This window comes from Arachis ipaensis, chromosome B1 (genome assembly GCF_059453495.1).
Source record: "Arachis ipaensis isolate K30076 ecotype BB chromosome B1, ASM5945349v1, whole genome shotgun sequence".
NCBI classification, from domain to species: Eukaryota; Viridiplantae; Streptophyta; class Magnoliopsida; order Fabales; family Fabaceae; genus Arachis; species Arachis ipaensis.
This window is the reverse complement of record NC_142436.1, coordinates 59,649,973-59,722,061: the sequence shown is the minus strand read 5'-3', so window position 1 is coordinate 59,722,061 and position 72,089 is coordinate 59,649,973. Positions and strand designations below refer to the sequence as shown.

The 72,089-nt window shown below is 39.4% G+C and overlaps 1 protein-coding gene and 1 non-coding gene across 2 annotated transcripts; both read left to right on the top strand.

Moving 5' to 3' along the window:
* The first annotated feature begins 12,833 nt into the window (after positions 1–12,833).
* On the top strand, positions 12,834–14,236 carry LOC148576734 (uncharacterized). Its single transcript, XM_088502775.1, has 2 exons — positions 12,834–13,110; positions 13,200–14,236. Exons 1-2 carry the CDS (start codon positions 12,834–12,836, stop codon positions 14,234–14,236), a joined length of 1,314 nt encoding a protein of 437 aa, XP_088358901.1.
* Positions 14,237–32,784: 18,548 nt separating this feature from the next.
* Positions 32,785–32,892, top strand: LOC148576733 (small nucleolar RNA R71). Its single transcript, XR_015904162.1, has one exon. It is a non-coding gene; the product is annotated as a small nucleolar RNA R71 (small nucleolar RNA).
* The last annotated feature ends 39,197 nt before the right edge of the window (positions 32,893–72,089 follow it).

Genomic DNA, 72,089 nt, shown 5'->3' with positions numbered 1-72,089 from the left:
GGAGGATAATGAGGATAGGACTTCTGGTTCTCATACCTTGCCAAGAGCTTTGTTCGTTGTTAGTTTATTTCCTTTGCCATTTATATTTCCTGTCTATTACCTCAAAAACCCCAAACATACTTCATAACCAATAACAAGAACACTTTATTGCAATTTCTAGGGAGAACGACGTGAGGTTTGAAGACTTCGGTTATTTTTATAGGGTTTGTTACTTGTGACAACCAAATTTTTGTATGAAAGGATTATTGTTGGTTTAGGAACTATACTTGCAACGAGATTTCATTTGTGAAATTCTACACCATCAATTTTCCGTTAATCAAAATGGCACCGTTGCCGGGGACTTGCAATGGTGTTATGTTATTGGTTATTGTATATATGTGAATATTTTGAATAGCTTTATTCTTGGATTGCTTGTTAGTTTTTGCTAGTTTTAGGACTTTGTTTCATTATTTCTTACTAGCTTTTGTTTCTATTTTCTCTTGCTACTTTGAATTCTCACTTTGGCTATGAGTTTGGTTCTAACTATGTTGTAGAAAATGGAAGCTTTAATGAGGATGTGTATCAAGGATGGGACAATCAAAGGTGGGAGGAGCCATATGCATATGATCAATCTTCATGGCAACAACCCTCACCAATGCACTATGAACAAGAGCCATTCTATGATGCATATCAATCTAATGGTTATGGTAAATCTCCTTGTGACTTTCAAGAACTACCACCATATGCCTATGAGCCATATCCTCAACATAATCCTCAACCACACTCACAAGCCCCTTTTTACCAAACACCTCCATATGACCCTAACCCATATATACCATACCAACCACCTTTCAAGCCATATGAGCCACATATAGAACCACCACCATTCCAACCTCAATACTTTCAAGAACCACCTCCTCCATACCATGACCAAGATGAGCCACCTCCAATGTACAGAAATTTTCAACCACAAGATGAATTCTACTCTCCACCACAACCCTCCATGGAAGAATATCAATGTCCATCTCTCAAAAAAACCATGGATTGGCTTCAAGCAACCATCCGTCAAAAGTTAGATCCATGGGACTCATACCACATGTCCACGGATGATTGCGGGAGAGCAACTGAAGAGGGTAGTTTGAAGGGGATTATAGAATCTCAACATGAGAATAATGGATTGGAGTGTGTTGAGCAACAAGAAGAACAAATGGAGAACATGGAACCACCACATCCTTACTATGATGAACCACCTTCCTATTATGAACCCTTCCTCCAATATAATGAACCTTCTCATCCACCCCAACCTCCAATGGATGACATCCTTGGTGTTCTTCTTCAAGGGCAAGCGGAGATGAAAAGGGATGTACAAAATTTCACAGCTGCCTTAGACGAGGTGGTAAACCGGTTAGCATCCCAATGCTTGGACACTCAAGGAACTCCCATGGCTACATGTGAAGAATCCAAGGAAGAGCATAACATGAAGGAGAGATTGGATGATGAGAAATATTGCTTTGTGTTGGAACAATTGGAGGAAGCTAGGATTGTTGAAGAAAAGGAAGAAGTAGTTGAAGACCTAGGAGATGCAAAACCTCCATGTGAACATAGAGTTGAAGAAAACTCCTCCAAGATGATTGAATTTGATGCTAAGGAAGAATGTGCACAATCCCAAAGGCATATCCCTTATGAAGAATTAGACGGGATAGAGCAAGAGTTGAGTTCCCTTGGTAATGAAGATCAAGCATCAAGTCTTAGTGGTGAAGAATCCTTTGAGCATAAAGAACCTTCCCCCGGTGGATTTGAAAGCGTTGTGGAGGTAAATTTTTCTCACCCTCCCATTTATAGTTCAAGTAAGGGAAAAGGCTTCGATGAAATTGTTGAACAAGGGATTACATTTGAGAAAACTTGTGAAGAGGTGGAAGTCCTTAGAAAAAGGAGGAATGGAGTTACATGCATTTTGCCTAGACCTTTGGAAGCTTCTTTGCCTAGGTTGTCATCTAATCCTACATTTGAGTGGGTGAAATTCACCTCTATTAGCTTTATTGTCCCACTCGAATATGGCTTGCTTGAAACGGATGGACAACTTAGAGAACTTTGTGGGATGAAGTGTAAGAAGAGGATGTTTCGTGGTTGGCGTTGCAAATCAAGGCTCATTTTGGTTGATACTTCAAGGCTTAGATACAAAGGTTTGGCTAGTGCTCAACTAGATCGGTCTAGGACGATGTTTGGCCACTTCATTGAGAATTCATCTTGCTTGCCACCCAAATGGGATAATGATGATCAATTTGAAGATGGGTGTAGAAACAAGATATGGGATCTAGGAATACATGAGGATCAACTTTAGGAGCTCATAACTTGTGCGGAACTCCATCAAGGCTTGGAGTTATTAATTTTAAAAGATGGAGCCTATTGGAGATTCAAGCATTGGTGGATGTTCCATGATAAATTCAAGCACAAGCCACCTAGATGAGGAGCTCCCCATAAGTCCAACCTAAGGATAATAAACAAAAGTGCTAGGTGGTGGGAGACACCCCACCATGATAAACTCTTTTCATTTTTCTCTTTTGTAAATATTGGTAAAATAGGTTTGATTTCATATTTTGTTTTGTTTGTTGAGTTTAGTTGGTAGTTTAATATGTTGAATAAGGTTTTAGGGTGTTTTGGTAGCTGTTTGGAGGTTTGGAATGCTTGGTTGGGTGAAAAAACATAGAAAAAATTTAAAAACAGAGCAGCAACCCACGCGCATGCGTGCCCCACGCGTACGCGTGCCACAAGCATTTTCGACCATCCACGCGCACGCGTCATCCACGCATACGCGTGCATCCCAAAATTTCACCCCCAAGCCATTTTTCCGGGAGTTGCGCGAACATCGCGCGAACACTGTGCGAAACGCGCAAACTAACCCACGCGTAGGCGTGAATTGAAGGACGCGCATTTGTCGTCTCTCTGATTTTCCAAGCACGCGTACGCGTAACCCATGCGTACGCGTCGCGCCCCATTTCACCATTCCACGCGCACGCATCACCCACGCGTACGCGTGGATCGCCTTCTTTCACACACTCCTTTTCTCATCTTCTTTCCATTTCTTTCCTTCTTCTCTCTTCTCTTCTCTTCTTCCCTTCTATTACCCATCATACAACACTACCAAACACCATTTATAACCATGTCTTTTAGCTAGTTAGTTAGTTAATTAGTTGAATTTTTATTTTATTTTCTATTTTTCATAATAAGTGTTGGATTATTAATCTTGCTTACTGTCTTTTGCTGCTGCTTATTTATGCGATGTTAGTTTAACATCATTGTTTTTAATTGCCATTGTTGGATTTTTTATTGAGATTATATTTTTCTACTTAGTTTTGCTTAACTTTTGTGAACACCAAGTACATGAGAATTGCCTTCAAGCTTTTATACCTTTTTGAATTGCATGATTTGGCCACCATGTGATTTGAATTCTTTTCTTTGATTAGGCAATTTCTTGAGGGATATTGTGCATTTATCTTAATGCATTGTGTTTCTTGGTCATATGCATCCATATGTTTTTAGCTTGAATGCTTTCATGCCTCTTTAACGCTTGTTTGGTTGCTTAACCTACAAGTTTAGAGTATTTCAAGCACACTAGAATGAGTGAAGTGCATGCTTCTATGTAAATTGTGGCAAGGCTTTTTATTCTACTGTGCGTGTGTTCTAAACCGCACAATTTAGGACCCACACACCTATTTTCCATTAATATCACATTAATCAATCACTTCTTTCTAGTGATTTACCTCATTCCAACAATTTTGGCTTCCTTGCTGTTGCATTTACTTTTCTCATTATCCTGTTTTCTATTTTCAGGATAAATCATTATAAGCAAAAATGGAAGCAGGAGGAAGAACACGCAGCAACCGGTTGATCCACCAGCTGGAGGTGGCAATCCGAAGAGTCACCGTACCCCCTTGCTCATCTTTGAATGCACCAAGGACGGTGCAGACTTTTAAGTGTGAGGAGGTCGTCCGACCAGTCGGCGTTTTTTGGGTGACAAGTTTCTAATCCCAACACTTGTGCATTTTATTTTAGGTTTTTAGGATTTTTAGTTTCATTTTCTTAATTTTGCATATGTATACATAATAAACTTAGTCAAAATAATGAAATTTTGCAAGAAATTTATCTATAGGGCACTCCAATTGATTTGAGTGAAAATATTTCATTGAACTTACTTGATTTATATCTTGTGGAACATGTTTTGAGCTAAGAACACAAGCTTGTGAGTTTTGAGCCTAATGGTGTGGTTACATCTTATAACCACTTATTTTCCTTTCTTGTGTGCATTAGTCTCTTTCTATGATTGTAATCTTTGATTTTTTTTATTCTTTATGTCCATTATTTTGTGTAAACATGAATTTATATGATTGAGGTCATCATTTCAAATAGATCACTTACCCAAATAGCCTTACCTTTTATCTTCTATTGTTAGCTAATTTGAGCCTATGATTAACCCACTTGTTCATAATTTTAGCACATTACAAGCCTTAAAGTGAAAAATAATAATTGTCCTTTATTTGGATCTTTGATTAGCTTAGGCTAGTGAGTGTGTGTATCATTCAAGTGTGGAGAAACTTGGGACATTAGTTGAGAGAAAGGGTGTTTTTGTTTTGTATTTCTATATTTAGAAATTGGGTACATACTCATGTGTTAATTAAATGTAAAATCATATGCATTGATGCTCTTGTATATATTTTAGTTTGAAAAGAAAAAAAAAGAAAAAAAATGAATGATAAAGAAAAAGAAATATATATATATATATATATATATGAAAAACAAAAGAAAAGAAAAAAATAGAAAGAAAAGAAAAAGAAAAAAGAAAGAAATAAAAAGGGGACAAAATGTCCCAAAGTAAAGTTCAATAAGAATCAATGCATAAGTGTTGTGAAATGAAAAGGAAATGCATGAGTATGTGAAAAAGTGAAAAATGGGTAGTTAGGTTAGCTTTAAAATTGTATAGGATGTCATAGGTTAGGTGGAAAGTCTAAACTTATCAAGGATTCAAATTTGAAGTCCACTTGAATAAATATGCATCCTACCTTAACCCTAGCCCCATTACAACCTATGAAAAGACCTCATGATAATTGTATGCATGCATGAAATATTTGTTGAGAAGAACAAATCTTGGAAAGCATGATTAAGAGAGAATTGAGTGGATCGATCCTAAACACTTGAGCGACTAGAGTGCAAACACTTCTGGTGAGGGTTCGATTGCTCAATTACATGTTTCCACCTAAAATCACCACTTTTCTTGCAAGTTTGTAAAAAAATCTTCAATAATTCAATTCAATTGTGGATTAGATTTGCTATTGCCTTAGCCCTTGTGCCTATATATGTTCTCTTGTGAATTGATTTATTTTGACTAAGTAGTTGCATTCATTTAGATAGTTGCATTTAGGTAGGTTGCATTTAGTTAGTTTGCATTGAATAAATGTTGACACCCTTTGTTTCCTTCTTGATTATAGCATGAGGACATGCTATTGTTTAAGTGTTGGGAGGTTGATAAATACCATTTTTAGGGTTTATCTTGTGCTTAATATAGGGGATTTTTATGACCTTTTACTCACATTTATCCAAGGAAATAGCATGGTTTCATGATTGTCTGCTAATTTGTGCTTAAGTGTGAAAACATGCTTTTTAGACCCTTAATTGTTAATTTTAATTCACCTTTGATTCCATTAGATGTCTTGATGTGTGTGTTAGTGATTTCAGGTTGAAAAGGCTAGGAATGGATCAAAGGAATGAAGAAAAAAGCATGCAAAGTGGAGAAATCATGGAAAATCAAGGATTTGGGATGCTAAGATCGACGCGCACGCGCAGTAGACGCGCACGCGTGGAAAGTGACGTCGCAAGGCGATGCGTACGCGTACATGACGCGTACGTGTGGATAGCAATTTTTCAAGCGATGCATACGCGTGACCCACGCACACGCGTCGGTGCTTGCATGTGACCCACTTAAAGTGAATCCGCTGGAGGCGATTTCTGGGCTTTCCAGACCCAAATTCAACTCATCTCTCATGCTATTTAGCCCAAGGATTGAAGGGGAATCATCACACATTACATATTACATCACATTAGTTTAGTTTAGTTTAGTTTTGGAGGGAAAGTTAGTTTTTAGAGAGAGAAGCTCTCTCTTCTCTCTAGAATTAGGATTATGTTTACGTTAATTTCTTAGATCTAGATCTACTTCTTCTCTTGCTTCAATTTTCCTTTTGCTTTATGAATTCTTATGTAGATCTCTATTTCTCTTTCAATGCAATTTATGATTTCCATGTCTTTTCATGTTGCTTTGATTTTATATTATGGTTCTATTTTCTTTGTAGTTAGATTTCTCTTTAATTCTTGCAATTCATGTTGTTTACCTTTATTGCCTTATATGTGTTTGTTGAAATGCCTCTTTTAGTTATGAGTTAGATTTTGTTACTCTTGGCCTAGGTAGAGTAATTGGTGACTCTTGACTTATCAAACTCCTTTGTTGATTGAATGTTAGAAGTTGCTAATTAACTTGAATGCCACTAAAGCTAGTCTTTCATCATGATTAGGCTAAGACTTGTGGAATCAAGTTAATTCATCCACTTGACTTTCCTTCATAGTTAGAGGTTAACTGGTGCACGAAATCATGATCGTTAATTCCTTGGTAACGGCGCCAAAAACTTAATATGCACGTTCATAATCTTAATTCTTTGTCACAACTTCGCACAACTAACCAGTCAGTTCACTGGGTCGTCCAAGTAATAAACCTTACGTGAGTAAGGGTCCATCCCATGGAGATTGTCGGCTTGAAGCAAGCTATGGTCACCTTGTAAATCTCAGTCAGGTGGATTCAATTGGTTATGGAGATTTGATAATTAAAATATAATTAAAATATAAAATAGGATAGAAATACTTATGTAATTCATTGGTGAGAATTTCAGATAAGCGTATGGAGATGCTTTTGTTCCTTCTAAACCTCTGCTTTCCTACTGCTTTCATCCAATCATTCATACTCCTTTCCATGGCAAGCTGTATATTGGGCATTACTGTTGTCAATGGCTACATCCCGTCCTCTCAGTGAAAATGATCCAAATGCGCTGTCACCGCACGGCTAATCATCTGTCAGTTCTCGATCATGCTAGAATAGGATTTAGTAATCCTTTTGTGTCTATCACTACACCTAGCACTTGCGAGTTTGAAGCTCGTCACAGCCATCCCTTCCCAGATCCTACTCGGAATACCACAGACAAGGTTTAGACTTTCTGGATCTCAAGAATGGCCGCCAATAATTCTAGCCTATACCACGAAGACTCTGATCATAGATCAGGAGGCTAAGAGATATGCATTCAAGCTTGTTTTCATGTAGAACGGAAGTGTTTGTCAGGCACGCGTTCATAGGTGAGAATGATGATGAGCGTCACATAATCATCACATTCATCATGTTCTTGTGTGCGAATGAATATCTTAGAGAAGAAATAGGCTTGAGTTGAATAGAAAAACAATAGTACTTTGCATTAATTCATGAGGAACAGCAGAGCTCCACACCTTAATCTATGGTGTGTAGAAACTCTACCGTTGAAAATACATAAGAACAAGGTCCAGGCATGGCCGAATGGCCAGCCCCCTAAACGTGTAAAATATGATCTCAGAACACAAAATTAGTCGAAGACTAACCAGAGATGAAAAAAATATGTAAATACAATAGTATAAAGTCCTATTTATACTAAACTAGTTACTAGGCTTTACAAAGATAAGTAAATGATGCAGAAATCCACTTCCGGGCCCACTTGGTGTGTGCTTGGGCTGAGCATTGAGCTTTCATGTGTAGAGGTCTTCCTTGGAGTTGAACACCAGTTTGTAACTTATTTTTGGCGTTTAACTCTGCTTTGCAACTTGTTTCTGGCGTTTAACGCTAGAATAGGGCAAAAAGCTGGCGTTAAACCCCAGTTTGCGTCATCTAATATTGGGCAAAGTGTGGACTATTACATATTGCTGAAAATCTCTGGATGTCTACGTTCCAAAGCGCGCCATTTGGGTTTCTGTAGCTCCAGAAAATCCACTTTGAGTGCAGAGAGGTCAGAATCTAACAGCATCTGCAGTCCTTTTTCAACCTCTGAATCAGATTTTTGCTCAAGTCCTTCCATTTTAGTCAGAAATTACGTGAAATCACAGAAAAACACAAAAACTCATAGTAAAGTCCAGAAATGTGATTTTTATTTAAAGACTAATAAAATTATATTAAAAACTAACTAAATCATACTAAAAACTATGTAAAAATAATGCCAAAAAGCGTATAAATTATCCGCTCATCATTAACTAAGTGGGAGCAATGGACAATTGTTGTCACAATTGAGGAGGATAATGAGGATAGGACTTCTAGTTTTCATACATTGCCAGAGCTTTGTTTGTTGTTAGTTTATTTCCTTTGCCATTTATATTTCTTGTCTATTACCTCAAAAACCCTAAACATACTTCATAACCAATAACAAGAACACTTTATTGCAATTCCTAGGGAGAACAACCCGAGGTTTGAATACTTCGGTTATTTTTGTAGGGGTTTGTTACTTGTGACAACCAAATTTTTGTATGAAAGGATTATTGTTGGTTTAGAAACTATACTTACAACGAGATTTCATTTGTGAAATTCTACACCATCAATTTTCCATTCATCAGCCATGTCCTAGGAACCCTAAGGAATCCACACACTAAGACTCAAGCTAAAGAGGGTGAGAAATCACTCCCTTTCCCTTCAGTGTCTTGGACATAAAGCTTATTTTTTCTAATTGACTTGTTGCCTTTATTTAGGGTGTTTTGGAGGATAGAAGTGCTAAGAAGGTGATTTGAGGAAGCTAACCAAAAAGTTAACGATTAGGATTACCTACAAAGCCTTGTATGTGCATAAAGTGCCTTCCTTGATGGTTGATGACAACTTTGGTGATAATGAATGATTCATAATTATCTTGATGCATCAATACTTATATGAAATTGTGCTACATGTGCTTGTATGAAAGTTTGATACAAAGTATATGTGATGAAGGAAGTGGCCGAATGGCCTAAAGCTCTTGGGACAAGATTCTATGTCTTCAAAAATAAACAAGTAAAATATTTCATAAAACAATGTTTAAAAGGGTTGAAAGTATAAAAGACTAAGAAATTAGGATAAAAGTGCCTAAAAGAGAAATAGTCATGAATTGTAACTCTATGAAAAAAGTATGATGCACCATGATGTGACGTTTAAAAAGTGTTGATAAGAGAGAATTTTTGTATGGTTCGGAATCAATCAAGAAAAGCATCAATTTGTTGGTAGCATAGTCCAAACCAACAATGAATTCTCACTATCAAATGTTAAATCCAATACAAAATAAATATAAACCGAGAGTATTTAGCTCCCGGGTCATCTTCCCTAGGAGTTGCAATGAAGTGTACAATTATTGGCTATGTGAGAGAGAGCATGGGGAATTGGGAATGAAAGCAAGAGAGCAAGAAATGTAAATAGCAAAAAAGTAAATGATCATGCAAGGAATTGAAAAGAAAGCAATTAAGGACACTTGGCAAGAATTGGGTAATCTAGGTTTCCTATCCTAGTTGTGGACCACAAACATGGTAATTGTGTGGAATCAATCCAAATCAATCAATCCTCCTTGATAATTAGTCAAAAGACGTAATTGATCTCAATCTATAAGTTCTAGTCAACTCACTAATTACTTAGTGAAAGACTAGCGTCAATGGAAACCAAATCAATCAACTAATCTCACACAATGCGGAATGGACATCCACAACTCAATTCCACCCAAACACCCAATTTCTCAACCAAGGAATTAAACGTGCAAGAAATTAAACATCAAAGCAATAAAAGCTAAAGCAATTAAATGCAAGGAAAAGAAATGGCAAGAAAGTAACTTAGCATGCAAGAAAGTAAATGAAAGCAAGTAAAAGTCAAAGCAATAAAACTTCAAAAGCAAGAAACCTCTTGGCAAGTAATTGAGGACTAAGGCTACCTATCCTAGCCATTGACCACAAACAGATGATGATTATGAAGAGTTAATCCTACTTAGTCAACCTTACATCGAAGATAAGTCAAATAGGCATAGTTAATTTCAATTCCTAAGTCCTATGTCAACACTAAGGGGTCACATAGAGTCAAGGGAAACCAAATCAACTAACTCACTCTAATATATCAAACAAGCATGGACATCAATGACTCAAGGGACACCAAAGTCAACTATTTTAAGCCAAGAGTGGAGAAAAACTAAGAAAAGACTAAGCCAAGCATTTTATCAAACACTTGGTGAGCATGAGAATAAAATAATATTAAAATGCATCAAAATAAATTCTAAAGCTACCAAAGCAAGAAAATAACAATAACAACTAAAGAAAGCAATAAATGACATAGAAATATAAATTGCATTAATTGAAAGTAAAATTAACATAGAGTGTTCATAACATAAAAATGGCAAAAGAAAGGAAATAACAAGAGAGATGAAGAAGAACAAGAAGCAATAACAATAAATGACAAGGAAAAGTAAATGGAAAAAAGAATTAAAAGTAGAAATTACAAGAAATTAAATTAAAGAACCCTAATTCTAGAGAGAGGGGGAGAGCTTCTCTCCCTAGAGAACAACCTACATAATTGTTCCGAGGGTTACCTGAAACTATAGGTTGATCTCGGATGAGATCTTCTGTGTTGGTCGGCGCGGATGTGTCTGACTTGTGGATGGTGGCCGGAGCCGCTGCGTCCGACTTGTTGGACTTGGTGATGCTGATCCTTTTTCACCGGAGGGTGGTGGTACCTGCAAGGGACTCCGATGCTTAAGTTAGCAAGGGGTATTAAGCAGGTTTTTAGTAGAATCAGAGTATGAGTTAAACCTGGGTGCTCCAGTGTATTTATAATAGTAGAGGATGACCTTTCTGGGGATAAGATAGTTATCTTATCTTATCTTATCTTTGAGTGAAGTCATCTTATCTTCAAGGGAACCGCCCTTATCTCCATAGGCTTTGGCTGCCTTTGGATTTGGGTCGTGTTCCTCTATCTGGGCCCTTTATTGGGCTTTCTTGGCAACTTGGCTGAGCTCTTTGAGAAGAGGTCGGATAGTCTGACCTGAAGAGGTCGGTCGTCTTGTTGTTAAACACCCCGGGTCGGACAGCTCGACCCAGGGTATGAACAGTGCCTCTGCTCGAGCTCGGTCTTTCTTTTGAGGTTGAGTCTTAGTTTTAGGACTTCGATCCTTCTAGTGAAGCCGAACTCGAGCATTTTGTCAACTTCTTCTTTCTCCTTTGGATGCGGAACATTTTTTGAATTTTCATTCTTTTGAAAACGCGCGTCTCCTTGCTTTAGGAATGAGCGAGGATTTAATTATCCTCATTAATTCTTTTAATGCTGCCTTCCACGTCTATTTTGAACTCTTTCACAAAAATGGTTTTTCTTCTCTGTTTCTTTTCTGTAACTTCCCCTTTTCTTTCTACCTTTCTGTTTTGCCTGAGACTTTGCATCTTCACGTTTCTTTCTGCGATGTTGTTTAGTGATTGCTGGCGCTTTCTTTGTTTTGGAAAGCGATTTTGGATTCTATCTTTCCGTCTTCACTTTCTTCGAAGCTTTCACCTTTTTTAAGGTTTGTTTCTTCTTTCCACTTCTTTACCTCCTTCGGCGCTTTGCATTCGGTTTTTGGTAAAGTTTTGATTTTGCTTGAATGCATGTTGGAAAGCTTGAACCTTTTTATGTTGTTATGGTTGATTTTGGTGTGAAGTGTGTTGTTACTGAGGCTTTTATGAACCTATTTACTTTCCCAAAAGATTTCTCCTTTGATAACTTTCGCCATGTCGGTAATTTTGCTGGTGAATATTTGTAGAAAGTAATGATTTTTCTAGTTGCTTGTTGCTTGTTTGGGGGGGATTTATTTTTCTGAAAAAGGTGGCGTCTTTGATGACTTATTCTTCTTGATACGTGTTGTTGCTTGGTAGTTTCGTTTGTTAATAAGCTGAGACTGTGAGTTTGGAAGGTAGTTATATGGATTACTTTATTTGATTTTGTAGCTCGTGGCTTTCTTCTCATAGTGTCGCTTTTGTTGAAAAAGGGTTATTATCTTCCTGTTAGGATGTGTAGAGGTGTAGGCTTGTAGGTTTTCTTGAGTCCTTGTACCATAACTGCCTCCAAAGGATGCTCCTGGATCTTTAGTGTGGGTCCTGGGGTTTCCTTTTGTTGCTTTGTCTGCCTTCTTGCCACTTATGTGCTTCGGTTTGAGTTGTATCCTTTTATGCCCGAGTTGCTCTTTTTTAACTTGCTCGAGCTGTTTGATCAGTAACCCCTTTTTTCTTTTTTCTTACTGTAGGATTTTAGTTGACCTATGTCGTCTCACAAAAATATTGTCGAGACCTCCTCCAGAGTCCCTGAGGGTATGTCGGACTGGCTGGACTCCCTCGTGTTGATGTGTGTTTCTGTGGTAAATTCTGAATTCTGTGTGGAGCTGAGAAAACATCACAGGATTTGTAGTAATCGGGAGCAGGAGAAAAATTATGAGCTAGTAGCACCTGATTCTGATGAGAGGGTCTGTTTCCCGACTTCAGTCCAGGGGGAACGTCCTTTCTTTTATGCCTACGACTATTTCTTTAGTCAAATGAGCATTACCTTTCCCTTTACTGCCTTTGAAACCAATTTGTTGTGGTCATGCAATGTGTCTCCATCCCAACTTCATCCGAATTCATGGGGTTTTGTTAATATTTTCTAGTTGTTGCGTCAGGAATTGGGCGTTAAGCCTTCTCAAACTCTCTTTCTTTACCTTTTCGTTTTGACCAAGCCTGGGATTTTTGCCAAAAAGAAAGCTTCCTGGGTTTCTTTTCGGTCTGCCCAAGGAAAGAAAGTTTTTTCGATGTATGATGAGTCTTTTAGAGACTTCAAGAATTATTTCTTTAAGGTTCGAGCTGTTGAAGGAGCTCGTCCTTTTTTTCTGGATGAGAACGACGAGCCCGCTTTTCCTTTAGAGTGGCAAAAGAATGTTGTAGTGTCGAGGTATACGTGGAAAATGTTGGATGAGGTCGAACAGGCCTTTGTTAACATGTTGGAGGAGAACTGGGGACAGCCTCCTTATCTTGACACAAAAAGGTTTTTAGGGGATCCTTCGCTTCTCCGAGCTGAGTTGGATAGTGGTTGTCTTATCTTGTTTTCATTTTGTTTCCTTTTTGTCGAGCTTTGTTCTTTTTGTCTCAATTTGTAACAATCTTTGTGTTTTTTCCAGAGATGGTGAAAAACAATGACTCTATGAAGGCCTTTAAGAAGGCGAGGAAAGCTACTGCAGCTCAGAACATCTCGGCCAAGGTGGCCGGGGAGGGGTCCTCTCAAGTTCAGTCGAAGCCATCCATACCGAGCTCTCCTGGACCAAGGAGGATGATCCCTACTCCTCAGGTTCATTTGGTTGATCCTCCACAGGCTTTTGTCGCTACCTCTGGCGCTCCTCCTCCGAAAAAGCAGAAGACAGCTGAGCCCTTTAACCTTGATGCCCCTGACTTCGATGCTGTCGAGTTTGTCGACCAGCAAATCAGTCCTTATGGTACCATCCCTACTGACGATGTTTCTCTTCTTCGCCATCTGGATTTTATTACTCGAAGTAGCATTAAGATGGCACACATGGGGGCTTTATATCGGACTGTCCAGGATCTTCCCATTCACGCTACAAAGGCCTTTATGAAGGAGGCCAAGTTGGAGTTCGATCGGATGAAGGGTTTGAAGGAGGAGCTTGAGGTGAAGGTGACCAAGTTGGAGAAAGAATTGGAAGGTGAAAAGGCTAGTTCTATTGCCTTGGCAGCTTCTGCTAAGTTGGCTGAAGACACGGCATTGAAGCACAAGGAGAGCTATGTCACGACCTATAGGGAGATGATGCATCTCAGTGAGGATTTGGAGTCTGCCCGAGCTAACTATGCCGAGCTCCAGGGTCACCTTGTAGGCAGCGTTAATGCCGCTTATGAGAACCTGAAGGAGCAGGTTCGAGTTCTTGCACCTGAGCTCGATCTTACTCTCTTCAGCTTGGACAACATTGTGAGGGACGGTAAAATTGTCCCTGATGACCCTGATGATGATGTTGATCCTGCTCCTGTGCCTTCTGCCAAGGTCTCGGTTGTGCCGACTTCTTCACCCCCTGCAGTTATTCGTCCCGAGTCGGATCCTGATTGTCAAATTTTGAACTGGGATGATGGGACAGTGGATGCAGTGCCTCTTCAGACTCGTCCTCCTTCGCCCCGTGTTGATGCAGCTGAGAAATCTTCAGATCCTCAATGATTATTCTGGATGTTTGTGTATATAGCTCGGCTTGTGGGCTTTGAACTTTTATATTTTGTTAATTGGTAGTTCGGACTTCTTGATACTCTTTAGTTGCTTTTTTAGCAACTTTATTTTGAAAAACAAAGTAGTTTCTCAAGCTCTTGGGGCTGACTTTTGGTAGCCTCCTGGGTTTGTTATTATTATAACTTGTGCTTTTCATAATATGTTTGTCTGCATCTGTCTGGAACCTTTTTAGGTTTTTGGGGGTGTTGGAGCCTTGTTGTCCGACCTCTTTTGATTGCCTTTGTATTTTCATACTTGTGGCTTGATTCTTTTGAGGTTGTGGATGTTTGGGTCCAACTTTGTATGTCGACTTCCTCACTTCTGTCTGAAGTTATTTCTAGTATTCCGTTTTGTTCGGACCTTTGTTAGGTCTCTGTTAGGAATTACTTTTTATAACGTTTAAGGCTTTTGGACTGACTTCTTTACGTTGGTCCTTCCTAAATTATTTCTAGTAGTCCTCTTTTTGGACCTTTGTCAGGTCTCTTTTAGGGATTACTTTTTATAACTTGTTTGTGGGAGGCCGACTTCATCATGTCGGTCTCTTCTAAGTTATTTCTAGTAATCCTCTTTTTGGACCTTTGCCAAGTCTCTTTTAGGGGTTACTTTTTATAACTTGTTTGTGGGAGGCCGACTTCATCACGTCGGTCTCTTCTAAGATATTTCTAGTAATCCTCTTTTTGGACCTTTGTCAGGTCTCTTTTAGGGATTACTTTTTATAACTTGTTTGTGGGAGGCCGACTTCATCACGTCGGTCTCTTCTAAGTTATTTCTAGTAATCCTCTTTTTTAGGGCTGGCCAGGCCTCTTTCCAGGGATTGACTTTTTATAACTTTGGTTATTGTGGTCGACTAGTCCGACTTCTTTATGTTGGCCTGTCTTTTAAGTTATTTTTAGCAACCCATTTTATTAAGACCTTGTCAGGTCCTTTCTATGGATCACTTTTGATAACTTCTTGCATTATTCTGTTTTCATCTTTGCCGATTTTGTCGAAGTTGGGTTTGATCCTTATTTGGTCGACCTTTTGATGAATTCGGTTTTTATCTTCTTTGGTCTTTATTGTGGACGGTGAATTTGATCTTCACTTTCTACCGATCTTGTAGCTTTATAATCGGGCAATGAATTTTTTAGCGTTTCAGACTAATGCGTCTTGAGAATTTGTAGAAAATCTAAAAAACTTTATTCAAAAGAAAATGCAAATATATACATGTAGGAGTTTTATCCCTTTAAGTCGGGCAATTTGTAGATCATGGCTTGGCACCTCATTAAAAAACCTTTTCAGGAAAAAGAGTGCACCTTATCCTAAGCTCTTTATTACCTTCAACTTTAGTACCTTCTTAGGTTGCAGGCGTGCCATGACCGAGGAAGCTCTCGCCCTTCGAGTTCGGACAGTCTGTAGTAGCCCTTTCCAAGTACTTCTATGACTCGGTAGTGTCCTTTCCAGTTTGCTGCCAGCTTTCCTTCTCCCGGTTAAGTTGTTCCGATATCATTTCGGATTAGGATGAGGTCGTTCTCGGCAAAGCCTCGTGACACTACCTTTTTATTGTATCTTGAAGCCGTTCGACGTTTTAATGCCTCTTCCTTGATCCAAGCTCTTTCTCGAATTTTTGGAAGTAGGTCGAGTTCTTCCCTTTGAAGTTGGGAGTTGGCTTCTTCATTATAGTGGATCACACTGGGCGACCCTTCTTCGACCTCCACTGGGATCATTGCCTCCGTTCCGTAGGCTAGTCGGAAAGGTATTTCCTTTGTGGTAGAATGTGGCATTGGTCGATATGCCCATAGGACTTGTGGGAGCTCTTCGGCCCAGGCTCCCTTTGCATCCTGTAATCTCCGTTTTAACCCGGCCAATATGACTTTGTTAGCAGCTTCCGCTTGTCCGTTGGCCTTGGGGTGTTCTACGGATGTAAATTGGTATTTTATGTTCAAATCGGCCACCAATTTTCTGAAGCCTGTATCTGTAAATTGAGTGCCATTGTCCGTGGTGATGGAGTGTGGGACCCCAAACCTTGTGACAATGTTTCGATATAGGAATTTTCGACTTCTTTGAGCAATGGCGTTAGCTAGGGGTTCTTCCTCAATCTATTTTATGAAATAGTCTACCCCTACTCTGAGGAATTTGACTTGTCCTGATCCTTGAGGGAAAGGTCCGAGAAGGTTGAGTCCCCATTTTGCGAATGGCTAAGGTGAGGTTACGGTGATGAGTTCTTTTGGCACGGCGATGTGAAAATTGGCGTGTTTCTGGCATGGTGGACAAGTCTTTACGAACTCTGTGGCTTCTTTTTGTAGAGTTGGCCAATAAAATCCTTCCCGGAGTACTTTTTTGGTAAGTGCCTGTGCTTTAAGATGATTGCCACAGATGTTGCCACTGTGTACTTCTTCTAAAACTTCCTTTGTGTTGGAAGTCGACACACATTTTAACAATGGTATTGAAATCCCTCTTTTGTATAGAGTATTGTTTATGATAGCGTAGTATTATGCCTCCCGTTTTAACCTCTTTGCCTCCTTTTCATCTGTAGGGAGTGTTTCTGTTTTGAGATAGTTAATTATGGGAGTCATCCATCCTTGATCCCGACATGTTATGGCTAGGACTTTTTCTTCTTCCGAGATTGACAGGTTCTGTAGCGTTTCCTGGATGAGGCTTCTATTGTTGCCCCCTGGTTTTGTGCTGGCTAGTTTTGAGAGTGCATCAGCTCGGGCATTCTGTTCTCGGGGTATGCTCATATTTCCCGAGTTGTTCGAGCTGTTTATTGGTTTTGTCCAGGTACCTTTTCGTGGTGGGATCTTTAGCTTGGTAGCTTCCTGCTATTTGTGAAGTGACTACTTGTAAGTCGTTGAAGATGGTAAGTTTTTGAGCTCCAACCTCCCTAGCCAGCTTCAAACCAGCTAGTAGCACCTCATACTCAGCTTGGTTGTTTGAGGTAGAAAACCCGAATCTGAGAGAAAGTTCGATTTGGGTTCCCTGGTTGCTTTCAATCACACCCGCACCGTTTTCAGTTTTATTTGAGGAACCATCTGCACAGAGATTCCATTTTATAGGGATTTTCGGGGTGTCTATAAATTCTGCAATGAAGTCGGCCAGATATTGCAATTTGATGGCTGTTCGAGCTTCGTATTGAAGGTCAAACTCGGACAACTCGACTGCCCATTGCAAGATTCTGCCTGCTAAGTCTGTTTTCTGTAAAATCCCTTTTATGGGTTGGTTGGTCCGAACCCTAATGGTGTGGGCTTAAAAATATGGGCGAAGTCGTCGAGATGTTAGTATGAGGGCATAGGCGAATTTTTCTATCTTTTGGTAGTTCAGCTCAGACCCTTGTAGTGCTTTGCTGATGAAGTATATGGGCTGTTGTCCATTGTCATCTTCTCAGACCAGTGCTGAGGCTACTACCCGTTTTCCTACTGTGAGGTACAATATAAGTGGTTCTCCTTCCCGTGGGCGAGTTAGAATATGTGGTTGTCCCAGGAATCTTTTGAAATCTTGGAAAGCTTGCTCGCACTCCGTTGTCCATTCAAAACTTTTTTTATTTCTTAGAATGGCGTAGAAGGGGAGAGATCTTATTGCCGATCCAGCTAGAAATCTGGACAAGGCTGCCAACCTTCCATTGAGTTGTTGTACCTCTTTGACACAAGTCGGGATCTTCATGTCGAGTATGGCCCGACATTTATCTGGATTTGCCTCGATTCCTCTTTGTGTGAGCATAAAACCCAAGAATTTGCCAGCTTCTACTGCGAAGGTGCATTTTGCAGGATTAAGTCGCATGCCATGTCTTCTTATAGTGTCGAATACTTGGGTTAGGTCGGACAGTAACGTCTCTTCACTTTGTGTCTTTATTAACATGTCGTCCACATAGACTTCCATGATTTTCCCGATGTGGTCTGTAAAGACCTTATTCATTAATCTCTGATAAGTAGCTCCTGCGTTTTTTAGTCCGAAAGGCATGACGATGTTGCAGTAGTTCGCTTTTGGGGTTAAAAATGAAGTTTTTTCTTGATCGGGTGGGTACATCGGGATTTGATTGTATCCTGAGTAAGCGTCCATAAATGAGAGGTATTTGTATCCAGAGGAGGCATCCACCAGACCGTCGATACTTGGGAGTGGATATGGATCTTTTGGGCAGGCTTTGTTGAGATCAGTGTAGTCGGTGCACATCCGCCACTTCCCATTTGATTTTTTCACCAAGACGACGTTACCTAACCATAGTGGGTACTTGACTTCTCTTATGAATCTTGCATCCAATAGGGCTTGTTTCTGCTCTTCCACAGCTTGGGATCATTCTGGTTCGAGCTTTCTATGCCTCTGCTGTATTGGCCGAGATCCTGGGTAGACTGCCAGCTTATGGCACATTAACTTAGGGTCTATGCCTGGCATGTCTGCGGCCTTCCATGCAAAGAGGTCGATGTTATCTCGTAAGAACCGTACGAGTGATTCCTTTATATCTCCTTGTAGGATTGTTCTAATGTTGGTTGTTTTGTCTAGGACATCTCCGATTTGGATTTTTTCTACTTCGCCTTCAGGTTGTGGACGTAGTTCTTCCCTTCCTCGAACTCCACCAAGTTCGATGGTATGGAATTCTTCTCCTCTGCCCCTAAGGTTTAGGCTTTCGTTATAACAGCGGCGTGCCGTCTTCTGATCTGCTTTTATTGTAGCTATTCCTTCTGTGGTTGGGAATTTCATGCACAGGTGTGGAGTTGAGACTACTGCGCCGAGTTGATTTAATGTTGTCCAACCTATTAGAGCATTGTAGCCTGAACTTACGTTGACCACGATGTAATCTATATTGAGTGTCCTTGACCGATTTCCTTTTCCAAAAGTCGTGTGTAATGAGATGTACCCCAGTGGTTGGATTGGAGTATCTCCCAGCCCAAACAGGCTGTTTGGATATCCTCTGAGCTCCTTTTCTTCCAGGCCGAGTTTGTTGAATGCAGTTTTGAACAAGATGTCGGCCGAGCTTCCTTGGTCTTCTAATGTGCGGTGGAGATTTTCATTGGCCAATATGATAGTGATGACCATGGGATCGTCATGTCCCGAGATAATGCCAGCTGCATCTTCTTTGGTAAAAGTGATTGTGTGGATGTCGGGTGCTTCCTCTTTTCCCTCGACATGATATACATCTTTAAGATGTCTTTTGCGAGATGATTTGGAGATACCTCCTCCCGTGAATCCTCCGTGTATCATGTGAACATGTCTCTCGGGCAAACGGGGTGGTCGTTCAGACCGTCCGACATCTTCGTCCCTTCTTCTTTTTCTTGGATCGTCTACTCGACTGGCTAAATACCGATCTAACTTTTCTTCTCTTACCAGTTTTTCTATGATATTTTTTAGGTCAAAACATTCGTTGGTGGAATGTCCATAGATTCGAGCTCGGTTTCCTCCTCCTTTTTTCTATGAAATTCACAATATTCAGCCCGATTTCCTTCTCCTTTTTTGCTTTTGAGTGGTTGAGCTGGTGGTATCTTTTCAGTATGGCAAACTTCTCTGTAGACATCCACAAGAGACACCCGAAGAGGGGTATAATTGTGGTATTTTTTGATCTTTTCCCCATGTTGATCCTCTTTTTTCTTGAATTCTTTGTCTTTATTTCGGGAGGAGTTGGAGAATCCGGATTTTGAGGTCTCTCATAGTCGAGAGTTTTCCTCCATGTTGATGTACTTCTCTGCTTGTTCTTGCACTTTGTTTAGAGATGTGGGATATTTTTTTGATATAGAGTGGCTAAAAGGTCCCTCTCGCAAGCCATTGATGAGACCCATAATGGCGGCCTCAGTTGGTAGACTTTGTATGTCCAGACATGCTTTGTTGAATCTTTCCATGTAGCTGCGGAAACTCTCCTGATCTCCTTGTTTGATCCCTGATAAACCCCAATTTTGTAGTTTATCTTGTGCTTAATTTGGGGGATTTTATCACCTTTTCCCACATTTATTCAATGAAATAGCATGGTTTTGTAATTCTCCCTTGAATTGTGCTTAAATGTGAAAAAACATACTTTTTAGGTCTTAAAATTGGTGATTTTAATTTACTTTAATTCCATTTGATGCCTTGATATGTTTGTTAAGTGATTTCAGGTTCATAAGGCAAGTATTGGGTGGAAGAAGTGAGGAGAAAAGCATGCAAAGTGGGAGAACTCATGAAGAAATGAAGGAACCGTAAAGCTGTCAAGCCTGACCTTCTGGCACTCAATCAACCATAACTTGAGCTACATAATTCCAAATGAGGCAGTTCTAATTACGTTGAAAAGCTAACATCCGGGGCTTCGAAATGATATAAAATTTTCCATCTGTTGCTTCGCGTTCAGGGGTGCGCACGCGCCATATACATGTGCAAGCCGATGCTGCTCGTGGCCCACTAAAGTGAAATTGCCCCCAGCGATTTCTGAAGCACTTTGGGCCCAACCCAACTCATTTGTAATGCTATTTCATGTAGAATTCAAGCTTGGGCAAGGGGAAGCAATTGTTTGTAGCTTAGCATCATGTAGTTTAGTTTCTAGAGAGAGAAGCTCCCTCTTCTCTCTAGAATTAGGATTCTTAGGGCAATTCCATCTTAGATCTAGGTTTAATTCATGCTTTGATTTACTCTTCCTTTTACAATACTTCTTCTTCTACCTTTCCCTTTTCTAGTTTTATATTTAATTCATGTAATTTTCTACTTTTATGTTGATGTATTTTTGTTCTTCTATTTTCAATTCAATTCAAATTATAATTCATGTTCCTTTATTGTTGATTTGGTTTTGTTGTTGTTTAATTCCTTGCAATTGAGTAGTGTAGATTTACATTCCTTGCAATTTATCATGTTTCATTTTTATGCCTTCCAAGTGTTTGATAAAATGCTTGGTTGGATTTTAGTGTAAATTTTAGTGTTCTTGGCTTTGGTAGAGTAATTAGTGACGCTTGAGTTATCTAATTTCCGTGTTGATTGATAATTAGACGTTGCTAATTGATTTGGATACCACTAAAGCTAGTCTTTCCCTTGGGAGTTGGCTAGGACTTGTGGAATCAAGTTAATTCATCTACTTGACTTTCTTCCATGGTTAGAGGTTAACTAAGTGGTAGCAATGGATAATTCTGGTCACAATTGAGGAGGATAACTAGGATAGGACTTCTAATTCTCATTCCTTGTCAAGAGCTTTCTAGTTGTTAGTTTATTTTCATTGCCATTTACCTTTCATGTCTAATATTTCAAAAACCCCAAACATAGCTCCATAACCAATAACAAGGCACTTTGTTGCAATTCCTAGGGAGAACGACCCGAGGTTAAATACTTCGGTTTATAGATTTTAGGGGTTTGTACTAGTGACAAACAAATTTTTGTATGAAAGGACTATTGTTGGTTTAGAAACTATACTTTACAACGAGCTTTCATTTGTGAAATTCTAAACCACACAAAAATCCTCTCATCAAAAAATGGCGCCGTTGCCGGGGAGTTGCAATGGTGCTATGTTATTGGCTATTGTATATATTGTGAATAGCTTGATTTTTAAATTGCTTGTTAGTTTTTGCTAGTTTTAGGACTTTCTTTCATTATTTCTTGTTAGCTTTTGTTTCTTATTTTCACTTTTCACTATGAATTCTCACTTTGGCTATGAGTGTGATTACAACTATGTTGTAGAAAATGGGAACTTCAATGAAGATGTGCATCAAGGATGGGATAACCAAAGGTGGGAGGAGCCATATGCATATGATCAATCCTCTTGGCAACAACCTCCACCAATGCACTATGAGGAAGAGCTATTCTATGATGCATACTAATTCAATGGTTATGGTGAATCCCCTTGTGACTTCCAAGAACCACCACCACACACCTATGAGCCATATCCTCAACATAGCCATCAACCATACTCACAAGCCACTTTTCACCAACCATCTTCATATGACCCTAATCCATATCCATCCTACCAACAACCATATGAGCCATATGAACCACACATAGAGCCACCACCACTCCAACATCAACATTTTCAAGAGCTACCCCTCCATACTATTATCAAGATGAACCACCTCCAATGCATGTAAATTTTCAACCACAAGATGAATTCTACTTTCTACCACAACCTCCCATGGAAGATTATTCATGCCCATCAATACAAGAGCCATATGATCCTACTCATGATATCCAAGAGGAGCAAGAGTCAAGGGATCGTTTCAAGGAAGCATTGGATCAATTTCAAGCAACCATGGAGTGTGTTGTTCAACAAATGGAAAGAAGGGAAAACATTAGACCACCACAACTCTACCAAGAAGAACTACCTTCCTACTATGAATCCTCCCCCCAAATTGATGAACCCTTCTATTCACCCCAACCTCCGATGGATGACACCCTTAATGTTCTTGTTTAAGGACAAGAGGAGATGTAGGGGGACGTAGAACAATCACGGCTACCTTGGACGAGGTGGTAATCCGTTTAGCATCCCAATGCTTAAACACTCATGGAACTCCTATGGCTACATGTGGATAATCAAATGAAGAGCACAACATGAAGGAGAGATTGGTGGAGAATGAGGGAAGTTGCTTTGTATTGGAACAATTGGAGGAAGCCATAATTGTTGAAGTAGAGGAAGAGATGGTTGAAGACTTAGGAGATGCGGAACCTCCTTGGGAACATAAAGTTGAAGAAAATCCCCCCAAGAAGATTAAAATTGATGCTAGGGAGGAAAGTGCACACCTTCCAAGGCATATTCCATATGAAGCCTTGGATGGGATAGAGCAAGAATTGAGTTCCCTTGGTGATGGAGATCAAGCATCAAGTCTTAGTGGTGAAAAATCCTTTGAACATGAAGAACCTTCTCCCAAAGAGATGGAAAGCAATGTGGAGGTAAATCTCTCTTGTCCTCCCATTTGTGATTTGAGTAAGGGAAAATGTTTAGATAAAATTGTCAAACAATGGATTGAAATTAAGAGATCTTGTGAAGAGGTGGAAGTCCTTAGAAAGAGAATGATGGGAATTGAATATGCTTTGTCAAGACCCTTGGAATAACCTTTGCCTAGGTTGCCATGTACACGTTCATTTGAGTGGGTAAAACTCATTTCTATTAGCTTTATTATCCCACTTGAATATGGTTTGCTTGAAACAGATGGCCAACTTAGGATGCTTTGTGGGATGAAGCGTAAAAGAAAGATGTTTCGTGGTTGGCATTGCAAATCAAGGCTCGTTATGGTTAATGCATCAAACATGAGATATAAAGCTTGGAGTAGTGCTCACCTAGATGGGTCTAGAAGGATTGTTGGTCACTTTATAGAGAATTCACCTTGTTCACCACCCGGATAGGCTAATAATGAGAGTCAACTTCAAGACGGGTGTAAAAACAAAGTGTGGGACCCTGGATTACAAGAAGAAGATCAACTTTGGGAGCCCATGGTTTGTGAAGAACTCCATCAAAGCTTGGAGTTATTAACTCTGAATGATGAAGCACAATGGAAGTCCAAGCATTGGTGGATGTTCAAGGATAGATTCAAGCACAAGCCACCTTGATAAGGACCTCCCCATAAGTCCAACTTAAGGACAATAAATAAAAGTGCTAGGTTGGAGACACCCCACCATGGTAACATCTTTCCCTTTTTCTCTTTGTAAATATTGGTAATTTAGGTTTAATTTCATGTTTTGTTTAGTTAGTTGAGTCTATTTGGGAGTCTAGTAGGTTAAATAAGGTTTTGTGATGTTTCAGTAGTTGTTTGGAGGTTGGGAATGCTTGGTTTGGTGGAAAAACATATATATATATATATATATATATATATATATATATTTGAAAATAAGAGCACCAACCCGCGCGTGCGCGCGCCTGGCGCGTACGCGCGCCTCAAGCATTTTCGACCATCAACGCAGACGCGCCATGTACGCGTACGCGTGGATTGAATTTTTCCACTTCCCATACATTCACCCGAGAGTTGTGCCTGAAGTGTGCCAACTTTGTGCCCAAAGGCATGCGCACGCGTACCTTGCGCGTACACGTTGACTCTCTACTTTGCCATGCACGCGTACGCGTCAGCCGCGCGTACGCGTCGCTTCCATTTCATCAATCCACGCTTACGAGCACATGACGCGCACGCGTGGATTGCTCTGTTTCACTCACCTTCTTTTCTTCTCCTCCTTCCATTTCTTTCCTTATTCTCTTTTCTCTTCTTTTCTTTCCACTCTTAAAACATCATCCAACACTACCAAGTATCATATAGCACCATTTCTTTTAGTTAGTTAGTTTAATTTTTGTTTTCCATTATAAGTGTTTTCCAATTTTATGGTTTATCTTGTGCTTAATTTGGGGGATTTTATCACCTTTTCTCACATTTATTCAATGAAATAGCATGGTTTTATAATTCTCCCTTGAATTGTGCTTAAATGTGAAAACATGCTTTTTAGGCCCTAAAATTGGTGATTTTAATTCACTTTAATTCCATTCGATGCCTTGATATGTTTTTTAAGTGATTTCAGGTTCATAAGGTAAGTATTGGGTGGAAGAAGTAAGGAAAAAATCATGCAAAGTGGGAGAACTCATGAAGAAATGAAGGAACTGTAAAGTTGTCAAGCCTGACCTCCTGGCACTCAATCGACCATAACTTGAGCTACAGAGGTCCAAATGAGGCGGTTCTAGTTGCGTTGGGAAGTTAACATCCGGGGTTTCGAAATGATATAAAATTTGACATATATTACTTCATGTTCAGGGGCATGAACGTGCCATGTACGCGTGCGTGCCGATACTGCTCGTGGCCCACTAAAGTGAAATCGCCCCCAGCGATTTCTGAAGCACTTTGGGCCCAACCTAACTCATTTCTAATGCTGTTTCATGCAAAATTCAAGCTTGGGTAAGGAGGGAGCAATTGTTTGTAGCTTAGCATCATGTAATTTAGTTTCTAGAGAGAGAAGCTCCCTCTTCTCTCTAGAATTAGGATTCTTAGGGCAATTCCATCTTAGATCTAGGTTTAATTCATGCTTTGATTTACTCTTCCTTTTACAATACTTCTTCTTCTACCTTTTCCTTTTCTAGTTTTGCATTTAATTCATGTAATTTTCTACTTTTATGTTGATGCATTTTTGTTCTTCTATTTTCAATTAAATGCAATTTATAATTCATGTTCCTTTATTGTTGATTTGGTTTTGTTGTTGTTTAATTCCTTGCAATTGAGTAATGTAGATTTACATTCCTTGCAATTTACCATGTTTCCTTTTTATGCCTTCCAAGTGTTTGATAAAATGCTTGGTTGGATTTTAGTGTAGATTTTAGTGTTCTTGGCTTTGGTAGAGTAATTAGTGACGCTTGAGTTATCTAATTCCCGTGTTGATTGATAATTAGATGTTGCTAATTGATTTGGATACCACTAAAGCTAGTCTTTCCCTTGGGAGTTGGCTAGGACTTGTGGAATCAAGTTAATTCATCCACTTGACTTTCCTCCATGGTTAGAGGTTAACTAAGTGGTAGCAATGGATAATTCTGGTCACAATTGAGGAGGATAACTAGGATAGGACTTCTAATTCTCATTCCTTGTCAAGAGCTTTCTAGTTATTAGTTTATTTTCATTGCCATTTACCTTTCATGTCTAATATTTTAAAAACCCCAAACATAGCTCCATAACCAATAACAAGGCACTTTGTTGCAATTCCTAGGGAGAACGACCTGAGGTTAAATACTTCAGTTTATAGATTTTAGGGGTTTGTACTAGTGACAAAAAATTTTTGTATGAAAGGACTATTGTTGGTTTAGAAACTATACTTTACAACGAGCTTTCATTTGTGAAATTCTAAACCACACAAAAGTACTCTCCTTAATCCCTAGTAGGCTTGGGGCGTGCTTGGTTTTGTCTTTCTGGATAGAGAATCTGGCTAGAAACTTCTTGGCTAGGTCGTCGAAGGTTGAGATGGACCTAGGGGGTAGATTGTTGAACCACTTAATCGCCATTTTTGTTAAGGTAGTCAAGAAGGCTTTATAGCGGACTACGTCCGAGGCATCGGTGAGGTACATTCGACTTCTGAAATTACTGAGGTGATGGCCGGGATCTGCCGTGCCATCGTATAACATCATATCCGGGAGTTTAAAGTCTTTTGGAATTTTGGTCTTCATGATCTCCTTGGTGAATGGATCTTGGTCCTTGTGGGAGCTATCCTCATGAGTGGATCGAGTAGCTTTGGCCTTGAGATCGGCTTCAAATTTTAGAAGTTTGTCCTCCAATTCCCGGCGTCGTCTTATTTCCCTTTGTAGGTCTTTCTTAGCTTCTCGTTGATGTTGGGCTTCTTTTTAAAGTTCTTTTAAACGGTCTTGAAGTGCTTCCAGGGCTCCCAAGTTTAGTGAACTCTTATCTCCGTTAGGGTACGGGATATCTTTTGGTGTAGTGTCCGTGTTTTTGTGCGGCGTTCTATCTTCTAGATCCGAGTCGTGGTCGTTGTCATGGTCGTCCGCCATGGTGGTGGGATGACTTCCAGATTCCCCGGCAACGGCGCCAATGTTCCGAGGGTTACCTGAAACTGTAGGTTGATCTCGGATGAGATCTTCTGTGTTGGTCAGCGCGGATGTGTCCGACTTGTGGATGGTGGCCGGAGCCGCTGCGTCCGACTTGTTGGACTTGGTGATGCTGATCCTTTTTCACCGGAGGTTGGTGGTACCTGCAAGGGACTCCGATGCTTAAGTTAGCAAAGGTATTAAGCAGGTTTTTAGTAGAATCAGAGTATAAGTTATACCTGGGTGCTCCAGTGTATTTATAATAGTAGAGGATGACCTTTCTGGGGATAAGATAGCTATCTTATCTTATCTTATCTTTGAGTGAAGTCATCTTATCTTCAAGGGAATCGCCCTTATCTCCATAGGCTTGGACTGCCTTTAGATTTGGGTCGTGTTCCTCTATCTGGGCCCTTTATTGGGCTTTCCTGGCAAGTTGGCCGAGCTCTTTGAGAAGATGTCGAATAGTCTGACCTGAAGAGGTCGGTCGTCTTGTTGCTAAACATCCCGGGTCGGACAGCTCGACCCAGGGTATGAACAATAATGCTAATCTAACCCAAAATTTTCCTCCCTTCACATGGAGTATTGGTGCACGAAATTGTGATCTCTGGTAATGGCTTCTTAGGCCAGATACTCTGATCTAGTTTTACAGTCTATCACAACTTCGATACAACTAACCAGCAAGTGCACTGGGTCGTCCAAGTAATACCTTACGTGAGTAAGGGTCGAATCCCACGGAGATTGTTGGTATGAAGCAAGCTATGGTCACCTTGTAAATCTCAGTCAGGCGGATATAAAACAGTTATGTGGTTTTCGAATTTAATATAATAAAATAGGAATAGAAATACTTATGTAATTCATTGGTAGAAATTTCAGATAAGCGAATGGAGATGCTTTTTGTTTCTCTGAACCTCTGCTTTCCTGCTATCTTCATCCAATCAGTCTCACTCCTTTCCATGGCTGGCTTTATGCAAGGGCATCACCGTTGTCAGTGGCTACATCCCCTCCTCTCAGTAAATAATATGCTCACGCACCCTGTCACGGCACGGCTATTCATCTGTCGGTTCTCGATCATGCTGGAATAGGATTCACCCTCCTTTTGCGTCTGTCACTAACGCCCAGCACTCGCGAGTTTGAAGCTCGTCACAGTCATTCAATCATTGAATCCTACTCAGAATACCACAGACAAGGTTTAGACCTTCCGAATTCTCTTGAATGCCGCCATCATTCTAGCTTACGCCACGAAGATTCTGGTTAAGAGATCTAAGAGATATTCATTTTATCTTATTTCATGTAGAACAGAAGTGTTTGTCAGGCACGCGTTCATAAGGGAGAAGGATGATGAGCGTCACACATAATCATCACCTTCATCACGTTCTTGGGTGCGAATGGATATCTTAGAAGCGAAATAAGAAGAATTGAATAGAAAACAGTAGTACTTTGCATTAATCTTTGAGGAACAGCAGAGCTCCACACCTTAATCTATGGAGTGTAGAAACTCTACCGTTAAAAATACATAAGTGAAGGTCCAGGCATGGCCGATATGGCCAGCCCTTCTGATCTAAGAACCAGATGTCCAAAGATGGTCAAAAAGACGTCTAATACAATAGTAAGAGGTCCTATTTATAATAAACTAGTCACTAGGGTTTACATGAGTAAGTAATTGATGAATAAATCCACTTTCGGGGCCCACTTGGTGTGTGTTTGGGCTGAGCCTAAGTGTTGCACGTGCAGAGGCCATTTGTGGAGCTGAACGCCAGTATTTGTGCCAGTTTGGGCGTTCAACTCTGGTTTTGGATCCTTTTCTGGCGCTGGACGCCAGATTTGGGCAGAAGGCTGGCGTTGAACGCCAGTTTACGTCGTCAATTCTTGGCCAAAGTATGAACTATTATATATTGCTGGAAAGCCCTGGATGTCTACTTTCCAACGCAATTAGAAGCGCGCCATTTCAAGTTCTGTAGCTCCAGAAAATCCACTTTGAGTGCAGGGAGGTCAGAATCCAACAGCATCAGCAGTCCTTTTTCAACCTCGGAATCTGATTTCTGCTCAAGTCCCTCAATTTCAGCCAGAAAATACCTGAAATCACAGAAAAACACACAAACTCATAGTAAAGTCCAGAAATGTGAATTTAACACAAAATCTATTAAAAACACCCCTAAAAGTAACTAGATCCTACTAAAAACATACTAAAAACAATGTCAAAAAGCGTATAAATTATCCGCTCATCACAACACCAAACTTAAATTGTTGCTTGTCCCCAAGCAACTGAAAATCAAAATAGGATAAAAAGAATAGAATATACTATAAATTCCAAACTATCAATGAAACAGAGCTTCAATCATATGAGCGGGACTTATAGCTTTTTGCCTCTTGAATAGTTTTGGCATCTCACTTTATCCATTGAGGTTCAGAATGATTGGCATCTATAGGAACTTCAGATTTTGAATAGTGTTATTGACTCTCCTAGTTCAGTATGATGATTCTTGAACACAGCTTCTTTATGAGTCTTGGCCGTGGCCCTAAGCACTTTGTTTTCCAGTATTACCACCGGATACATAAATCCCACAGACACATAATTGGGTGAACCTTTTCAGATTGTGACTCAGCTTTGCTAGAGTCCCCAATTAGAGGTGTCCAGGGTTCTTAAGCACACTCTTCTTTTGCTTTGGACCTTGACTTTAACCGCTCAGTCTCAAGTTTTTACTTGACACCTACACGCCACAAGCACATGGTTAGGGACAGCTTGGTTTAGCCGCTTAGACCAGGATTTTATTCCTTTAGGCCCTCCTATCCACTGATGCTCAAAGCCTTGGGATCCTTTTTAATTGCCCTTGCCTTTTGGTTTTAAGGGTTATTGGCTTTTTGCTCTTGCCTCTTGGTTTTAAGAGCTTTGGCTTTTTCTGCTTTCTTTTTCTTTTTCTTTCTATATTTTTTTTTTCGCCTATTTTTTTTTTCTGCAAGCTTTGTTCTTTGCTGCTTTTTCTTGCTTCAAGAATCATTTTTATGATTTTTCAGATTATCAAATAGCATGTCTCCTAGTCATCATTCTTTCAAAAGCCAACATATTTAACATTCTTAAACAACAACTTCAAAAGACATATGCACTGTTCAAGCATACATTCAGAAAACAAGAAGCATTGTCACCACATCAATATAATTAAACTAAGTTCAAGGATAAATTCGAAACTCATGTACTTCTTGTTCTTTTGAATTAAAACATTTTTCATTTAAGAGAGGTGATGGATTCATAGGACATTCATAACTTTAAGACAGAGTTACTAACTACTAATGATCATGTAATGAAGACACAAACATAGATAAGCACATAACATAGAAAATGAAAAACAGAGAAAGTAAGAACAAGGAATGAGTCCACCTTAGTGATGTCCTTGAGCTCTTCTATGTCTCTTCCTTGTCTTTGCTGCTCCTCCTTCATTGCTTTTAGATCTTCTATGATTTCATGAAGGATGATGGAGTGCTCTTGATGTTCCACCCTTAGTTGCTTCCAATAATTGTGTGGAAGAAAATGTATCCCCTGAGGTATCTCAGGGATCTCTTGATTTGCAGTCAAATGTTCTACCACTGAGCTATAGACCCTTGATGGAAGCTTTTGTCTTCCCTTTCCTCTTTCTAGAGGTTTCTCTGGCCTTAGGTGCCATCAATGGTTATGGAAAGAACAAAAAAGCTATGCTTTTACCACACCAAACTTAGAATGTTGCTCGCCCTCGAGCAAAAGAAGAAAGAATAGAAGAAGAAGAAGAGGATATGGAGGAGATGGATGGAGGTTTGTATTCGGCCATATGGGTGGGATTGGGTGGGAGAGAGATGTTAAATTTTGAAGGTAGTGGTTGTATGGATGTGAGTGGTAAATGGAAGACAGAAGGGATGAGTGTTTATTGGGAATAGAGGATGATTGAGAAGAGAGAAGAGAGTGAGTGAAGGTAGGTGGGGATCCTGTGGGGTCCACAGATCTTGGGGTGTCAAGGCATTTACATCCCTGCACCAATTTAGGCATGCAAAATGCCCTTGCACACAACTCTGGGCGTTCAGCGCCAGGTTGGTGCCCATTTTGGGCGTTCAACGCCCCTTTGCTTCCATTTCTGGCGTTGAACGCCAGAACCATGCTTGTTCTGGGCGTTCAGCACCAGGATGCCCCCATTCTGGGCGTTCAGCGCCAGAACTATGCTCTGTTCTGGCGTTTGAACGCCAGACAGATGCTCCTCCAGGGTGTGATTTTTCTTCTGCTGTTTTTGATTCCGTTTTTGATTTTTTTTGTTTATTTTGTGACTCCACATGATCATGAACCTAAGAAAACATGAAAAACAATAAAAATAGAAATTAGATAAACATTGGGTTGCCTCCCAACAAGCGCTTCTTTAATGTCAATAGCTTGACAGTGGGCTCTCATGGAGCCTCACAGATGTGCAGAGCTTTGTTGAGGCTCTCCAACACCAAACTTAGAGTTTGGATATGGGTGTTCAACACCAAACTTAGAGTTTGGTTGTGGCCTCCCAACACCAAACTTAGAGTTTGACTGTGGGGGCTCTGGTTGACTCTGCTGGGAGAGAAGCTTTTCCTGCTTCCTCTCCATGGTTGCAGAGGGGGATCCTTGAGTTTTGAATACAAGGGAGTTCTCATTCCATTGAAGGAATATTTCACCTCTGTCAACATCAATCACAGCTCTTGCTGTGGCCAGGAAAGGTCTTCCTAGGATGATGGATTCATCCTCTTCCTTTCCAGTATCTAGGACTATGAAATCAGCAGGGATGTAAAGGCCCTCAACCTTTACTAATACATCTTCTACTTGTCCATAAGCCTGTTTTCTTGAGCTGTCTGCCATCTCTAATGAGATTTTAGCAGCTTGCACCCCATAGATTCCCAGTTTCTCTATTACAGAGAGGGGCATGAGGTTTATTCCTGAACCAAGGTCACACAGAGCTTTAAAGATCATGGTGCCTATGGTGTAGGGTATCATGAACTTTCCAGGATCCTGTCTCTTCTGAGGCAATGTCAGTTGATCCAGATCACTTAGTTCATTGATGAACAAGGGAGGTTCAACTTCCCAAGCATCAATGCCAAATAATTTGGCATTCAGCTTCATGATTGCACCAAGGAACTTGGCAGTTTTCTCTTCAGTGACATCCTCATTCTCTTCAGAAGAGGAATACTCATCAGAGCTCATGAAGGGCATAAGGAGGTTCAAGGGAATCTCTATGGTCTCTAGATGAGCCTCAGAGTCCTTTGGTTCCCTAGAGGGAAGCTCCTTATTGGTCACTGGACGTCCCAGGAGGTCTTCCTCCTTGGGATTCACGTCCTCTCCTCTCCTCACAGGTTCGGCCAGGGCACTTATGTCAATGGCCTTGCACTCTCCTTTTGGGTTCTCTTCTGTATTGCTTGGGAGAGTACTAGGAGGGATATCAGTGATCCTTTTACTTAGGTGGCCCACTTGTGCTTCCAGATTTCTAATGGAAGACATTGTTTCATTCATGAAACTTACAGTGGCCTTAGATAGATCAGAGACTAGATTTGCTAAATTAGAAGCATTTTGTTCCGAGTTCTCTGTCTGTTGCTGAGTTGATGATGGAAAAGGTTTGCTATTGCTAAACCTGTTTCTTCCACCATTATTAAAGCCTTGTTGGGGCTTTTGATCCTTCTATGAGAAATTTGGATGATTTTTCCATGTTGAGTTATAGGTGTTTCCATAAGGTTCACCTAAGTAATTTACCTCTGCTATTGCAGGGTTCTCAGGATCATAAGCTTCTTCTTCAGAAGATGCCTCTTGAGTACTGTTGGATGCAGCTTGCATTCCATGCAGACTCTGAGAAATCATATTGACTTGCTGAGTCAATATTTTATTCTGAGCCAATATGGCATTCAGAGTATCAACTTCAAGAACTCCCTTCTTTATAGGCGTCCCATTGTTCACAGGATTCCTTTTAGAAGTGTACATGAACTGGTTATTAGCAACCATGTCAATGAGTTTTTGAGCTTCTGCAGGCGTTTTCTTTAGGTGAATGGATCCACCTACAGAAGTGTCCAGTGACATTTTTGATAGCTCAGATAAACCATCATAGAATATATCCAGGATGGTCCATTCTGAAAGCATGTCAGAAGGACACTTTTTGGTCAACTGTTTGTATCTTTCCCAAGCTTCATAGAGAGATTCACCTTCTTTCTGTCTGAAGGTTTGAACATCAGCTCTAAGCTTGCTAAGCTTTTGAGGAGGAAAGTACTTGGCTAAGAAAGCCGTGACCAGCTTATCCCAAGAGTTCAGGCTGTCTTTGGGTTGAGAATCCAACCAGAATCTAGCTCTGTCTCTTATAGCAAAAGGGAAAAGCATGAGCCTGTAGACTTCAGGATCTACTCCATTAGTCTTAACAGTATCACATATCTGCAAGAATTCAGTTAAGAACTGAAAAGGATCTTCAGATGGAAGTCCATGAAACTTGCAGTTCTGCTGCATTAGAGAAACTAATTGAGGTTTAAGCTCAAAATTGTTTGCTCCAATGGCAGGAATGGAGATGCTTCTTCCATGTAAATTGGAATTAGGTGCAGTAAAGTCACCAAGCATTCTCCTTGCATTGTTGTTGGGTTCGGCTGCCATCTCCTTTACTTGTTCGAAATTTTCAATCAAGTTGTCTCTGGATTGTTGTAATTTAGCTTCTCTTAATTTTCTCTTCAGAGTCCTTTCAGGTTCTGGATCAGCTTCAACAAGAATGCCTTTTTCTCTGTCCCTGCTCATAAGAAAGAGGAGAACAAAAGAAAAGAAGAGGAGTCCTCTATGTCACAGTAAAGAGGATCCTTATTGTTAGTAGAAGAAAAGAAGAAGAAATTCGAACACAGATAGAGTAGGGGGTTCGAATTTGGTGATGATGTGAGGAAGTAATGTTAGTTAATGAATGAATAAATAGAATAGGATGAGAGAGAGGAGGGGGGGGAATTTTCGAAAATTATTTTTGAAAAGGAGTTAGTGATTTTTGAAAATTGGTTTTTTGAAAGTTGTTAGTATTTTTTTCGAAATTTTTTTTTGAAATAAAAAATAAAAATAATTAGTTAATTAAAAAGAAATTTTTGAAAAAGAGGGGAGATATTTTCGAAAATTAGAGAGAGAGAGTTAGTTAGGTAGTTTTGAAAAAGTTAAGAAACAAACAAAAAGTTAGTTAGTTAGTTGAAACAAATTTTGAAAAGATAGGAAGTTAGGAGGTTAGGAAAGATATTTTGAAAAGATATTTTTGAAATAGATAAGATAAGAAGATATTTTTGAAAAAGATATGATAGAAATTAGTTTTTGAAAAAGATTTGATTTTTAAAATCACAATTAATGACTTGATTCATAAGAAATCACAAGATATGAATCTAGAACTCAAAGTTTGAATCTTTCTTAACAAGCAAGTAACAAACTTCAAATTTTTGAATCAAAACATTAATTGATAATATTATTTTCGAAAATTTGATGGAAAAATAAGAAAAAGATTTTTGAAAAATATTTTTGGAATTTTCGAAAATAACTAAGAATTTTGAAAAAGATTTGATTTTTGAAAAAGATTTTGAAAAAGATAAGATTTTCAAATTGAAAATTTGATTTGAGTCATTGGCAACAACTTGATTTAAAAAAATTTTGAAAAACTCAATCCAAATTTTCGAATTTGATGAGAGAAAAAGGGAAAGATATTTTTTTGATTTTTGAAATTTTTATGAAAAACATGAAAATTATGCAATGCATGAAATTTTTAGATCAAAACAATGAATGCATGCAAGAATGCTATGAATGTCAAGATGAACACCAAGAACACTATGAAGATCATGATGAACATCAAGAACATATTTTTGAAAAATTTTTAATGCAGAGAAAACATGCAAGACACCAAACTTAGAATTCTTTAATGCTTATGCACTAAGAATTCAAGAATGCATATGATAAACATGGAAAGACACAAAACAAAAAATCATCAAGATCAAACAAGAAGACTTACCAAGAACAACTTGAAGATCATGAAGAACACTATGAATGCATGAATTTTCGAAAAAAAATGCAAGATGCATATGCAATTGACACCAAACTTATGATATGACTCAAGACTCAAACAAGAAACACAAAATATTTTTTTTATTTTTATGATTTTCTAATTTTTTTGTATTTTTATTTTTATTTATTTATTTTTTTTCGAAAATTATTTAGAAAAAAGAAAAATAAGGATTCAAAATTTTTTAATATGAATTCCAGGAATCTTATGCTCTAAAGCTCCAATCAAAGGGTCAGGCATGGCTTAATAGCCAGCCAAGCTTTAGTAGGTAACTCAGACATGACACGCCTGACATTCCTTACATTCAACAACCAATTGGCTAAGAAAGATAAAGAAGCTCTTCTCTTGAGTATAAGGATTGAGACATGGCTTTACAGCCAGCCAGGCTTCAACATGCTTCATGAAACACTAGAATTCATTCTTAAAAATTCTGAAGCCATAGAATAATTTATTTTTGAAAACATTTTTTTTTTCGAAAACAAAGGAGAAATTTTTGAAAATTTTTTTTTTGAAAAATTTTTGAAAACAAAACAAAAAGAAAATTACCTAATCTGAGCAACAAGATGAACCGTCAGTTGTCCAAACTCAAACAATCCCCGGCAACGGCGCCAAAAACTTGGTGCACGAAATTGTGATCTCTGGTAATGGCTTCTTAGGCCAGATACTCTGATCTAGTTTTACAGTCTGTCACAACTTCGATACAACTAACCAGCAAGTGCACTGGGTCGTCCAAGTAATACCTTACGTGAGTAAGGGTCGAATCCCACGGAGATTGTTGGTATGAAGCAAGCTATGGTTACCTTGTAAATCTCAGTCAGGCGGATATAAAACAGTTATGTGGTTTTCGAATTTAATATAATAAAATAGGGATAAAAATACTTATGTAATTCATTGGTAGAAATTTCAGATAAGCGAATGGAGATGCTTTTTGTTCCTCTGAACCTCTGCTTTCCTGCTATCTTCATCCAATCAGTCTCACTCCTTTCCATGGCTGGCTTTATGCAAGGGCATCACCGTTGTCAGTGGCTACATCCCCTCCTCTCAGTGAATAATATGCTCACGCACCCTGTCACGGCACGGCTATTCATCTGTCGGTTCTCGATCATGCTGGAATAGGATTCACCCTCCTTTTGCGTCTGTCACTAACGCCCAGCACTCGCGAGTTTGAAGCTCGTCACAGTCATTCAATCATTGAATCCTACTCAGAATACCACAGACAAGGTTTAGACCTTCCGGATTCTCTTGAATGCCGCCATCATTCTAGCTTACGCCACGAAGATTCTGGTTAAGAGATCTAAGAGATATTCATTCTATCTTATTTCATGTAGAACGGAAGTGTTTGTCAGGCACGCGTTCATAAGGGAGAAGGATAATGAGCGTCACACATAATCATCACCTTCATCACGTTCTTGGGTGCGAATGGATATCTTAGAAGCGAAATAAGAAGAATTGAATAGAAAACAGTAGTACTTTGCATTAATCTTTGAGGAACAGCAGAGCTCCACACCTTAATCTATGGAGTGTAGAAACTCTACCGTTAAAAATACATAAGTGAAGGTCCAGGCATGGCTGATATGGCCAGCCCCTCTGATCTAAGAACCAGACGTCCAAAGATGGTCAAAAAGACGTCTAATACAATAGTAAGAGGTCCTATTTATAATAAACTAGTCACTAGGGTTTACATGAGTAAGTAATTGATGAATAAATCCACTTCCGGGGCCCACTTGGTGTGTGTTTGGGCTGAGCCTAAGTGTTGCACGTGCAGAGGCCATTTATGGAGCTGAACGCCAGTATTTGTGCCAGTTTGGGCGTTCAACTCTGGTTTTGGATCCTTTTCTGGCGCTGGACGCCAGATTTGGGCAGAAGGCTGGCGTTGAACGCCAGTTTACGTCATCAATTCTTGGCCAAAGTATGGACTAGTATATATTTCTGGAAAGCCCTGGATGTCTACTTTCCAACGCAATTGGAAGCGTGCCATTTCGAGTTCTGTAGCTCCAGAAAATCCACTTTGAGTGCAGGAAGGTCAGAATCCAACAGCATCAGCAGTCCTTTTTCAACCTCGGAATCTGATTTCTGCTCAAGTCCCTCAATTTCAGCCAGAAAATACCTGAAATCACAGAAAAACACACAAACTCATAGTAAAGTCCAGAAATGTGAATTTAACACAAAATCTATTAAAAACATCCCTAAAAGTAACTAGATCCTACTAAAAACATACTAAAAACAATGTCAAAAAGCGTATAAATTATCCGCTCATCAAGTATGGCCTTCCTTCATATAGCACTCAATCAGCTTCAGAAACCCCCAAAATTGGGCCCTGGAGGCCCAAAAATCACCCCCAGCGATTTGCAATAAATGAGTCACGCGCTGGGACGTGTGCGGACGCACAGGTGTGTGGGTCCACACACATGCTGATTTTCCTCTTGTGCGTACACACAGGTTGTCGTGCGTACGCACACATGGTTTTGCGACTTTTGTGCGTACGCACACTAAGTTGTGTGCACGCACACTCCAATGTGTGCTTCTCCTTTGGTTTCTTCATGCTTTCTCCCTTTGTATATGCTTTCTTCCACTTTTGCCTTGCCAAACTTGCCTCTAGGATCTAAAATTACTCAACAAACATATCATGGCATCGAGTGGCATAAAAGTGGGATTAAAATAACTAATTTAAGCACAAAAATGCATGTTTTCATATTTAGGCACAATATAGAGAGAAAACACAAAAGCATGCTATTTGGATGAATAAATGTGGGTTTATATGATAAGATCCACTCAAATCAAAGTAAAATATATCATCAAATATGGATTCATCAAGTGTACAATGTTTTTTAATCTTCAATCGCTCTAGTCTTAAATATGTGACATATAATTCGAACTAGAAAAACTTTTGAATTATGTTTTAAATCAGAATTGTGCTTCACCTATTTTCTTGATTAGTTGACCAAGACATCAACAATTAATCAGTTAAAGAGAAATTGAATTGTCAAGGAATTGAAATTTAAATATATATAATTTGCTGTAAAAATATCTTTTCATGCATCAAAATAAATAAGTATAAGGATTAATATTCTAAAAAGTACACATTTCTAAACCTTTAAACATTCTCCATCACTGCCTCCTCTCAACTAAACACACGTTCTTGTTCTTTGCCACTACCCAGAAGCATTCGAGGTTCATGCCCGATTATCGGCCACTTGATCCGATTGTTGAGCAATTTGATCCCTTAGAGGAGGTCCTAGCTACAGCCATACCCAATGACTTTGTATTGACTTCGTCTGAGGAGGACCCGCCAGAGAATATTGCGGTAAAGGAAGACCTTATAGTTGTATCTAGTCTCTAGTTTGTCAAAGGAGGCTGAGATGACAAATGGAGAGTTGGGGCAGTAGCCCAATGGCTACACTTGATGGACTTGATATGCACCACCTCAGAGACACTTGTAGAAAGTCATCTAGTAGTTAGTTATCTTCCCTCATTGTACATAGTCTTTTGCGATAGATATGACTTTTACTATTGGTAGGTAGAATCCAGAGTAGGATTTTTACGTTAGCCGGAGCCTGAGCGTCAATTGTGTATATAGCTATGTACTATGGGTATTTTGTATATATATATGAGTCGTATGTACTGACGAATCTTATGTTTAAAACTGCATCTTAGTGGTCATTTATGTATGATATAAGCTTTCTGTTATATTTTGTTGCTATATTAAGTACCTACATGATTTGTCTCCTTTAATCTTCATTGTAAAAATATTCTTATAATTGATGAGAAGATATTTTATACGCTTTTTGGCATTATTTTCATATAGTTTTTAGCATGTTTTGTTTAATTTTTATTAAGTTTTCATAGGTTTTAGTGCAAAATTCACATTTTAGATTCTACTTTGAGTTTGTGTGTTTTTGTGCAATTTCAGGTATTTTCTGGCTGAAATTGAGGAGCTGGAGCAAAAGTCTGATTCAGATACAGAGAAAGCACTGTAGATGCTGTCCAGGTCTAACCTCCTTGCACTCAGAAGAGCTTTTCTAGAGCTACAAAAGTCCATATGAAGCATTCTCAATGGCTATGGAAAGCTGACTTCCAAAGCTTTCTAGCAATGTATAATAGTTTACACTTTGCTTCAAAATAGAAGGCCAAAAACTGGCATCCAACGCCAGCCTCCTGCCCCATTCCAGGCGTCTAGCGCCCAAAGGAAGAGACTAGCGTCCAAATGCCCAAAGAGGACCCCCTAGCCAGCATTTAACGCCCTAGAGGCCTCCTAGCACGTGGATCTCAATCAAGCTCAGCCCAAACACTCACCAAGTGGGCCCCGAAAGTAGATTTTAGCACTAAAAGACTATTTTACCCTTCTTATGTAATCCTTAGTTATTAGTTTAGTATTTAAAGGATATTTTTCTTAATCATGGAAGAACCTTTGGCCATATTTTTTGTTTACCATTGTATTCTCTATCAGTATGAGTTTCTTAACCTCCTAGGTTGAGGGGAGGAGCACTGCTGAGTTCTATGAATTAATAAAAGTATTACTGTTTCTTTACAATCCGTGTTTAATTCAATTCTAAGAGGTATTTCATTCTTCAACTTGATGAATGGGATGATCCATGACAATCAGCTTCATTCTTCATATTAAGACCACGTGCCTGACAACCACCCGTGTTCTTCTTGGGTTCATGTGAATACGTGACTGGAAAGTATTGAACCACTAGCTTGATTATATATCTCTTAGACGGCTAATCCACGATTTCGTTCGAGACTTCTCGAGACACCAGTTTAGCCGAGGGGGCAGGAAGCTGGCGTTGGACGCCAGTTTGGGCCTTCAAATCTGAAGCAAAGTATAGTCTATAATACATTGCTGGGAAGCTCTGGATTTCAGCTTTCCTTAGCTATTGGGAACGCTCCATTTGGACTTCTGTAGCTCTAGAAAAGCTCTTTTAAGTGAAAGGAGGTCAAATACGAACAGCATCTGCAGTGCTTTCTCTGTCTTTGAATTAGACTTTTGCTCCAGCACCTCAATTTCTGCAAGAAATCACCTAAAATTGCATAAAAACACACAAAATCATAGTAGAATTCAATAAGGTAAATTTAACACTAAAACCTATAAAAAATTATTAAAAACTAAACAAAACATACTAAAAACTATATGAAAATGATGCCAAAAAGCATATAAAATATCCGCTCATCAGTACCTAAGCGCTAGAGGGACAAGAAAGTCCCAACTGAAGGGCTCTCACCTGGCATGAGAGTTGTCTTCACCAAGAAACCAGTCATACCACATACAGTGAGTCGTATCCTGTCTCTAGAGCATCTGGAGCTCATTCATGAGAGGACAGGCAGAGAGTTCAATGTAAGAGGCAAAATTCTGAGCCCATATCATTCTCCGTAAGGAGTTAACCATCAAGCTAATAATGTTAAAGAAGCGCTTGTTGGGAGGCAACCCAACCTTAATTAATTATTTTTATTTCTTTTAATTCCTTAATTTTATTTTATTTTTCTTTAAAGTTTTTTAGGTTCATGATCATGTACAGCAGTCAGAACAGAGACAGAAAAAATTTGGCAGTGAAAACAGAACACTCTGGATGGAGTGTTGCTTGTGATGATTAAAATTAATGTATCACTACAAAAATTCCTTCGGCAAGTATACAGAATTGTCGTCAAGTAATAACTCACTAGAGAGTAAGGTCGATCCCACGCGGATTAAAGGATTAAGCAAACAATAGTTAATTAATTCTCCTAGTTAGACAAGCATAATTGGATGATAAGCAATGAGGAAATATAAATTGTATGAAAGTAAAAGAAAGCAATAAAGTGCAAGGAAGTAAATGGCATAAATGTAAAGTACAAGAAAGTAAAGTGCTGGAAATGTAAAGTGCAGAAAGTGTAAATAACCATAAAGAAAATAAAAGAAAGAAAGAGAAAATAAGCACTGGGATCAAGAGATATTGCATTCTTCGGATTAATTGATTTCATCTCATCTTCAATCAAGCAACTCATTGACCTTTTGGCAATAATGATTGATTGAGCCCCAATTCCTTGGTGACTCAATCTCTCAAATCTTGATCAATAGCCAATTCATTGGTCTAATTGCTCATGAGAAAAGATGAAGAATGATCCTTGATTATACCACACACTTTCCTATACCCAAATAATGGAAAGATTAAATGTCACAGTATCCCATCCATACCTAAATTTACTCAAGTATGAGAAAAATTTTCAAGCATGGTTCTATGATTCCTTTTCCAAAGTCACATAAAACCCAAATACATTCAACCTCTTTTCCAAGATAATTGAATGCTAACATGAAGAACGAAAATTCTTCAAGTAAATCAAAGAGAGATAAAGAGAAGAAGAAGAATAAAAATAAATTAATCCTTCAAATTGCAATAGAGCTCTCTTTTCTAATGGAAAAAGTTAGTATTTCATAACTAAAAATATTTACAAGTAAGAAAGTGGAAGAGGAGAGATGTGTGGGTGAGAAGAGGGAGTCCGAAGACCCCTCTGGCAGAATGATCCTTCAATCCAGCATGCCTAATTCTATGAAAATAAGGCCTTTATATAGGCTTTCCTAAATTACAAATTGAAATGAAATTGAAAGCAAATTACAATAAAATGAAAATTAACTATTCTAGAGGATTCTTGTGGCCTTGATTGGTTGACAATTGTGGGCTTTCTTGCTTGAGAGTTGAGGTGGACTTGGAATGAGATTAATTGAACTAGAATGCTGCTCCCAGGCTGGCGTAGCATTTTTCTGGAAAGCATAGCACTCGTGCACCCACGCGTATGCGTCACCCACGCATGCGCGGCATCACTGCTTTTTGCACTTGTCACACGTACGCGTCACCCACGCATGCGCGTGACCCTCAGCGTTGGTGTCAAAAGGCGCTCTTCCACGCGTACGCATGGTCTTTCAAAATTATCACATTCACGAGTATGCGTCACCCACGTGATGAGTGGATTATTGATGGTATAGAATTTCATGAATGAATCTTTGTTGCAAGTATAGTTTCTAAACCAACAAATAATCCTTTCATACAAAAGATTGTTTGTCACAAGTACAAACCCCTAAAATTTTAAACTGAAGTATTAAACCTTGGGTCGTTCTCCCTAGGAATTGCGATAAAGTGTCTTGTTATTAGTTATGAGGTATGTTTTGGGGTTTTTGAGATAAGAGACATGAAAAGTAAATGATAAAAGAAATCAATTGACAAAGAGGTCTTGGCAAGGTTTGGTGGTCAAGGATCTCTATCCTTATCACTAACCACAATATGATAATTGCAAGGATCAATCCCACTAAGTCATCCTCAAACAAGTAGAAGAAAGTCAAATGAGCTATATCAATCCAAGTCCATAAGTCCTAGGTATTCACTAATTGAATTAATGAGAGCTAGAGTCAATGGCTATCAACTATCAATCACTTGGACATTAGCAACTCAAGAATTCCTAAGTTACCTTCCCAAGCTAAGAACATAAAATTCTACTCTAACATCTTCTCAAGCATTTTGACAAACACTTGGAAGGTATAAAAGAAAAGCATAGTAAATTGGCAACAAGAATAGAATCTAACAACTACTTATTACAAGGAATTAGCAACAACAATCAAAAAGAACATTATTGACATGAATTACCTCAAATTGAATTGAAAGAGAATAGAAGGAACAAGAGTAGATCTACAACAAAGTATAGAAACAAAGTAGAAGAAATTACAACAAAAGAATAGAAGAATGATGAATGTAACAACAAAGAGTTGAGAAATAGAAGTAGATGAAAGCATGAATTAAATCCTAGATCTAAGATTTATTGAACTAGACCTAATCCGAATTCTAATCCTAGAGAGAAGTGAGAGCTTCTCTCTATAAAACTAACTCTAAACTAATTCTAATGTGTGTAAATGATGCTAAGATGTTAATTCCCTTCAATCCTTGGTCCTTTAAAGCACTTTGGCGCCAAAGTTGGTTGCAAACTGGGCCCCACAGCTTCTCAGAATTCGCTGTCCATGTTTTCTATTTAAAAATCACGTGCGGACACCGATGCGTACGCGTACAGCACGCGTGCGCGTCCCTAAGGTTTGGACGCGCGCGCGTGGATGTGTGCATCCAAATTTTTGGCTTTTTCCATGTGTTCTCCACTTTGCATGCTTTTCTCTCCATTCCTTTGATCCATTCCTAGTCTTTTCAACCTGAAATTACTAGCAAACACATAAAGGCATCTAGTGGAATCAAAGGTGAATTAAAATTAACAATTAAGGGCCTAAAAATCATGTTTTCACACTTAAGCACAAGTTAGGAGACAATCATGAAACCATGCTATTTCATCGAATAAATATGGGTAAAAGGTCATAAAATCTCCTAAACTAAGCACAAGATAAACCCTACAAATGGGGTTTATCAACCTCCCCACACTTAAACCAAGCATGTCCTCATGCTTAAACCAAGAGAGAGAGAAAGGGTATCAACATTTATTCAATGTAAACTAACTAAATGCAATCTACCTATATGCAACTATCTAAATTCATGTACTTGCTTGGTCAAAATAAATCAATTCCCAAGAAAACCAATACAAGCACAAGGGCTAAGAGTATTAACAACCATGCCAAACCACAATTGAATTGAGCTAGTAAAAGTTTTACAAACTTGTAAGAAAAGTGATGATTGTAGGTGAAAACATGTAATTGAGCAATCGAACCCTCACCGGTAGTGTTTGCACTCTATTCACTCAAGTATTTAGGGTCGATTCACTCAATTCTCCCCTAATCATGCTTTCCAAGATTTGTTTTTCATCTAACAATCAACATTTATTTCATGCATGCATACAAGTATCATGAGGTCTTTTCATAGGTTGTAATGGGGCTAGGGTCAAGGTAGGATGCGTATTTGGTCAAGTGAGCTTGAAATTTGAATCTTTGATAAGCTTAGACTTCCCACCTAACCTATGACAACCTATACAATTCAAACTAACCTAACTACCCATTCTTCACTTTTTTAACATACTCATGCATTCTTTTCTTGATCATAACACTTATGCATTGATTCTTTATTGGACTTTGCTTTGGGGCATTTTGTCCCCTTTTTTTATTTCTTTTCTTTTTTCTTTTTTTTCTATATTTTTTTCTTTTCTTTTCCATACTCTTCTTTTTGTTTCTTTTTCTTTTTCTTTTCTTTTTCTCATTTTTCTTTCTTTCAAACTATATACAAGAACAACAATGCATAAGGTTTACACATTTAACCAACACATGAGCATGTACCCAATTTCCAATATTTTCAACAAAAATACAAAACTACCCTTTTCTCAACCAATGTCCCAAGTTTTCCCACACTTGAATGTTACACACTCACTAACCTAAGATACTTAAAGATCCAAATAAAGGACATTTATTATTTTTTGCTTTAAGGCTTGTAATGTGCTAAAATGAAGAACAAGTGGGTTAATCGTAGGCTCAAAGTTGGCTAACAATGGAAGATGAAAGGTAAGACTTTTTGGGCGAGTGAGCTAAATGAAATGATGGCCTCAATCACATAAATGCATGAATACACCAAATAATGGACATAAAGAATCAACCAAATCAAAGATCACAATCATAGAAAGAGAATAATGCACACAAGAAGGGAAAATAAGTAGTTATAAGATATAACCACATCCTTAGGCTCAAAACTCACTAGCTTGTGTTCTTAGCTCAAAAACCATATTCTACAATATATATATATAATTCAAGCAAGTTCAAAGAAAAGTTTTCTCTCAAATCAATTGGTGCCCTATATATATGAAAAATTAAGAAAATACAACTAAAAATCCTAAAAGACCTAAAATGAAATGCAAAAGTGTTGGAATTAGAAACTTGTCACCCAAAAATGCCGATTGGTCGGACGACCTCCCCATACTTAAAAGTTTGCACTGTCCTCAGTGCACTTAAAGATGAACAAGGTGGTACGGCGACGTTCCGAGTTGCTACCTTCAGCTGGTAGGTCAACCGGTTACTGCGTGTTCTTTCTTCCGCTTCTATTTTTGCTTGCGGTGCATCATTCATGAAAACAAAAACATAACACCATAAGATGAGAAGATACAAAAGCAAGGAGGCATACATTGTTGGAATGAGGTAATAATCACTAGAATTGAGTGAGTGAATTAGTGTGACATTAAGAAAGATTAGGTATGTGAATTCTAAATTAGGCGTCTTTTAGAACACATATTAGCATAAAAAGCTATTGATGGACGAGATTTTGCTCGATGGTCTAGATTTTCTTCTTATAGAAAATAAGAACTTCGTTGTAAGCATAGCTCTAAACCAACAAATGATTCTCACATAAAAAAATTGGTTGTCACAAAGAACAAACCCCAAATAAGAATTAACCGAAGTATTTAGACTCCGGATCGTCTCACGAGGATTGCAATGAAGTGGTCAATTATTGGCTATGAAGGAACAAGTGGGGTATGATTAATAAGAGGGCAAGAGATTAAATGAGGAAGAATTTAAATGACAAAATGCGTAAATCAAGCAAGTAATTAAAGGAAGCAAGATAAAGGACTCCTGGCTAAGACTTGGGTAATTGAGATCACTATCCTTGTCAACAATTCAAACATTGATAATTATGCGGAACCGAGCTCATTAGGTCTACTCACTAAAGCCTTCAGTATGTAATGTCTACTCCTAGGCTTGGAGTACATCAAATGGCTTGATCAACATCAATCCATAAGTCCCAACCTAGCTACTAATTAACTTAGTAGTAGGCCAGAGTCAATGGTTATCAACTTGATCCCCAAGGGTTCTAGAATTACCAATTCAATGAAGCCCAAGGACTCAAGATCACTCAATCCCCCTAGCCTAGGCTAAGGGTCAAGAGAATTACTCAAAAACTATAGGAAACATTATATCAAATACCTAATATACAATAAAAGTAAACATCACAAAATGCTAAGATTAAGGAGACCCATAACTTTCATAAGCGAGAAATCAGTAATAGCAAGCAAGATCAACATAAAAGAAACATAGAAACATGAAATTGCATTAAAAGGAAATTAGATCTAACAATGTTCATCAACATACAAGAGAGCAAAATGAGAAATTAACATTACAACTAAGGAAATCAAGATGTAGAATTGGAAAATTGTAAAAGAAACAATATAAAATCAAGTGATTAATTCAAGATCCAAGACAATTTAACCTAATCCTAACCTAATTCTAGAGAGAAGAGGGAGCTTCTCTCTCTAGAAAACTAACTAAAGGCTCATGTTGACTAACTAATTGCTCCCCCTTTGCTTGGACTTCAATTCTGTATGAAATACACTCAGAAACAAGTTGGATTTGGGCCTGGGCAGCTCAGAAATCACCCCTAGCGTTTTGCCTTTAAGTGGGTCACATGAGAGTATCGGCGCGTACGCACCATGTGCGCGTGTGCGTCGATTGGCTGTTTCTTCACCCGCGCGTACTGATGAGCAGATAATTTATACGCTTTTTGGCATTGTTTTTAGTATATTTTTAGTATATTTTAATTAGTTTTTATTATATTTTTATTAGTTTTTAAATAAAAATCACTCTTCTGGACTTTACTATGAGTTTGTGTATTTTTCTGTGATTTCAGGTATTTTCTGGCTGAAATTGAGGGACCTGAGCAAAAATCTGATTCAGAGGCTGAAAAAGGACTGCAGATGCTGTTGGATTCTGACCTCCCTGCACTCAAAGTGAATTTTCTGGAGCTACAGAAGCCCAATTGGCGCGCTCTTAATTGCGTTGGAAAGTAGACATCCTGGGCTTTCCAGCAATATATAATAGTCCATACTTTGCCCGAGATTTGATGGCCCAAACCGGCGTTCCAAGTCAGCTCAAGAATTCTAGCGTTTAACTCCAAAACTAGCACAAAAGCTGGCGTTTAACTCCAAGAAAAGTCTCTACACATGGAAGCTTCAATGCTCAGCCCAAGCATACACCAAGTGGGCCCGGAAGAAGATTTCTGCATTAATTACTTATTTTTGTAAACCCTAGGCTACTAGTTTTCTATAAATAGGACCTTTTGCTATTGTATTTGAAACACTTGATATACTTTGATAGACCTTTTCACGTTTGGGGGCTAGCCTCACGGCCATGCCTAGACCTTGTTCTTATGTATTCTCAACGGTGGAGTTTCTACACACCATAGATTAAGGTGTGGAGCTCTGCTGTTCTTCATGAATTAATACAAAGTACTACTGCTTTTCTATTCAACTCAAGTCTATTTCTTCTCCAAGATATTCATTCGTTCTTCAACTTGATGGATGTGATGATCTGTGACACTCATCATCATTCTCACCTATGAATATGTGCCTGACAACCACCTCTATTCTACTAGCAATGGCTTGAATGCGTATCTGTAACACCCTAACATACAGAGTCTTATGCTTAAGTCATAATCCAGAGATGGCAAGGTATTACGACCTCTAAAACAAAAATCTAGTACGTATAGTAGTGTGAATAAGGATTATAACTAGGAGCCTTTGTAGAAAAAAAGGTAAACAAAAATCGCAACTCGAAAGCGCAACACTCCGATCGATAACGCAACGAGCAAAGGATAAGTTAACGCAAGATTATATATATACAAAAGAGTGTTAAAAACGGGAATATCAAAACTCAAATCCGGATGCGAAGATAACCTGTCCGAGCATAGCAATATATATACATATAATAAAATAAGGAAACCCCAAAGGAAACCCAAAGGGACACAAATACAGAACCCTATTCTCCAAAAATCTCCTATAAGAGGAGTCATCACAGTTTGTATTATTTAGTGGAGATAAAGGTATCTAAACAAGATATATAAACCGAGACGGAGTCCCGAGAACAAAGGATCTTCGCTAATCCAGAAGTCTCCAGCATGCCTCAGCGAGAAACCTCACGTCCTGCATCTGAAAACTACAAAATCCGCATGGGTGAGAACCAGAGGTTCCCAGCATGGTAACAGCTTCCACATAAATAATACATAATAATAGAGGAAAGCCAAAGGCAATCCTAGAACTTCCTCCAGATAATATCAAAGCTTATAAACAAACTAAACCGTAAGTGGCAACTGACTAAAGATCCTTCAGTCTAACTAATACTTCCCTTTCCAATTCCTTCAGACCTCCCAACCACCAGCAGGAGTATAATATAGCAAACACAGTTATATCAAACAAGAGATTTACAAATAGGAACAGATAAGGCATTTAGACAATTAGCAAGTAATATGCAGTCAAATAGGCAATCTCAAACAATTCATATAGTATGCATATGATGAATGCCTGTCCCTAGTGGCTGATGATATCATCTGTCGGTTATAGAGCCAACTCGACAAGTCCTGGTAGCTAACCATTCGACTGTCCCTCTGTCGCGCATCCCCAACTCGAGTTATACTCATCATAAACTTGATCATAATCATGATCCATATCCATCACCCTCACTGGTGAATATTTATGGGGGCGAGCTCATCCGGGACTTTCACAGTGCCCGACCACACTTACGACATAGGGTCAAAAGAGTTTCGAGTCTCAACCTGGAGCACGTGGTGGCTAGCCACTACTTCCTCCCAAGGAAACCCTCATCTCCGATGGTGGAAGTGCAAACATTCATAATTCATTCAACAGCATATATGCATTTATACTTAGCCATAATCATGGCTCCGCCGTAACACGGCAATAATCTAGCCATCCGGCTCACGGTTAAATCCATAACCAGCCAATTCATTAACAATTACGGCCCTTCGGCCCATGGCACAACAAGCACTTCCACCGCTATCCTCCGCATCTCACATAATCATCTTTGATCCTCATTGATCATTCATTTTTCCCTTCCTTCACTCGCAAATTACCACATTTACTAGCCCCTTGCCTCATTGCTAGGCATATTATAATGATTTAAGACATAAGTGGTGAGATCGGAGGCATAGAAGTATGAAATTTGGCTTTTAAATCTCAAAAATCAACTTTGGGATGAAAACAGGGCCACGCGTATGCGCACTCCACGCGCACGCATGGATGGCCACAAAATCTCATCGACGCGCAAGCATCATACGCGCAGACGCGCGGGTTGAAAAATAGCCAAACGACGTGTGAGCATCAACCACGCTTACTCGTGGGTCCTCTTGCGCCCCAGGCACAAAACTGGCACAACTCTGGCACAACTCTCGGGAAAATAGCTGGGCATTTGGTGCAGCGGATCGACGCGCCCGCGCACACCACGCGCACGCGTGGATGGTGCTTTCTTGAAGAATGGCGCGTAGGCGCAGTCTTTCTGCTAAAAAATTTTCTAAGTTAAAAGCTGCAGAATTTACAGATTCAACCCCCAATCTTCCGACGGACATAAGTTTCTCATTTTAAATCGTTTTTCACCCGTTCTTCGAACGGCATGGACATCCCGGGTCCAATTTCATTTCTAAAAGATTTGGCACAAATCAGAGATCCGTAGTCTAAGTTATGTCCCGTCAAAGTATGCCCAAAAAGCATGTTTTCATACAAAACCATAAAGTGCCATTTTCAAAACAAGCCACTTTCAACTCTTTTCAAAATCAATCAAAACATGCCAATTTCATCCATTTTCTTTGAAATCAATCAAAATGTACCAAAATCAACGTCAAGCCATCCTCAACTCACACATTGACATCTTACCAAATTCCCCAAAATCACCATCCAACCCTTTTAACACTTCTCAATCAAATAGCTAAAGGACAAACACAATATCATGTCATACATCCTCCCTCATCCCAATTTCCAATAATACCATTTCCAATCAACCATCATTATACATAATCAACATCATACTCACCATCAACATGGTACCACCCACCAATTCAACCTTAATCATTTATCAAGCATATATCACAACATGCATTTTCTCATATATGACAAAATCAAGGCATCAATATTCATAATCACATATACGATCACATCATATATCTCAACCATTTAACAACATCAACCATTCAATGCCTATCTTAGGGCCTCTAGCCTAAGTATTTCCTACCACATTACATATTAGATACGAGAAACCGAGACCATACCTTAGCCGATTTCCCAAGCTCAACCGGAGCACTTCCAAACCATTTGTCCACAAGCTCTCAAGGTCTCAACACCTTCAAGAACAGATTTTATCACACAAAACCCTCTCCCAAGCTTTCCAAAATCACCAATCAAGCTCCAACTTTCACATATACACAACCTAAGCCACAATCATCATACCCATACACAACATCTCAATACCCAACATCATAGAACAACAAATTACACTAGGGTTGAGAATCTTACCACACCCAAGGTCCAAGGAGACAAGATTAACCTTCTCCTTCAAGAGAGTTGGGTCCTATAACATCAAAGAGCCCAAAATCTCAACATTTCATCCGTGAAACTCGAAAACAAGGGCTGGAATTTCGAAGAAAAAACGTGGCTTACCTTAAGATTGATTGTATGGGTTTTGTAGAGCTCTCCGCGGTGAACGCGTGGCCACAAACGATGCGGCGATCGGAGCTCTAGATCAAAAGTTATGGTGGTTTGAAGATCAACAAAGGGAGAGAACTTGAGAGAGTGTTCTTCCCCCCTCCAAATCAATTTCAGCGTGTGTTTGTGTGTTGTGAGGAGAGAGAATGCTAAAAACTAGGGTTTTGGTTTAGTTTAGTTAGGCCAAGGGCCCACTTTGGGTCCGGTTGGCCCGGTTTGGTCCGTTCGGTCCAATCTTGGTCTGATTTCTATAAAATTGGTACCGAAATTCTTGTCTCACTATCCTCTATCACATTTAGCCATAAAAATAACATTTTTGGCTTTCTAGAATAAATTCTCATTTATGGGTTAATTAGCCGTTAATTAACCGGGTCTTACAGTATCTTTTGGGTTTCTAATCTAATATTGGAACCTTCGTGGTATAGGCTAGAATTATTGGCGGCCATTCCTGAGATCCGGAACGTCTAAACCTTGTCTGTGTTACTCTGAGTAGGATCTGGGAAGGGATGACTATGACGAGCTTCAAACTCGCGATTGTGGGGCGTGTGACAGACGCAAAAGGATCAATGGATCCTATTCCGACATGATCGAGAACCGACAGATGATTAGCCGTGTGGTGACAGCACATTTGGAGCGTTTTCACTGAGAGAACGGGAAGTAGCCATTGACAACGGTGATGCCCAACAAAAAGCTTTCCATGGGAAGGAGTATGAATGATTGGAAGAAGGAAATAGGAAAGCAGAGGTTTAGGAGGAACAAAGCATCTTCATACGCTTATCTGAAATTCCAACCAAAGAATTACATAAGTATCTCTATCTTTATTTTATGTTTTATTCATCTTTTAATTATCAATTCTTCATCACCATCTGAATTCACCTGACTGAGATTTACAAGGTGACCATAGCTTGCTTCAAGCCGACAGTCTCCGTGGGATCGACCCTTACTCACGTAAGGTTTATTACTTGGACGACCCAGTGCACTTGCTGGTTAGTTGTGCGGAATTGTGACAAAGTGTGATTCATGTTTAAGAGCTCCAAGTCCTTTGGCGCCATTGTTGATGATCACAATTTCACGCACCACGTACACGGCATGTACGTGTGCACGTCTCTATGTGAAATCACTTCGATGCGTTCGCGCCTTGTACGCGTGTGCGCCCATCAATGTATTCCCAATTCTTTTTTCTTCATGCATTCTCCACTTTGTATGCTTTTCTCTTCATTTCTTCCATCCAATACTTGCCTTATGAACCTGAAATCACTTAACAAATACATCAAGGCATCGAATGGAATTAAAGTGAATCAAAATCACTAATTTATGGGCCTAAAAAGCATATTTTTACACTTAGACACAATTCAAGGGAGAATTACAAAACCATGCTATTTCATTGAATAAATGTGGGAAAAGGTGATAAAATTCCCTAAAATAAGCACAAGATAAACCACGAAATCGGGGTTTATAAAATCTCCCCACACTTAAACTAAGCATGTCCTCATGCTGAAATCAAGAATGAAATAAAGTGGTATCAACATTTATTCAATGCAAACTAATTAAATGCAATCTATCTATATGAAACCTATCTATATGAATGCAATGGCTTAGTCAAAATAAATCAATCTCCAAGAATACGCATGCAAGCACAAGGGCTATGGCAATAGCAATCAAAGCAAACCCACAATTGAATTGAATTATTAAGAGATTTCAAAAACTTGCAAGAAAAGATGATCAGGGGTGGAAACATGTAATTGAGCAATCGAACCCTCACCGGATGTGTATCCGCTCTAGGCACTCAAGTGTATGGGGTTGATTCACTCGATTCTCCCCTAATCATGCTCTCAAAGATTTATTTTTCATCTAACAATCAACAATTACTTCATGCATGCATATAAATATCATGAGGGCTTTTCCATAGGTTGTAATGGGGCTAGGGTCAAGGTAGGATGCATATGGTCAAGTGAGTTTGAAATTTGAATCTTTGATTAACTTAAACTTCCGACCTAACCTATGACAACTTATACAATTCTAAACAACCTAGCTATCCATTCTTCACTTTTCCACACATACTCATGTATTCTCTTTTGATCACCACACATATGCATTGATCATTATTAAGCTTGAACTTTGGGGCATTTTTGTCCCCTTTTTATTGCAATTATTTTTCTTTCTTTTTCTATTTCTATTAATTTTTTTTAAAAAAGAAGCATATACAAGAACATCAATGCATGTGGTTTACACATGATTAATACATGAGTATGTACCCAATTCCCAAGATTCTCAACACAAATACAAAAGCACACTTTTATCTCTACCTAATGTTCCCAACTTTTCCAAAATCAAATGATGAACACTCTCACTAGCCTAAGCTAATTAAAGATTCAAATTAAGGACATTTATTATTTTTCACTTAGGCTTGTAATGTGCTACAATTCAGAATAAGTGGGTTAAGCATATGCTCAAAATTCGTTAACAATGGAAGATAAAAGGTAGGCTATTTGGGGTAAGTGAGCTATTTGAACGATGGCCACAATCATATAAATGCATGTATACACAAAATAATAGACATAAAGAATCAAACAAATCAAAGATTACAATCATAGAAAGAGAATAATACACACAAGAATGAGAATAAGTGGTTATATGATGTAACCACACAATTAGGCTCAAATCTCACATGCTTGTGTTCTTAGTTCAAAAACATGATCCACAATTGTATAATTCAAGCAAGTTCTAAAAAATTTTTTTCAACCAATTGGAGTGGTGCTCTAGAAATGGATTTCTTGGAAATTTTTCATCATATTGACTAAGCTTATTCTAATGCAATGTTGTGATTTAGAAAATTTTAAAAATTTTCTCTAGTTTACCTCCTTTTCTATCAAAACACAAATCTTATACAAAAAGGGTTAACTAGGTTTTAACAATCCAAAATATTTTTCTAATCACAATCAAAAGCCAAAATGCAATATATACATATATAATAAAGGTGCGCAACAACCAAAATAAGGGTATCCACAATAGCAAATATGTACAATAATCCCAAAATGATCTCAAAGATAAAGTGCAAAATAAAATAAAGTAGCAGAACTAGAAGATAAATGTCTGAAAGTTCACCAAACAAATGCTATCCATTGGTCACGAACGGTGACCTCCCCACACTTTAAAATGAAGCATCATCCTCGATGCTACTGCTGAAGCTCGAGATGGGGGTCAACAGTCGCGCCGGGCTGCGGCTCGGGCTCAGGCTGTGGTACTGGCTGTGAGTCCTCAGGGGGTTGCTGAACCTCTGTGGTGGCCTGTGTCTCTGGTGGTGCATCCTGCTGAGTCGGGTCCTCAGCATGCTCCTCCTCCTGATCCTGCTCGTCGGAGGCAGGAGAGTCTGGGAGCAGAGGTAGCTCAATACCCTGTGATACAAACACCTGGTCTACGCAATCGAGACGTTGCATGATGTAACGCTCACTGCGCTCCATGAAGCGAAACAGGCACTGTACCAACAGGTATGTCGGCTCAGGTGTTGGCGGTGGTGGCAAGGATGCTGCGGCTGAAGTAGAGGAGGGTCCTGCTGCTGCTACTGACGATGAAGGATGAGCTGCCTCCACCACTACTCTGGCTCGAGAACGACATCTGGGTGGAGGCTTCTTGTGCACCCACGCACCCCACGAAATAGTAACCTCCTTGTCATCGTTATCTGGGGGTGGTGGTGTCACGTCGTCGTCCTCACACGGGACATCAGCTAGCTCAATCATGCTACTGACCAATGTAGGGAATGGCAGGAGGCCACGGATATACGCGTGCCACATGCTCTGCCTGATCAGCCGGGGGAAGTCTACCTCCTTTTCCTCCATGACACAGCCAATAAGGACTAGCATATCCATCGAAATCTCTGAGAAGTGAGTGGTGGACAAGACATAATGGGCGAATATATGCTGCCAAGTCTTAGCCTCTCTCAACAGATAAGTGAAAAGCATCCCCTTGGGCTTCTTGTTCCCAGAATCCATCACCCAAGGGGCGTCTGGTGTGGCAATCACGCGCTTCAGCGCTTCATAATCAAAAGTCATGCAGTGGATAGCTACCTCTGCCTGCTGATAGTCGCATGGGTCACCAGTACAAGGTCGACAAAGCAATGCCTCCCCAATAGCTGCCTCGGTGATCAAAATCTCCATACCCCGCAGATGGACTGAATCAAGAGTGGCACGAAAGAAGTTACAGTAGAACTCCCTCCCCCACGGAGTGTTTATCTTCCCCAAATCTCTATCAACAAAGTCCAAGCCCAACTCCAGAATATGGCTATTGATGGCGCATCTCACATCATTGGGAAGGACCAGTTTCTTCTCAATGTTTAGGTTCGTCTTCCGGTATTTAGGGAATCGAAGTTCATAGTAGAGGTTGGGGAACTTGATTGGGTCAGTGGATGGGAGTAGCTGATTCTCTTTCTCGACTTCATTCAGCGAATTCTTAGCATAGTTTGCATAAGGTGAAGGGGTAGAGGCTTTAGAGCGCTTCCTCTTCTTTGAGGTGGTAGCTATGGCTTTCCCTTTGTCCGACATCCTGAAAAATAGATGTGGTATGATATAAGTAGCTAGCCAAGTAGATGCAAAGCACTCAAGGTAAGACATCTTCATGAAGTGAGTGAAGAAAAGAGAATTCTTAGAATGCAAGTAACAAAATTCAGAATTCAAACCAAGTCACAAACCAAGAATTCAAACCACAATTGCACAATGCTTGTTTATTAAGCCTAAGAAATGCTATATTCAAAAGAATGATCAAAAGAGTTAAGTTTAAAACCAAAAGAGAAGTTAGTTAGTTAAACAAGTTAGAAGTTATAAAAGTGGATCAAAGATTAGCGAAACGACAGTTCTTGGCTTAATTCAAAAGAAAAGCACAAAGTATGTTGTAAGCACACTCAAAATCATGAGGGACATTTAGTCATTGATGATGAAATATGAAAATTTGCACAAGAGTATGTATATGGGAGTTAAATCATCAATCAATGTCAAGGTCACTAGGCTCGTCTTAATTAGTGTTGGTAAATTCAAAATATTGAAAAATAAGTCAACTAAGAAGCATTCAACACCAAATCCAACGAGGCATAAAAGTCACAAGTTGAAATAAGAATGGAAAACCTTATGATCTATGGGACTTAATGCAAATTAGGCATGAATATAATGAATCAAATCAGCCTGGTAGATTAAAAACTTTCAAACTTGTGAGTTTATGCAAAAGAGGCACAAAATCTCAAAAGAGTTTCAAGTTATGGTCTTGAAAATTCACTTGAACTATTCAATGCACAGAAGTAAGTTGACATCACAAGTAAGCAAAGAAAGTTAGAAGCATGACCAAAACTTGCAAGGAAGCTCAAGAGAAAATTTCTAAATCCATTTAGCAAACAAGATTCTATTGACACAGAATTTCATCGAACAGAAGCTTGTTGCATCAATTAAAACAAGGTTATTTCATGAAATATGTTAGGAAAACTCCGGCAGCATTTCAGCAGTAAATTGGCTATTTTCCAATTTTAAATAATCAATCCAGATTCCATATGAATTCATTAATAATTAAAACACAAAAACCATATGTGAATTCATATGAATGGAACAAATAAGCCAATCTTTCCGCAGCAAAACATCAAAAAGCAATTTAAACTAAACTAGCTAGCAACAAATAACATCCTTTCTTTGAATAATGAACAAAAACATTGGCTTAAAATACAGCATCAAATCTGCCAAATGAACAAGCATAATGAATTCAGGCAGCATGCTATTCATTGAATTCAACTTGCAAATACCATTCCAAGATAATAATCATTCCACTTGCAAGCAACATGAATTCAAACAATTAAGCATAATTGAATCCAACAATGAAGTGCAAATTGGAGAAGAACTCAACCCACAACACTCAGCAAGAACAAAGCAATAATGAACAGCCAGGCAACAACATCAAGCAAACTAAATCAGCACAAGGCAAGTCATCCAGCAACAAACAAGCCAAGAAAAGTTAATGAAGCAACAACACTTTCAATTATCATCATTATTCAAAACAAACCTAAATCCACTATCCAGCTCAGATTCTCTAACCACCTAATCAACTAACATGCAATTCTAACTAAACTAAGCTAAACAAAATTAACTAGCTATAGCAACAAAATGAATGGAATAGGGGAAGGGCAGAAACCTGGAAGATAGAGAAGAAGCAGAAATGGGCAAAGGGAGAAACGGGTAGAAGAAGTAGCAAGGTAGCGCTACCAGCAGCGGTGCTCACGGTGGCGTACTTGGTCGCGGTGGCGGGGCAAGCTGCTGGTGAGAGGGGGCAGAGGGAAGACAGGGCAGGGGCGAAGTGAGAAGGAGAAAGTGAGGAAGGGGGAAAAGAAGAAGGGGTGGAAGGAAGAGAGGTGAGGGCGATGGCGACGGCGATGGTGTCGCCAGAGGTGACTGGGTGATTGATGTTGAGGAGCTCGAAGGTTGAAAATGGAGGGAGAAGAAGAGGGAGAGATGTTGGGGGAAAGGAGGAAGGGGTGCGCATCTGTGCTAGGGCTCTCGCGTCCCTGCGGTTAGTAATTTTTGAATCCATGCGTGCGCGCACTATGCGCGTCCGTGTGGGTGAGAGGATAATGAAGTGACGCGAAGGTGTCATACGCGCTGTCGCGTAGATGGGTGGTGTAGGCAAGGGCGCGGACACGTACAGCGTGCGTCCGCGCGGGTCGAGCTGGGCCAGAGGCACAAAAGTGGCCTAGAGTTGGCACAACTCTCGGGTCCTTGGCCCGGATGATGCAAAACTGCATCGACGCGTGCGCGCACTATGCGCTTGCGCGTGGACGAGTTGATTAATGATGGGACGCGGAGGCGCCAGGTGCGCCTACGCGTGGGTAGGGCAACGCAAAAAAGGAAGCGGATGCGTACAGCGTGCGTCCGCGTGGGTTAAGGCACAGAGTTGGCCCAAAAGTGGCACAACTCTTTGGTCCTTGGCCCAGAAAGCTTAAATGTGCAGCCGATGCACGCGCGCACTGTGCGCTTGCACGTGGCTTCTCTCTCTCTCTTTTTTTTTTTAAAGAGCACCAAGAAGAGCTCAAAATCTTCCCAACCTTCTCTAGGACATTAAAACCAGCTGAAATGCAAAATCAAACATATTTTTTTGAAGTTTTGGAGATTTTTCAAACAAATTGAGGAAACTTGTAATTCAAGCAAAAACTCAAATTCAAAGAATCATCCCTAATTAAGGCATAGAATTTATAAACACTTTAGCAAGCAAAGCAAAATATACTAAGAAGTAAAGAAACTATATACAATGGAGCCTAATTCATTCATTCATTGTATCTACAAGGGAATGGAAAGAATTTACCATGGTGGGGTGTCTCCCACCAAGCACTTTTGGTTTAAGTCCTTAAGTTGGACATTTGGAAGGTTCCCTGTCAAGCTGTTTTATGCCGGTATTCATCCTTGAACCTCCAAGAGTGCTTGTCCTTTAATTGGTTGTCAGAAGTTCCAACCATTTTCACCAAGCTTTGGTGAGGTTCTCTCCAAGATATAAGTTCCCAAAATTGGTTTCCATGGTGTGATCCAGGATCCCATATCTTATCTTCGCACCCATCTTCTAGTTGATCACCTTGATTCTGTCCGGGTGACAAGAAAGCCAAATTCTCGTGAAAGCACCAAACTACCCTCCTAGACTCATTTAATTGAGCACGGCACCAATCCATACTCTTCAAATTTGAACTTCCAACCATAATGAGTCTATATTTACAACGCCAACCACTAAACATCCTCCTCTTTCACTTAATTCCACAAAGCGCACTAAGTTGGCCTTCCGTCTCAAGCAAACCATACTCAAGTTGGATAATAAAGCTAAGAGTTGGAAGTTTTACCCACTCAAACGAAAGATTGGATGATAACCTAGGTGGAGGAGTTCCCAATGATCTTGACAAAGCATGCTCCACTTCCGTCCATCCTCTTCTAGAGTTTTCCACCACTTGGCAAGGTTCTTCAAGCTTTACCTCTCGCCAAGCTTCATCAAGTTCACATTCTTCTTCACCAATTTCTTCTATTTCTTCCCCATCACTCTCATCATAGATAGGAGGTTTAGTGAAGTCTACCTCGTCATCAATTCCAAGCATAGTGGGGAAGGATTCTTCAAGCTCGAAAGGGTCATATGTTGATGCGGAATCATCATATATAGGGAGGCTTGTTACTTGGGACACTTATTCCAATTCTTCATTCACAATATGCCTTGGAGGTTGTACGTCCTCCCCAAGATTACTTTCTAATTCATTTGAAGAAGGCTCAACAAGATCATCAAGGGGATTGATCAATGTGGACAAAAAATCACGAACGATGGAATCCACTTCTTGATCAATTTCCTTCGACTCTCTATCCACTTCCTCAACATCACTCTCCTCTTTAACATCCTTTGCAAACCTCGTGGAAGAGGGCTCTTCAACTTGAGATTCCTTTATGTGCTCAACATATCCTAAACATCCAACCACTACTTCCTTTTGTTCACTAATTTCTACCTCCTCCTCCTGTTGTACTTCCTATTTTAACTCCTCCTCCTCTTCATAGAGCTTCAAGTTCACTCCCTCACTAAGCTCTTTGGTTGCTTCTCCATATTCAACAATAGGAGTGCCTTGATCGCAAGGCTTAGGCAGGATGAGACCATGTTACCAATGACTTCTACCATGATAGCCATTTTTTCTCTCTTAACTCCGCAAACTTCTTTTCATCCTCCTCTTATCGCTTTAAGATATGAGATTCAAGATCTCTCAATTCCAACATGGGAGCTTCATCGGGAGGTGATCGTGGAAGAAAAGGTTCATTGTTTGAGGGAAGGTTGTTGTAATTGGAAGGTGGTTCATATTGGTGGAATTCTTGAGGATGTACGTATGGACTTTGTGGTTCATGGGAGTATTAGTGTTGGAAAGGTGGTGGTTCTAGATGCGGTTCATATGGTGGTTGGTATGGTGGGTATGGGTTGGGGTTATATGGAGGTAAATGGTGGTAGAAAGCCTGTGAGTAAGGTGGTTCAAAATTATGTTGCGGAGGGGCTTCATATACATGTGGTGGTTGTGGTTGACAATCACAGTAAGGGTCATCACACTCATTGGATTGGTATGCATTAGGATTAGGATTATACCGATAAGAATTCGGAGGGGGTTGTTGCCAAGAAGGTTGTCCATAAGCTTGGGTCTCCTCCTATCTTTGATTTCCAAATCCTTAATGTGCATCCTCATTAAAGCTTCCATTCCCTACAACATAGTTTGAACCACACTCATTGCCAAAGTGATGAGAATTCATGGTGATAAGAGAAGACAAAAATAAAACTAACAAGAAACAAAGAAAATAAAGTCCTACAACTAGCAAAAGCCAACAAACAAACCAAAAACTAAGCTATTCATAATATATACAATAGCCAACAACATAGCACCATTGCTATCTCCGGCAACGGCGCCATGTTGATGGACGAGATTTTGCTCGATGGTCTAGATTTTCTTCTTATAGAAAATAAGAACTTCGTTGTAAGCATAGCTCCAAACCAACAAACAATTCTCACATCAAAAATTTGGTTGTCACAAAGAACAAACCCCAAATAAGAATTAACCAAAGTATTTAGACTCCGGGTCATCTCACGAGGATTACAATGAAGTGGTCAATTATTGGTTATGAAGGAACAAGGGGGTTTGATTAATAAGAGGGCAAGAGATTAAATGAGCAAGAATTTAAATGACAAAACACGTAAATCAAGCAAGTAATTAAAGGAAGCAAGATAAAGGACTCTTGGCTAAGACTTGGGTAATTGAGATCACTATCCTTGTTAACAATTCAAACATTGATAATTATGCGGAATTGAGATCATTAGGTCTACTCACTAAAGCCTTAAGTACGTAATGTCTACTCCTAGGCTTGGAGTACGTCAAATGGCTTGATCAACATCAATCCATAAGTCCCAACCTAGCTACTAATTAACTTAGTAGTAGGCTAGAGTCAATGGTTATCAAATTGATCCCCAAGGGTTCTAGAATTACCAATTCAATGAAGCCCAAGGACTCAAGATCACTCAATCCCCTTAGCCTAGGCCAAGGGTCAAGAGAATTACTCAAAAACTATAGGAAGCATTATATCAAACACCTAATGTGAAATAAAAGTAAACATCACAAAATGCTAAGATTAAGGAGACCCATAACTTTCATAAGCGAGAAATCAATAATAGCAAGCAAGATCAACATAAAAGAAACATGGAAACATGAAATTTCATTAAAAGAAAATTAGATCTAACAATGTTCATCAACATACAAGAGAGCAAAATGAGAAATTAACATTACAACTAAGGAAATCAAGATGTAGATTTGGGAAATTGTAAAAGAAACAAGATAAAATCAAGTGATTAATTTAAGATCCAAGACAATTTAACCTAATTCTAACCTAATTCTAGAGAGAAGAGGGAGCTTCTCCCTCTAGAAAACTAACTAAAGGCTCATGTTGACTAACTAATTGCTCCCCCTTTGCTTGGACTTCAATTCTGCATAAAATACACTCAGAAACAAGTTGGATTTGGGCCTGGCAACTCAGAAATTGCCCCTAGCATTTTGCCTTTAAGTGGGTCACGTGAGAGTATCGACGCGTACGCGCCATGTGCGCGTGTGCGTCGATTAGCTGTTTCTTCACCCGCGCGTACGTGGCATGTACGCGTGCGCGTCTCTATGCGAAATCACTTCGGCCCGTTCGTGCCTTGTACGCATGCGTGCCCATCAATGCATTCCCAATTCTTGTTTCTTCATGAATTCTCCACTTTGTATGCTTTTCTCCTCATTTCTTCCATCCAATACTTGCCTTATGAACTTGAAATCACTTAACAAACACATCAAGGCATCAAAATCACCAATTTAAGGGCCTAAAAAGCATATTTTTACACTTAGACACAATTCAAGGGAGAATTACAAAACCATGCTATTTCATTGAATAAATGTGGGAAAAGGTGATAAAATCCCCTAAAATAAGTGATGAGCGGATAATTTATACGCTTTTTGGCATTGTTTTTAGTAGGATCTAGTTACTTTTAGGGATGTTTTTATTAGTTTTTATGTTAAATTCACATTTCTGGACTTTACTATGAGTTTGTGTATTTTTCTGTGATTTCAGGTATTTTCTGGCTGAAATTGAGGGACTTGAGCAAAAATCAGATTCAGAGGTTGAAGAAGGATTGCTGATGCTGTTGGATTCTGACCTCCCTGCACTCAAAGTGGATTTTCTGGAGCTACAGAACTCCTAATGGTGCGCTCTTAACGGCGTTGGAAAGTAGACATCCAGGGCTTTCCAGCAATATATAATAGTCCATACTTTTCTCGAGTTTAGATGATGCAAAAGGGCGTTGAACGCGAGTTCTACGCTGCAGTCTGGAGTTAAACGCCAGAAACACGTCACGAACCAGAGTTGAACGCCAAAAACACGTTACAACTTGGCGTTCAACTCCAAAAGAAGCCTCTGCATGTGTAAACTTCAAGCTCAGCCCAAGCACACACGAAGTGGGCCCCGGAAGTGGATTTATGCATCAATTACTTACTTCTGTAAACCCTAGTAATTAGTTTAGTATAAATAGGACTTTTTACTATTGTATTAGACATCTTGGGACGTTTAGTTCTTAGATCATGGGGGCTGGCCATTCGGCCATGCCTGAACCTTTCACTCATGTATTTTTCAACGGTAGAGTTTCTACACACCATAGATTAAGGTGTGGAGCTCTGCTGTTCCTCAAAGATTAATGCAAAGTACTATTATTTTTCTATTCAATTCAACTTATTCCGCTTCTAAGATATTTATTCGCACTTCAACATGAATATGATGATCGTGACAAAGTCATCATCATTCCCCTATGAACGCGTGCCTGACAACCACTTCCGTTCTACCTTCGACTGAATAGATATCTCTTGGATATCTAATACAGGGGACCGAGTCCGAGTTATTAGCGTCTTCGTGGTATAAGTTAGAACCCATGGATGGCCATTCCTGAGATCTAGAAAGTCTAAACCTTGTCTGTGGTATTCCGAGTAGGATCTGGGAAGGGATGGCTGTGACGAGCTTAAAACTCGCGAGTGCTGGGCGTAGTGACAGACGCAAAAGGATCAATGGATCCTATTCCAGTATGATCGAGAACCGACAGATGAATAGCCGTACCGTGACAGATCATCTTGGACCATTTTCACTGAGAGGACGGGAAGTAGCCATTGACAACGGTGATGCCCAACATACAGCTTGCCATGGAAAGGAGTAGGATTGATTGGATGAAACAGCAGGAAAGCAGAGATCAGAGGAACAAAAGCATCTTTATACGCTTATCTGAAATTCTCACCAATGAATTACATAAGTACCACTATCCTATTTTATATTTTATTTAATTTTCATCCACTATAATTTCTTAAAACTATTTGAATCTTCCTAACTAAGATTTACAAGGTGACCATAGCTTGCTTCAAGCCGACAATCTCCGTGGGATCGACCCTTACTCACGTAAGGTTTATTACTTGGACGACCCAGTGCACTTGCTGGTTTGTTGTACGAAGTTGTGAAATAGATATAAGATCATGAACGTGCATATTGAGTTTTTAGCGCCGTTACCAAGGAATGGAATGATCACGATTTCGCACACCAAGTTTTTGGCGCCGTTGCTGGGGATTGTTTGAGTTTGGACAACTGACGGTTCATCTTGTTGCTCAGATTAGGTGATTTTCTTTTTCGTTTTATTTTAAAAAAAAAAAACTATTTGTTTTTGAAAATATTTCAAAAAAAAATTTCTTTTCCCTTTGTTTTTGAAAATTATTTTAAAATTTTTAAGAATGAATTCTAAAGTTTCAAAATGGTATGCTGAAGTTTGGCTGGCCATCAAGCTTTAGACTAACCTGGTATGATTCCTAGAATCTTGATTGAGGACTGTGAATTCATTGCTTCCTTTTCCCTATATGTTTTCAAAAAAAAAAAATTTTAAAAATCATAAAAATAAAAAATATTCTTGTGTTTCTTGTTTGAGTCTTGAGTCAATTTTAAGTTTAGTGTCAATCGCATGTTTTAAATTTTGCATAAAAATTTTCGAAAAATTCATGCATTCATAGTGTTCTTCATGATCTTCAAGTTGTTCTTGGTAAGTCTTCTTGTTTGATCTTCATATCTTCTTGTTTTGTGTCTTTTCTTGTTTTTCATATGCATTTTTAACTTGTTAGTGTCTAATTATTGAAAATCTCTAAGTTTGGTGTCTTGCATGTTTTTCTTTCATTAAAAGTTTTCAAAAATAAAAGTCTTGATGTTCATCTTGATCTTCAAAGTGTTCTTGGTGTTCATCTTGACATTCATAGTGTTCTTGCATGCATTCATTGTTTTGATCTAAAAATTCTCATGCATTGAGTCTTTTTCATGTTTTTCTCTTTCTTCATTAAAAATTCAAAAATCAAAAAAATATCTTTCCCTTTTTCACTCATAAATTTTCGAAAATTTGAGTTAACTTTTTCAAAACTTTTTAAAATTTAGTTGTTTCTTATGAGTCAAATCAAATTTTCAATTTAAAAATCTTATCTTTTTCAAAATCTTTTTCAAAAATCATATCTTTTTCATTTTTCTTATTTATTTTCGAAAATTTTAAAAATATTTTTCAAAAATTTTTTTCTTAATTTTATATCATATTTTCGAAAATATCATCAACAATTAATGTTTTGGTTCAAAAATTTCAAGTTTGTTACTTACTTGTTAAGAAAGATTCAAACTTTAAGCTCTAGAATCATATCTTGTGATTTCTTGTGAATGAAGTCATTAATTGTGATTTTAAAAATCAAATCTTTTTCAAAACTAATTTCAATCATATCTTTTCAAAAATATCTTTTTATCTTATCTTTTTCAAAATCATATCTTTTTAATCTTACCTTTTCATATCATATCTTTTTCAAATATCTTTTCTAACTTCTTATCTTTTAAAAATTGATTTTCAAAATTTGTTTCAACTAACTAATTGACTTTTTGTTTGTTTCTTATCTTTTTCAAAACCACCTAACTACTCTTCCCTCTCTAATTTTTGAAAATATCTCCCTCTTTTTCAAAAAAATTCTTTTTAGTTAATTAATTGTTTAAATTTTAATTTTAATTTTAATTCTCCTTTAATTTTTGAAAATCATCAACTTCTTTTCAAAAATTAATTTTCGAAATTTCCTCTCCCTCATCTCCTTCTATTTATTTATTCATCTACTAACACTTCTCCTCACCTCATAACTCTGCTCCTATCCTCACCCTTGTGTTTGGATTATCCATTCTTCTTCACTCTTATTCCCTTTCTTCTTCTACTCACACAAAGGAACCTCTCTCTACTAGGCAAAGAGGATCCCTATTATTATTTTATGTTCCCTTCTTTTTCATATGAGCAGGAGCAAGGACAAGAACATTCTTGTTGAAGTAGACCCTGAACCTAAAAGGACTCTGAAGAGGAAACTAAGAGAAGCTAAATTACAACAATCCAGAGACAACCTTACAGAAATTTTCGAAAAGGAAGAGGAGATGGCAGCCGAAAATAATAATAATGCAAGGAAGATGCTTGGTGACTTTACTGCACCAAATTCCAATTCACATGGAAGAAGCATCTCCATCCCCACCATTGGAGCAAACAATTTTGAGCTTAAACCTCAATTAGTTTCTCTGATGCAACAAAACTGCAAGTTTCATGGACTTCCATCTGAAGATCCCTTTCAGTTCTTAACTGAATTCTTGCAGGTCTGTGATACTGTTAAGACTAATGGGGTAGATCCTGAAGTCTACAGGCTCATGCTTTTCCCTTTTGCTGTGAGAGACAGAGCTAGAATATGGTTGGATTCTCAACCTAAAGATAGCCTGAACTCTTGGGATAAGCTGGTCACAACTTTCTTAGCCAAGTTCTTTCCTCCTCAAAAGCTGAGTAAGCTTAGAGTGGATGTTCAAACCTTCAGACAGAAAGAAGGTGAATCCCTCTATGAAGCTTGGGAGAGATATAAGCAACTGACCAAAAAGTGTTCCTCTGACATGCTTTCAGAATGGACCATCCTGGATATATTCTATGATGGTTTGTCTGAATTAGCTAAGATGTCATTGGATACTTCTGCAGGTGGATCCATTCACCTAAAGAAAATGCCTGCAGAAGCTCAAGAACTTATTGACATGGTTGCTAACAACCAGTTTATGTACACTTCTGAGAGGAATCCTGTGAGTAATGGGACGCCTCAGAAGAAGGGAGTTCTTGAAATTGATACTCTGAATGCCATATTGGCTCAGAATAAAATATTGACTCAGCAAGTCAATATGATTTCTCAGAGTCTGAATGGAATGGAAGCTGCATCCAACAGTACTCAAGAGGCATCTTCTGAAGAAGAAGCTTATGATCCTGAAAACCCTACAATAGCAGAGGTGAATTACATGGGTGAATCCTATGGAAACACTTATAATCCCTCATGGAGAAATTACCCAAATCTCTCATGGAAGGATCAACAAAAGCCTCAACAAGGTTTTAATAATGTTGGAAGAAACAGGTTTAGCAATAGCAAGCCTTTTCCATCATCCACTCAGCAACAGACAGAGAACTCTGAACAAAATACCTCTAATTTAGCAAACTTAGTCTCTGATCTATCTAAGGCCACTCTGAGTTTCATGAATGAATCAAGGTCCTCCATTAGAAATTTGGAGGCACAAGTGGGCCAGCTGAGTAAGAAGATCACTGAAACCCCTCCTAGTGCTCTTCCACGCAATACAGAAGAAAATCCAAAAGGAGAGTGCAAGGCCATTGATATAACCATCATGGCCGAACCCAAGGAGGAAGGGGAGGACGTGAATCCCAAGGAGGAAGACCTCTTGGGACGTCCAGTGATCAACAAGGAGTTTTCCTTTGAGGAACCAAAGGAATCTGAGGCTCATTTAGAGACCATAGAGATTCCATTGAACCTCCTTATGACATTCATGAGCTCTGATGAGTATTCCTCTTCTGAAGAGAATGAGGATGTTACTGAAGAGTAAGTTGCCAAGTTCCTTGGTGCAATCATGAAGCTGAATGCCAATTTATTTGGTAATGAGACTTGGGGAGATGAACCTCCCTTGTTCACCAATGAACTATATGCATTGGATCAACTGAGATTGCCTCAGAAGAAACAGGATCCTAGAAAGTTCCTAATACCTTGTACCATAGGCACCATGACCTTTGAGAAAGCTCTATGTGACCTTGGGTCAGGAATAAACTTCATGCCACTCTCTGTAATGGAGAAACTGGGAATCTTTGAGGTGCAAGCTGCTAGAATCTCATTAGAGATGGCAGACAATTCAAGAAAAGAGGCTTATGGACAAGTAGAGGACATGCTAGTAAAGGTTGAAGGCCTTTACATCCCTGCTGATTTCATAATCCTAGACACTGGGAAGGAAGAGGATGAATCCATCATCCTTGGAAGACCCTTCCTAGCCACAGCAATAGCTGTGATTGATGTGGACAGAGGAGAATTGATCCTTCAACTAAATGAGGACAACCTTGTATTTAAAACTCAAGGATCTATCTCTGTAACCATGGAGAAGAAGCATGAAAAGCTTCTCTCACTGCAGAGTCAACCAGAGCCCCCACAGTCAAACTCTAAGTTTGGTGTTGGGAGGCCACAACCAAACTCTAAGTTTGGTGTTGAACTCCCATATCCAAACTCTATGTTTGGTGTTGGGAAGTCTCAACAATGCTCTGAACATCTGTGAGGCTCCATGAGAGCTCACTGTCAAGCTATTGACATTAAAGAAGCGCTTGTTGGGAGGCAACCCAATTTTTATTTATCTAATTTTATTTTCATTCTTATTGTTCTTTCATGTTTTATTAGGTTCATGATCATGTGGAGTCACAAAATAAATAGAAAAATTAAAAACAGAATCAAAAATAGCAGAAGAAAAATCACACCCTGGAGGAAGGGCTTACTGGCGTTTAAACGCCAGTAAGGAGCATCTGGCTGGCGTTCAGACACATGGATCTGGCGTTGAACGCCAGAAACAAGCAGCATCCTGGCGTTCAGACGCCAAGAATGCACACTGAGGAAAGCTGGCACTGAACGCCAGAAACAAGCATAGAACTGGCGTTCAACGCCAGAAACATGCTGCATCTGGGCGTTGAACGCCCAGAACAAGCATCAATTCGGCGTTTATACGCCAGAATTGCATGCAAAGGCATTTTACATGCCTCAATGGTGTAGGGATGTAAATCCTTGACACCTCAGGATCTATGGACCCCACAGGATCATCTCAGCATCTGTGGACCCCACAGGATCCCCACCTACTAATAAACCCATATTTTATGATATATTTTGTGATTAATTTGAGTGATTTATTCAATCCTTCACCCACTTATTCATATTAATTGCATGGTTTTACTTTCCCTTCCTTATTATGTGATGTATGTGAAAAACATGTTTCCTAAGCTTTAAAATTAATTATTTTAATTACCTTTATTTCCATTCGATGCCATGATTAGTGTGTTGAGTAGTTTCAGATTTTCTAAGGCAGAATGACTTAAGGGATGGAAAAGGAAACATACAAAAATGGAAGGAAAGCACAAAACAGAGCTTCTGAAGAAACTGGCATCCACGCGATCGCATGGACGAAGCGATCGCATGCCAAGCGCGAATCAGCAGCGACGCAGCCGCATGACTGACGTGACCGAGCGCCTTAAGCAGAATGCACATGACGCGGTCGCATGACTGACGCGACCGCGTGGAAAGGAAATGCTCCGAATGACGCGACCGCGTGACCCACGCGGACGCGTGACAGAGGCCACGCACCAGAAATTGCAGAAAACGCTCATAGCGAATTCTAAAGCCCTTTTTGGCCCAAATCCAAGTCCAGAAGGCATAGACCAGAGGTTACAAAGTGAGGGAACGCATCCATTCAGGGGGAGCTCGCCAATTTTCACTTTTCATGATTTAGATTTAGTTTGAGAGAGGTTCTCTCCTCTCTCTCTTAGGATTAGGATTAGGATTTAGGACTTCTCTTAGTTTGTAAGAGTGACTCTCGATCCAGGTTTAATATTTACTTTAATGCTTTTATGCGTACTTATAAATGTTGCCAACTTGACTTATGAATCCTTTCCATATTATGATTTGAATAACGATATTTGAGGTATTTCAGTTATTGATTGATTTCTCTTTAATTTGTGTTACCATTGTTTCCAATCTGAAGATATTCTATTCCAGCAATTTACTTTTTCTCTTTTTGGTCTTGGTTAAGAAATCAGTAACTCAACAGTTATCAAACTCAACATAATTGATAATCGTTATCTTGCTAATTGAACTGAACTTCAATAATCCCAACTTTTTCTTAGGAAATAAATAGGATTCGAAGGTCAACTAATTAGTCCCTTGACTTTCCTTTACTTTAGTAAAGGTTAACTAAGTGGAATTTAGATTCAACTTTCGTTATTGTTGAGGGAGGTAATCAAGTTGGACTTCCAATTCCTTTTACCTTGCCAGAAGTTTGCTTTACAGTATTTATTTATCTTAATTGCCATTTACTCTACTTGTCATTCAAATCACTTGCTTCTCATCTTCTAAACCCTGATTACAACCTTTATAGCCAATAATAAGAACATACTTCCTTGCAGTTCCTTGAGAAGACGACCCGAGGTTTGAATACTCGATTAACAATTTTTTAGGGGTTTGTTACTTGTGACAACCAAAACGTTTGTACGAAGGGATTTCTGTCGGTTTAGAGACTATATCTACAACGCGACTGTTTTTATGAACTTCTTTACTGGCAAAAATCCCAATGTCAAAATGGCGCCGTTGGTGGGAAACTGCTAACGTGTGCCTTATTTTTGGTTATTGTAAATATTTTTCTTTTGCTTGTTTCTCTATTTTTGTTTTTTCCTTTTTATCTTTATTTGCTACCATGAACTCTCACCCCTCTCGCTTTTAGTTTGGTTCTATCTTTGTTGAAGGAAATAGAAGTTACAGCAGGAATATGCATCAAGGTCAGACCAATCAAGGATGGATGGAGCCAAGAGGATCTAATCAACCCTTTAGGCAGCAACACCCTCCAAGATATCCTGGACAAAGACCATTCTACCGTGCATACCCAACTGAAAGATATGGTGGACAACCTTGTAACTACCAACAAGCCCCACCCCGTGCATATAAACCATCCTTTCAACATAACCTCGAACCACCACACTCACAAGCTTCTCTTCACCATTCACCACCATATGATCCTTCCTTACCCCAGTACCAATCCAATCACTCCCAACCACCACCACTTCTCTATGTATCATGCCCAAGTCCGGCAACCCGAGAAGCAGACGTTCGCCTAAAGAAAATAGTAAATAAATTTCAAACAACCATTCGACAATTGGAGCAAGTAGTAATTCAATGGGTTTCTAGGCGCTCAAATACACAAGGATTAGCCACAGCCCCATGTGAACAGTCTAACGAAGAGCGTAACATAAAGGAGATACCAGAAACTCCAGTGGACAAGACAGAGAATGAATTCATACTAGAACAAGTAGAAGAAGCTATCATTGTTCAAGAAGAAGAGTTGGTTGAAGATCTAGGAGATGCTGAACCTCCATGGGAATCCAGAACTGAGGAGAACTCCGTCAAGGACGCTACTGTTGATGCTAAGGAGGATATTGTACAATCCCCAAGGCAAGTTATTCATGAAGAATCAGACGGAATGATCCAGGACACAAATTTCCTTGATGATGATAGTCACAAGTCAAATTCTCTTAGTAATGAACTTGCATCCGCAAGTGAATTCTCTGAGATCGAAGAATCTTCCCCAAGTGAATATGAAGACGATGCGGAGGTAGATTTTTCTCAACCTCCAATCTATGACTCAAGTAATGAGGAAGACATAGAAGACTTTGACCAGGACATAGATACAATTGTAGAACCCTGCAAGGAAGTAGAGGAATTTACAGAAGAGCACAAGGGAATGGAACTTACAGAACCACCGGAAACACCTACCCCAAGGCCATTGCCACCTAATACAAGCTTCAAGTGGGTACAATCCTTAACCTTTAACTTTGCTTATTCACTTGAATATGGTTTGCTTGAAACAGATGGCCAGCTTAGAGCTCTTTGCAGCTTTAAGAGTAAGAGGGAAATGGCTCGTACTCAGAGTTGGTGCACAAGGTTCAATAAGGTTCCACGCTTCACCTCGAAGTACATGGATTGGTATCATGCTTCATTGCATGGATCACGGAGAACGTTTGGTCACCATGGTGAGATTCTACTTTTTAAACCGCCCGGATGGAAACATATAGATCAAGACGGAGGCGGATTTAAAAACAAGGCTTGGGATCGTGGAATCTATTCTGACATTCGTCACCCCGGGAGCCTAAAAATTTGTTTGAAGCTGCTCAGAACCTTTACATGCCTAGTTTGGGACCCCGGAGGCTATTGGCATTCCAAGCACTGGTGGAGATTTCTGGATGAATTTAAACACAAGCCACCATAACAGGAAGCCCTTCCAATGTCCAACTTAAGGACTTTAACCAAAAGTGCTAGGTGGGAGACAACCCACGATGGTATGGTCGTTCCTTTTGCAATTTTAATTTTATTTCATTTTGTTTGTCTTTAAATTTTATTTTTATTTTATTAAACCTGGAATCATGCATAGCATTCACATTAAGCATTGCATCCCGCATTCAATTAAAAAAAAAGGGGGGGGGGATGCACGACGCGACTGCATGCCCCATGCGATCGCGTCACATGGTGAACTACACTTCCCACGCGACCGCATCATCCACGCGATCGCGTGACCCGGAGATCGGCGTAATTATGCAACGTCCAGAAAGTTAGGCTGGAATCGTGCGGCCCTTGTGCGTTTTGCACAATTTGGCCTACGCGATCGCATGCCCCATGCGATCGCGTCACTTGCACAATACCAATCCCACGCGACCGCGTGAGCGACGCGATCGCGTCGCATGGATTGCACATCACCCTAGAAGGAGACAGAGAGTTGTGCTGAAATGGTGCTGGAGTCGTGCGTTTAGCACAATTTCCAGCGACGCGATCGCGTGACCCACGCGATCGCGTCATCCCCTCTTCCACCCCTTTCATGCGATCGCGCTCCCACGTGATCGCGTCACTCCCATTTTCACCCCAACCACGCGACCGCGTGCCCCGCGCGGCTGTGTGGATTCGAAAATATAACCGCCCCAGCCACGCGAACCCTATCAGTCGCGCAGCCCCCCCAACCCTCTTATCCCTCTCTTCTTCTTCTTCTCCCAACCACCACCCAGCACCACCTAGCAACCACCGTGCCACCACCCAGACGCCGCCGCCGTCCAGACACCACCGCCGTACCACCCCCTCCCCTTCTTTCTTCTTCTTTCTCTCTCTCTTCTCCCTTCTCCGCCACTGCCCTCCGCGCCCCTCTGCCACCCACCCGCAACCCCCCTCCCTTCCTCTATCAATTACCCTAAACCATATCTTCATTACCCCCTTCTCCACTGCCCCCTCAGCCGCCACCGCGCCGCCGTACCCTGCCACCACGCCGGACGCCGCCGCAGCCACCACCCAGCCGCTTTCTTATCCCGTTCTACTCCTCCCGCCTACCAGGTTCCGATGAACGCCGCCTCTCTGTCCTTTGCAGTTATTTTACAATTTTTTTCTGTTTCTGTTCTTAATTAGGATAGATAGATATGCATGCTGTAGTGGATTTTTTAGGTTGTTAGGTAACTTAGGCTGTGGTTAGTGGATCTAGGTCTGTTTACTTACACTGTTCATGTTTCTGTTTTATCAAAACTGTAATTCTGCTGTTCCTGTGACCTTGTTCATATGCTGTGATTTCCTGCATTTACTGCTTGTTACTCTGAATTTTCATGTTTCTATTAATTATAGGTAACTGCAGCAAGTTTTTTTTTTAATTCATATGAACTGCCTTGTTTGCTGTTTATTTTTCGGGACAATCCAACTTTAGCCGGAATGCTGCCCAAATTTTTTGTGAATTATTTTCACTCATGTTTTGGTTTG

What these genes read in the sequence shown, in the direction of transcription:
- LOC148576734 (XM_088502775.1), top strand. Translation starts at nt 12,834, where the DNA reads ATGTATGATGAGTCTTTTAGAGACTTCAAGAATTATTTCTTTAAGGTT. An exon ending in CCGAGCTGAGTTGGATAGTG is followed by an intron (nt 13,111 to 13,199) that starts GTTGTCTTATCT and finishes TGTTTTTTCCAG; the next exon opens with AGATGGTGAAAAACAATGAC.